Source organism: Schistocerca gregaria, chromosome 4 (genome assembly GCF_023897955.1).
Source record: "Schistocerca gregaria isolate iqSchGreg1 chromosome 4, iqSchGreg1.2, whole genome shotgun sequence".
Lineage (NCBI taxonomy): Eukaryota > Metazoa > Arthropoda > Insecta > Orthoptera > Acrididae > Schistocerca > Schistocerca gregaria.
The window spans coordinates 573,454,062-573,515,009 of NC_064923.1; the positions used below are offsets into that span (position 1 = coordinate 573,454,062).

The window sequence follows — 60,948 nt, forward strand, 5'->3', positions numbered from 1 at the left end:
TGACAGTCCATGATTTCTACCACCTTATTTGCAGCAACACGTCATATGATGAAACAAACGCAATGTGTGAGTGTAAACTGTGTCATCAATTACGCAAATGTTACCATATACAACTCTGTACCAAAACGACACCTTCAATAAGCGACTATGCAAACCACAATATGTAAAATTTCAAACTTCATGTATTATTATCATTGTATTTTGAACTTGTATAGCAGTCCGCAGCTCGTGGTCTCGCGGTAGCGTTCTCGCTTCCCGAGCACGGGGTCCCGGGTTCGATTCCCGGCGGGGTCAGGGATTTTTCACCTGCCTCGTGATGACTGGGTGTTTGTGTCGTCTTCATCATCATCAATCATCCCCATTACGGTCGGAGGAAGGCAATGGCAAACCACCTCCACTAGGACCTTGCCTAGTATGGCGGCGCGGGTCTCCCGCGTCGCTCCCCTACGCTCGGTAAACGGAGTATGGGACTCATCATCATCATCATCATAGCTGCAATAAACTTATTCTTACAAATCGGTTAATTCAAAGACAACTCCGAGTTAGTCGCCCTATAGAGTGCTTTCCACTGATCCCAAACCATTGTCATTTGCGACATCAAGCAAGAGCTCATTGGAGGTCAGGGTGGAGCTCTGTTGTGTTTTCTGATTAAAGCTGGTTCTCTCCCGGTGCCAGTGATGGCCGAGTATTTGTTAGAAGGAGGGCAGCTGAGGTTCTGTAACCAATATATCTAAGTGCTAGACCACTGGACCTACACCTGAACTTTTGGTCTGGGATGCGATTTCGTATGAGAGCACGAGCACTACCATGGTTACCTCACGCACCCTGACTGCAAATTTGTTCGTCAATCTGATGACTGGACCTGTCATGTTGCTATTCGTGAACAGCATTCCAAGGGGTGTTTTCCAATAGGATAACGCGTGGCCACGTACCGCTATTGTAATCCAACATGCTCTACAGAGCGTCGAAATGTCACAGTTGCCAGCTCCATCACCAGATCTTTCTCCAGTCGAGCACATATGGGACACCATCGGACGACAGCTCCAGCATCACAACAAACAGCATCAACCGTCCTTGTATTGACTGACCAAGTGCATCAGGCATGGAACTCCGTCCCACAAACTGACATATGGCACCTGTGCAACACAATGCATGCACATCTGCACGCTTGCATTCAAAATTCTGGCGGTTACACCGGTTATTAATATACCCAATTTCATTTATTACTTTTTGGTGTTGGTATTTTTTCCGTCAGTGCAAATATCCAAGTGTATAGAACGTTAATAACGGCTAAGCCATGTCTCTGCAATCTCATTCTGGGAACGTTTGTTTTATTTAAAAAGCTTTAAGAGTGTTCACATAACCAATTCGGAGGCATTACTTTTCAACATATCCTCGTATTTGCCACTGAAAGCAAAAATATATACAAGATAAAATGAAAATGTGCTGTTTAGTGCGTTCTACATATTGTTTAATGGGCTTAGAAGTGTTTATTTTCTCGAAAAAATAATTGTGTATGTTTTGAAATGATTGGACGTCACCCTTCCTATTCTATCAGTTCTTAGTAATATAGGGAATTTAATACTTGACCTTTCAAAAGAACATCCAGTAAGAATTTTGCTTTGGATATTAATGTAACTCTATTATCACTGCTTGTTCCTCTATTTCGTTATTATATTTCGATTTTTTCGTAAAAAAGGTAGTCCCTCATAACCTCACTCTCCTTGTTCAGTTGCCAAACTGCATAGCAAACAACTTTTACAATAAACGCAACGAAAATGACCCCTCGAGACAGATGGGACACAGTATAGGAGTAAATCTCCAGGAGCGCTTCAGTAGACTCACTTGCCTCGAGTAGTCAGTTGAGACAAGAAAGCTGATCTTATGAAACGGGCTTTGCGGAATACAAAGCTGTAATGCGGCAATGACAATATGAGAAACGCAAGGCTGTAGAACCAAGCATGTTTAGGGGAAGGGTAGATGTGGCGTACACGAACAATAAAGAGAATTTGCAGAAAAAGAGACTCATTTGTATGAATATTAACAGCTCAGATGGCAAACTTGTACTACGGACAAGAGAAGGCTGAAAGGTGGAAAGAGTACATAGGAGGTCTATAAAGGGTAAACGAACTTGAAGGCAATATTATGAGAAGGGAAGTAAGTGAAGATGAAATGGGAGGTTTGGTACTGCAAGAAATATTTGACAAAGCATTGAAATACTTACGTCGAGACAAGGTTCCGGGGATGGGCGACATTCCATAAGAATTGTTGAGACCACTGGGAGATCCAGCCTTGATCAAACTGTTCCATTTTGAATGCGACATATATCAGACAGGCCAGTGTTTAATTTCTCAATTTTTTGGTGCCGCATCGCAACTCTTCACCCGCGTGTCTCTATGAACTGTCTGTGTTATGGTGAGATAATTCCGTAGCCAACAGGATCCGCAAATTTGTCCCCAATTGAACATGTATGGGTCCACCTCCGACGTCCACTCAACTGCAGAGCCAGTATCCAGGATATCAAGGAGCACTTGCAAAAGCTGTGTACCAGCTTGCATCAGGGGAGGATACAACATGCCGTAATTCCTCTTTTAAACTGCTGCATGAACAACAAAATGACAGATATCCTTGAAGAAAATACACCAAAGAAACTGGTATAAGCGTGCGTACTCAAATACAGAGATACAAAACAGGCAGAATACGGCGCTGCGGTTGGCAACGGCTATATAAGACAACAAGCGTCTTGTGCAGTTGTTACATCAGTTACTGCTGCTACAATGGCAGGTTATAAAAATTTAAGCAAGTCTGAACATGGGGTTATTTTCGGCGCACGAACAATGGGACACAGCATATCCGAGGTAGCGATGAAGTAGGGATTTTCCCGTACGACCATTTCACGTGTGTACCAGTTAAACATCAAATCCCCGACATCGCTGCGGGCGGAAAAAGATTCTTAGTATGGGACCAACGACGGCTCAAGAGAATCATTCAACATGACAGAAGTGCAATCATGCCGCAGATTGCTGCAGATTTCAATGCTGGGCCATCAACAGGTGTCAGCGTGTGAACCATTCAACGGACCGTCATCGATATGGGCTTTCGGAGCCGGAGGCCCACTCGTGTTGCCTTGATGACTGGACGACACAAAGCTTTACGCCTCACATAGGCCCGCCAACACCGAGATTGGACTGTTTAGGACTGGAAACATATTAGGTTGGACGAGTTTCAAAAAAATGGTTCAAATGGCTCTGAGCACTATGCGACTTAACGTCTGAGCTCATCAGTCCCCTACAACTTAGAACTAATTAAACCTAGCTAACGGTGGGAATTTAAGGAGATGGGACCTGGATAAACTGAAAGAACCAGAGGTTGTACAGACTTTAGGGAGGGCGTAAGAGAACAATTGACAGGAATGGCGGAAAGAAGTACAGTAGAAGAAGAATGGGTAGCTCTGAGGGATGAAGTAATGAAGGGCAGTAGAGGATCAAGTAGGTAAAAAGACGAGGGCTAGTAGAAATCATTGGCTAACAGAAGAAATATTGAACTTAATTGACGAAAGGAGAAAATACATAAATGCAGTAAATGAAGCAGGCAAAAAGGAATACAGACGTCTCAAAAATGAGATCGACAAAAAATGGCTGAGCAGGGATGGCTAGAGAACGAATGTAAGGATGTAGAGGCTTATCTCACTCGGGGTAAGATAGATACTGCCTACAGGAAAATTAAAGAGACCTTTAGAGAAAAGAGAACAACTTGTATGAATATCAAGAGCTCAGATGGAAACCAAGCTCTAAGCAAAGAAGGGAAAGTAGAACGGTGGAAGGAGTATATAAAGGGTCTATACAAGGGCGATGTACTTGATGACAATCTTATGGAAATGGAAGAGGATGTAGATGAAGATGAAATGGGACATATTAAAATGCGTGAAGAGTTTGACAGAGCACTGAAAGACCTGAGTCGAAACAAGGCCCCGGGAGTAGACAACATTCCATTAGAACTACTGATGGCTTTGGGAGAGCCAGTCCTGAGAAAACTCTACCATCTGATTAGCAAGATGTATGAGACAGGCGAAATACCCTCAGACTTCAAGAAGAATATAATAATTCCAATCCCAAAGAAAGCAGGTGTTGACAGATGTGAAAATTACCGAACTATCAGTTTAATAAGTCAAAATAAGCTGCAAAATACTAACGCGAATTCTTTACAGACGAGTGGAAAAACTGATAGAAGCCGACCTCGGGGAAGATCAGTTTGGATTCCGTAGAAATGTTGGAGCACGTGAGGCAATACTGACCTTACGACTTATCTTAGAAGAAAGATTAAGGAAAGGCAAACCTACGTTTCTAACATTTGCAGACTTAGAGAAAGCTTTTGACAATGTTGACTGGAATACTCTCTTTGAAATTCTAAAGGTGGCAGGGGTAAAATACAGAGAGCGAAAGGCTATTTACGAGGGACATGAAAGGGAAGCAGTGGTTGGGAAGGGAGTGAGACAGGGCTGTAGCCTGTTCCGATGTTATTCAATCTGTATATTGAGCAAGCAGTGAAGGAAACAAAAGAAAAATTCGGAGTAGGTATTAAAGTCCATGGAGAAGAAATAAAAACGTTGAGGTTCGCCGATGACATTCTAATTCTGTCAGAGACAGCAAAGGACTTGGAAGAGCAGTTCAACTTAATGGACAGTGTCTTGAAAGGAGGATACAAGATGAACATCAACAAAAGCAAAGCGAGGATAATGGAATGTAGTCGAATTAAGTCTGGTGATGCTGAGGGAAATAGATTAGGAAATGAGACACTTAAAGTAGTAAAGGAGGTTTGCTATTTGGGGAGCAAAATAACTGATGATGGTCGAAGTAGCAAGGATATAAAAAGTAGACTGGCAATGGCAAGGAAAGCGTTTCAGAAGAAGAGAAATTTGTTAATATCTAGTATAGAGTTAAGTGTCAGGAAGTCGTTTCTGAAAGTATTTGTATGGAGTGCAGCCATGTTTGGAAGTGAAACATGGACGATAAATAGTTTTGGACAGGAAGAGAATAGAAGCTTTCGAAATGTGGTGCTACAGAAGAATGCTGAAGATTAGATGGGTAGATCACGTAACTAATGATGAAGTCTTGAATAGAGTTGGGGAGAAGAGGAGTTTGTGGCACAGCTTGACAAGAAGAAGGGACCGGTTGGTAGGACATGTTCTGAGGCATCAAGGGATCACAAATTTGGCATTGGAGGGCAGCGTGGAGGGTAAAAATCGTAGAGGGAGACCAAGAGATGAATACACTAAGCAGATTCTGATGGATGTAGGTTGCAGTAAGTACTGGGAGATGAAGAAGCTTGCACAAGATAGGGTAGCATGGAGAGCTACATCAAACCAGTCTCAGGACTGAAGACAACAATAACAACCTAAGGACATCACACACATCCATGCCCGAGGCAGGATTCGAACCTGCGACCGTAGCTGTCGGTCGGCTCCAGACTGCAGCGCCTAGAACTGCACGGCCACTCCGGTCGACGGACGAGTTTCGTTTCAAATTTTATCGGCAGGGTGGACGTGTACGGAGATGGAAACAACCTCATGAATCCATAGACCCTGCATGCCAGAAGGGGACTGTGCAAACTGATGAAGGCTATGTAATGGTGTGGGGCGTGTGCAGTTGGAGTTATATGGGACCCCCGATACGTCTAGATGCGACTCTGACAAGTGACTCGTGCGTAAGCATCCTGTCTGATCACCTGCATCCATTCATGACCGTTGTGCATTCCGACGGACTTGTGCAACTCCAGCAGGTCAATGCGACATCTCATACGTCCAGAATTGCTACAGACTGGATACAGGAACACTCTTCTGAGTTTAAACACTTCCACTGGCCACCAAACTCCCCAGTAATGGACATTTTTGAGCATATATGTGTGATGCCTTGCATCGTGCTGTTCAGAAGAGATCTCAACCTCCTCGTACTCTTACGCATTTATGGACAGCCCTGTAGGATTCATGATGTTAGTTCCCTCCACCACTACTTCAGACATTAGTCGAGTCCATGCCACGTCGTGTTGCGGCACTTCTGCATACCCGCGGAGGCCCTACAGGATATTAGGCAGGTGTACCAGTTTCTTTGGCTCCTTAGTGTAGATACCAACAACCGTAATTTGATTGAATAATTTGATTGAGTAACCAGTTTAGGTCCCTCATTTGGCATTATCGTCAGGCCCTTATGCATCTAAACGGTTTGCTGCTACAGGGACCATTATATCCAAATGGTTTCCGTAGACTTCTCATCGGTAGATGTGGACCCTTCAAACCTCTAAATAATTTGTACTTGTTAGCAGCGTCAGAGGTACCCTCCACTATACAGTGCCATGTGGCTTGCTTAGTACTTATGTAGATATAGAGAGTCATCTGAGATGTAGAAGTAAATTTAGGAAGTTTGTTGGAACCTTTGCTGTTCATATTAAATACTAACGACCTTGCAGACTATATTAACAGAAACCTCAAACTTTTGCAGATGATGTGATTGTATATAACGAAGGACTGTCTCAACAGCACAAATATTTAGTATGAATTTGATACAATTTTAAAGCAGCACAGAGATTAGTAACTCACTTCGGTTCATTGGAAGAATACTAAGGAAATAGTACTACAGGGGATACTGAACGCATACAGAGGAGGGTAGCACAATGGTCACAGGTTTGTTAGATGGAAAGTGTCATGGACTTGTTGAAGAAACTGAATGAACAGATTCTGGCAGATAGACACAAACTATTCTGAGAAAGCCTACTGACAAAGTTTCCAGAACTAGCATTAAGTGATGAATCTAAAAGTACACTCCAACCCCCAAGCTACCACTCCCTTAACGATCGTGGGAACAAGACTAGACTAATTACAGTGCGCACAGAGGCGTTTAAACAACTTCTTCTACGTTCCGTACGTGCATGGAAGCGGCAATAGACCTCATGACCCGTACAATGAGAAGTATTCCCTATTAAGCACTTCATAGTGGTTTGAAGAGTACGAACGTAGGTACCTCAGTCCGAACGGGCCTTGAAGACCAAACGGCACCGACCGACCGCCGTGTCATCCTCAGACCATATGCACCACTGGAGGCAGGTAAGGAGGAGTATGTGTCCAGCACATCTTACAGAACCACAAAATTGCAAGGATGACGGTTACTGTGCTCGCTCTGCTGTTCCAAATAGTCCCAGACGTTTTCTGTGTGATAAGGTAATTTAGCAGGCCAGTGCAAATGCGATGCGAAGCCCGAGTGTTCACCAAATCAAGAAAACACGTGAGCAGCCCTGTGAACTACTGTCATCATCTTGGAAGACGGGAGTGTCCACAGCAAACTGATCATGAAGGTGTAGAAAAAAGGACAAACCCTTGGTCGTCAAGAACGTAAAAGCAAACATCCTGGTTCGTGTTCACTGAATCGCAAGTAGGTGGACGCAAATCACGGTAGGAGAAACACCCTCAAACCATCGCAGAACCATTTCCGAACTGAAGTACGCCCCCCATACACTGTCGATTAAGCGTCTCATTGCCCCAACAGTACACTCGATGCCTTGCATCATTTAAAACAGAAGCAAATCGCGATTCGTCGGACCACGCTAAACGTTTCCAACCAGTTACTGTCTAGTTCCTGAAGCTTGCAGCCGAGGAGGAAAGCGGACGCATCAGCATCCACAGTAGTTTCTTTTTATTATCAGGATTTAGTTTTTGTTTTCACACGCTTCTGCTATAAAGTTAGTTGTATCAGTGTATCTTAGTATCTTGCTGTATTGACAAGTGTATACTAACTTATTCTAAGGTTCTGCGTAACTTTTAGTGCATTTGCATTTTGTGAGCTGATTTTGTATGGTAGCAAAAACCAGAAGTAGTGACCGCTCAAAAGCGACCAGTCTGCGTTTTAAAGGGTCACTAACATTTTGTGCAGTGTGCTTATATACAGGCGGTGGGAAAATATGGAAACACCAGAAACACAACACATTACAATGCCTAACATGGTGTAGGAAGACAGTTGACACTCAAAACAGCTTCCAGTCCTCTCGAAATCGATAAGTAAAGGTCCTGTATGGTTCTCAAGGGAATATTATACCATTCTTCCTGCAAAATTGTACCAAGTTCAGGTAACGATGACGGCTGTGGATAGCGATCACCCGCTCTTCTCTCCAAAGTAGACCACAAAGACTCAATAATACTGAGATCTGGTGACTGTGGTGGCGAGGGAAGACGCGACAATTCATCCTCTTGGAATTTTCTGTCAAGCCGTTAGCAGGAACTTTACTTTCGAATTCGGTCAACGCTTGCGCATGGCTCTCCTTGCGCTAATTTTGGCTTCATACAGGGATTCATTGCGCAAGCAGTAACGCAAACAAAAGAAACAAAACAGAAGAATGCTGAAGATTAGATGGGTAGATCACACAACTTATGAAGAGGTATTGAACAGAATTGGGGAGAAGAGGAGTTTGTTCCACAACTTGACTAGAAGAAGGGATCGCCTGGTAGTACATATTCTGAGGCATAAAGGGATCACCAATTTAGTACTGGAGGGCAGTGTGGAGGGTAAAACTCGTAGAGGGAGACTAAGAGATGAATACACTAAACAGTTTCAGAAGGATGTAGGTTGCAGTAAGTACTGGGAGATGAAGAAGCTTGCACAGGATAGAGTAGCATGGAGAGCTGCATCAAACCAGTCTCTGGACTGAAGACCACAACAACAACACAGATTTTGTTTGTCTGTGAGGCTTTAGAAACGCTACACTGACCGAGCGAGGACGTGTAGTGGTTAGCACACTAGACTCGCATTCGGGAGGACGACGGTTCAAGCTCGCGTCCGACCATCCTGATTTAGGTTTTCCGTGATTTCCTTAAATTGCTGCAGTCAGTGCCGGGCTGGTTCCTTTGAAAGGGCACGGCCGCCTTCCTTCTCCATCCTTCCCGAATCTGATGAGACCGATGGTCTCGCTGTTTGGTCCCCTCCACACAAATCAAGCAACCAAACGCTACACTGAAGCTCTCTTTGCTTTCGTATCAGCTTTCCAACACCACTGTCTAATCACAGCCGTTCTTCTCCATCCCTCAAGTGCTCACAAAACCAGTTCTGGACAGTGTGATGAGGGTGACAGGGACCTTGTCGTCTTGCACCTCAGCAACACTACTGGGAGACAAACATCGTACCATGAGATGGACCTGATGAGCCAGCATTACTCTGGCAGTAATGTCACCTGACAGACTAACTACGGAGTTCATGGAATATCAGGATGTGGCTGCCCAAATCATCGCCGAACCCCCGCCATTGTGGTATTCGCTGCGTTATTCAGTGGTTTGGTATTTAGCTAATTTGTAAATGAAAATGATAATGTTATTTCATTACAGTGAGTAATTACAAAATAATTTTTTTTTCCCGGCTAAAGATTTGGTCAATTTGCTAAAGAAATCCAAGTTAACGTTGTGTTAAAGTGTTGTCTGTAAGTTGTGTAAGTGTCACTAAATCACAGTTCATACAACAGATTCTATACAACTATTGATTATGATGGAAACAGTTATCTTCAGCAAAATTATCATTAAAACCACCGAATATCAGCCGCGCACAACACTGATGTATGTTACCTGAAACAATATTCTTCGCAACTAGTGCGTAATTAATTTGGGCTCCACACTTCAGCAAGAAAAAGTTTGCTATATGGATCGTGCTATGAGCACTGTTTTTAAAGAAACAATCTGATTCGAATTATTTTCATTAAAATGAGTTCGCGACCACCGGTGCACATTTATTTTTACACATTTTAATCACTTTAATCACTTTCGGTAATTGTTAAGATGGCGGCAGACAATTGACAGAGACGTGTTATTGTTAGAGCAAATTTCCCTCTAACAGGTAAGTATTTGAATTAATGCCGATTAAACTTTAATTTTATATTGTGTACTATTTAGACTAATTTTCATGGAGCAAACCTTTGATACTTTCGTAAGAAACACAGATAAAAATGCGATACAAATCGCTATCATCGATGGCTGCGCTCCTTGCAGCGGAAAGAAATAAGTAACACGGGTAATGCTTATTGAGAGAGGAATTAAAGTTACAAATAATTATTCACTCATATTTATAAAAATAATGAACTCTATTCTCAAGTAAAAATTAACAAATAATTACAATTTCTTAACAGACCTCAGTTTGATATGCGTCTTGCGTCTGCAACCTACAAAAATCAACCAAAAAAAAAAGGTAAAAACAAAGGAAGACGAACGCGAATCATAAAAGGAATTTTCAATTATTATTGTCTTTGTATGATACACGTCGATATGTCCAACTACATCATAAAATATTAATTAAATAATTAATATTTACCATCGTTTTGTTTTATTTCACTGTTTTTCTGTATGTCGGATAGATAATGTTTATAACAGTTAGAGGCATAATTTCCTCTCGTCGCACTGTAGCTAAAATTTATCTCGTGGATGTTCCACCATGTTTCACTCTTGGGGTGAAAAATCTTGCCAGAGTTGGAAACTGCGAAAAAAGACTCATCCGATCAAATGAATTTCTTCCAGTGTTCCACAGTTCAGGTTTTAAGGCTCTGGTATCAAGTTTTCCTATTATGGGCATTTGCATCGCTGGTAAATGGGTTTGGAATTCCATCTAGCGCTGCGATTCCTTGCTTCTCGAACACCCTTCGTGTTGTTTTGCTCCAGACTGACAACGTTCGCGAGTGTGTCATTCAGTTTTACAGTGACTTTTTCGACTGTTGTCCTCATATTTTTCACTACACTCCTCTTCAGTCACCATATGTCACGATCACTCAACTTACATTTTGGTCGGTTTTAGACTTAGCGAGTGACGTTTTTCCTCTTTCCTTGTATGCTGTATAAATCTTCTGTACGATGCCTCTTGAAGCACCAGACCCTTCGGCTACCTTGGTTACCGTAGCTCCCACCGTACGAGCGCCACCAACTTGCCCACGTTCGAATTCACTTAGCTCCGACATAATGCACTAACAACTATACAAAGCTCTGTTCTGACCACGACTAACACTTTCAAAGTATTGAGGTCATTGCACGGCACTGTTCGTGGTCAAATGCAAGAACGGAACCTGCAGGCTTGGCTGCCATCTGCATTTATGTTCAAGCATGCATTTCTCTCCGTGAGCCGAGCGGTCTAGGCTGATCCCGGTGGAGGTTCGAGTCCTCCCTCGGGCATGGGTGTGTGTGTTTGTCCTTCGAATAATTTAGGTTAAGTAGTGTGTAAGCTTAGGGACTGTTGACCTTAGCAGTTAAGTCCCATAGGATTTCACACACATTTGATTTTTTTTTTCTCCCAGTGAGTCCATGTTTTTGTTCAGCCGCTATATACAAGGTGATTACTTAACACAGTTTAAAAACCCCGGAAGCGATGTACATGTCGCTGAGACAAGTAATTTAGTATAAGACACATGGGGTCTCAAATGTCGGGATATGCCCTAGAAGTGTATTAGAAACACTGATCATGTGACGTCACCAGATGATGTACCTTATATCGCCGCAAAAGCAGTCGTTGGGCTTCAGTGTTGTAGTATCTCGTCGACAGAATTTGACATTTCATTACATTATCCAAAAAAGTGCGACGGTAATACTGACACTCAAAGACATAGTGGCTGCGAGTGACAGCAGCGATGCTAAAAAGAGACTGTTGTACATTGTATCTCTGGCTTTGTTAGCCGACTTGGATGTAATTTCTATTTTTTTTTTTTTTTTTTTTTTTTTTTTTTTTTTTTTTTTTTTTTTTTTGTCTTGCTAGGGAGTAGAGAAGGTACATATTGTTGTATGAAAGGGACAGTCCGCAGTTCCAACCAGAATTGTGACTTTAATGTTTGTTGTCTATATAGAAAAGGTGAAAGGATTAAAAACCACTGTCATTCGAAAGAGCTCATCTTGATGAATAAACGGCGAATACTATCACTGTCGCCGGCCGCGGTGGTCTCGCAATTCTAGGCGCTCAGTCCGGAACCGCGGGACTGCTACGGTCGCAGGTTCGAATCCTGCCTCGGGCATGGATGTGTGTGATGTCCTTAGGTTAGTTAGGTTTAATTAGTTCTAAGTTCTAGGGGATTGATGACCACAGATGTTAAATCCCATAGTGCTCAGAGCCATTTGAACCATTTTACTATCACTGTCGAAGACAACAAAACAGGAAAAGGTAATTCATTCTTTTAAAAAGTGAACACTTCACATTGGACACTATATATGTTTAAGTTTTACCAGCAAGTTTTGCATCCTGTTGCAAAAATAATTTCAAGAGCCTGCATCGAATTTGTAACACGGATCAAAACCAGCGACGAGTGACATTGCAGTCTTTTCTCAAAAGTAACATCAATAGCCCCGACGTGGATTTTTTTCTCACTACAACGATTGAGGATGTGCTGGCATTTTCATTCCCCTCCCGTTTCTTCTTTGACATTGTGCAGCTCTCCATGCTACCCTGTCTTGTGCAACCTTCTTCATCTCCCAGTACTTACTGCAACCTACATCCTTCTGAATCTGCTTAGTGTATTCATCTCTTGGTCTCCCTCTACGATTTTTACCCTCCACGCTGCCCTCCAGTGCCAAATTTATGATCCCTTAATGCCTCAGAACATGTCTTACCAACCGGTCCCTTCTTTTTGTCAAGTTGTGCCACAACCTCCTCTTTTCCCCAATTCTATTCAATACTTAATCATTAGTTATGTGATCTACCCATCTAATCTTCAGCATTCTTCTGTAGCACCACATTTCGAAAGCTTCTATTCTCTTCTTGTCCAAATTATTTATCGTCCATGTTTCACTTCCGTATATGGCTACACTCCATACAAATACTTTCAGAAACGACTTCCTGACACTTAACTTAGATATTAACAAATTTCTGTTCTTCTGAAACGCTTTCCTTGCCATTGCCAGTCTACATTTTATATCCTCCCTACTTCGACCATCATCAGTTTTTCTTCTCCCCAAATAGGAAAACTCCTTTACTACTTTTAGTGTCTCATTTTCCAGTCTAATTCCCTGAGCACCTCTGGTTTAGTCAGTTTATCCAGGTCCCATCTCCTTAAATTCCCACCTTTTTGGAGTTTCTTCAGTTTTAATCTACAGTTCACAACCAATAGATTGTGGTCAGAGTCCACATCTGCCCCTGGAAATGTCTCACAATTTAAAACCTGGTTCCTAAATCTCTCTCTTGCCATTGTATAAACTATCTGATACCTTCTAGTATCTCCAGGATTCTTCCATGTATACAACATTCTTTCATGATTCTTGAACCAAGTGTTAGCTATGATTAAGTTATGCTCTGTCCAAAACTCTACCAGGCGGCTTCCTCTTTCATTTCTTTGCCCCAGTCCATATTCATCTACTATGTTTCCTTCTCTCCCTTTTCCTACTCTCGAATTCCAGTCACCCATGACTATTAAATTTTCGTCTGCCTTCACTACCTGAATAATTTCTTTTATCTCCTCATACATTTCACAAATTTCTTCGTCATCTGCACAGCTAGTTGTCATATAAGCTTGTACTACTGTAGTAGGCGTGGGCTTCGTGTCTATCTTTGCCACAATAATTCGTTCACTATGCTGTTTGTAGTAGCTTACCCGCATTCCTATTTTTTTTTTATTCATTATTAAACCTACTCCTGCATTACCCCTATTTGATTTTGTTTTTACAACCCTGTATTCACCTGACCAAGAGTCTTGTTCCTCCTGCCACCGAACTTCACTAATTCCCACTGTATCTAACTTTAACCTATCCCTTTCTAAATTTTCTAACCTACCTGCCCGATTAAGGGATTTGACATTTCACGCTCCGATCCGTAGAACGCCAGTTTTCTTTTTCCTGATAATGACGTCCTCTTGCGTAGTCCCCGCCCGGAGAGCCGAATGGGGGACTATTTTACCTCCGGAATATTTTACCCAAGAAGACGCCATCATCAATTAACCGTATAGTAAAGCTGCATGGCCTCGGGAAAAATTACGGCTGTAGTTTCCCCTTGCCTTCAGCCGTTCGCAGTACCAGCACAGCAAGGCCGTTTCGTTAATGTTACAAGGCCAGATCAGTATGGAAATGTTTCTACGTAACATGGATTAGGAAAGGGACCATGGGCAGAAAAAGTCAAACAAGTGAGAAATGCGTAATGTCGATATTATTATTAGCTGCCACTTACACAGTTTGTTCAATAAGAGCACCAAATACGTCGACGATGTGTTGCATCGATAAAACGATGTGATCAACAATTGCTCGCAGAAGTTACGGTGGAATCTGAGCAACATGTTCCTCTATACTAGCCTTCAGATCATGTAGAGACCGAACGTGTCCCAGGTAAACACGTTCTTTTAGATATCTGCAGAGCCAACTTCAAGTAGATACAGATCAGGTGATCTTGATCTTGCAGGCTACGCATGTCGAAGACTTCTGAAGAAGACATGTTCGTGGGAGGTTACGTTAAGCAGATGCTTCACTGGTCGCGCGAAATGAAGTGGTGCCCCATCCTGCGCTATGCGAAAGCAGGAATCACATGCTGCACAAGGACCTCTTGATAACCTACATATATCAAAGTGCAACTGACACGCCCTCTGGACCGAGAATAAAATTTTCTTGTGAATCCACACCTGCTGGCCGGGGTGGCGGAGCGGTTCTAGGCGCTACAGTCTGGAACCGCGTGACCTCTACAGTTGCAGGTTTAAATCCTGCATCGGGCATGGATGTGCTTGATGTCCTTAGGTTAGTTAGGTTTAAGTTGGTCTAAGTTCTAGGGGACTTATGATCACAGAAGTTAAGTCCCATAGTGCTCAGAGCCATTTGAACTTTTTTTTTAATCCACACCACTATTTTACCTCCGGAATATTTTACCCAAGAGGACGCCATCTCATTTAACCACAAAGTAAAGCTGCATGCCCTCGGGCTTACACACTACTTAACCTAACTTTAACTTACGCTAAGGACAACACACACACCCATTGCCCGAGAGAGGACTCGAACCTCTCGTAAATTCATTAGTTGCTTGTCTCACCGATGCTCGGAAGTTTTTAAAGGTTAATAAGAAATACCCTTTACACTGCGCAAGCAACGTTTCTGTGCGTGGGGTTGCCGTTGTGGTCATGTCGCGAGGTGTAAGTGAGAAGTAGTATGCAGCGTGACTTCTCGGAGCTGCCTCTGTAGCGATGGCAGGATGTGCATAACGAGCACACGCCGCAGTTGCTGCAGTCGGCCGGCAGTGCAGTGACCCCGAGCAGTAGCCTGGGAACACCTGTTTTATCTGCACAGCGCGAGGGCGCGCTGTTTCCTCAAGTCTGCCAGCCTGCATAGGCGAGCGAGTTCTCTCCGCCTTCCCTTGTCAGAGTACTACAACGCCAGAGGCAGAATAAGTGGACACGAAATGTGTGGAGCATTTACACAAGCTGTCCATGACACGTAGCACCGCAAAAGATCAGAGTTTGTAGATTAGATTACATATCCGCTCTACCCGTGGATCCACAACCAGGAGTCTCACAAGGATATGGAATGCGTCAGTAAACAAAGACACATAATACACGCTGTATGGTAAAACAAAAAAAAGTAAAGCGGGAGGAAGATAAGAACGAAACTTCAATGGTTGAGAGGATGTGATGTTATTTCTGTGATTACAGTATCGAATCTAACAAAAAATAAAAATTATCACCAAGACGTCGCACCATCTCCAGCCTGGATGCATGCACTCGTTCACTGGGGAGGGGTGTCATCTACATCTACATATACATCTATACTTCGTAAACCACGGTGTCTGGCGGAGGGTACTTTGTGAATCAGTATCACTTTCCCCTTTTCCTGTACAATTCGCGCACGGTTCGCGGGAAGAACGATTTGCTGGTAACCTTCTATGTGGGCTCGAATTTGGCTAATTTTATTTTAATGGTCATTTCGCCAAATATACGCAGGAGAAAGCAATGTTTTGCTTGACTTTCTGAGAATGTGCGCTCTCAGATCTTCGCAGTAGAGGGCCTCTCTTTCAGAGTCTGCCACTGGATGTTCTGAGCATCTCCATGACGCTGTCGCGCTTACTAATGAACCTGTCACGAAATGTACTGCTCTTCTTTGGATCTTCTCTATTTCCGCTATCAGTCCTATTTGGTACAGTGCAAAATTCAAGCACCGTACAAACGAGTGTTTTGTAAGCTACTTCCTTTGTCGGTGAACCACATTTCCTCATGATTGTTCCAATCAGTCTCTGTCTGGTTTTTGCCTTACTCGCGATTAATGTTATGTTGTTGTTCCACTACAAATTGCTCCGTGTGCACACTCCTAGATATTTTATAGAAGTAACTGCGAGCCCCTGCACCAAATGTCGATCCTCTGTAGGTATTCCTGCATTTTGCTATAGTTCTCCAGCGTTACAACTTTTCTGTGTATAGCGGTTCTTTCTTTCTTTCATTGGTCCCTTATCCCGCGGTTTCGCAGGGTTGGCATGATTAGAAACGAATTTTGCTAGTTTAGTTTAAAAAAATGCCTTTCCTGCCACGACCCCATACCGCCCAGGATGTAAGCAGTGTACCCCAGCTGTCTGCGTCTAGCGTAATCCATGGAATAGGGCTAACGTGTTCAGATGTCCGCGTGTCGTGTAACTGAGGCGGAACGTGGGGACCAGCCCAGTATTCACCTAGTGGTATGTGGAAAACCGCCTAAAAACCACATCCAGGCTGGCCGGTACACCGGCTGACGTCGGTAATCCACCGGGCGGATTCGACCCGGGGCCGGCGCGCCTACCCGAGTCCAGGAAGCAGCGCATTAAGCCTGGTCCACACACAACAATCTGTCTGCGCAGACATCGGCGCAGATGTCTGTACATGCAAAAGATCGCTGCAAATGTGGTGTGTTCACACGACACAAACCCCAATCTACTACTCGTCCGCCATCTGTCGGTGTAGAAAAGAAATATCAGTGGCAAGCGACTACGCCCACCGTAAACTTCAAAAATTAAATTCAGTTATTTTGAAATATAGAAATGGAGGAAGTTCTGTTGTGGCCTGTGTTCGCAACTTTTGTTGCAAAAAACATTCAGACCAACTGCAGGAAACAGAGAAAGCGGTCAAAATGGTGTAGACAGTGGCTGCTAAAGCGAAAGCAGTTTTCTCACGTAAATTTACTGCGAGAGTTGCAGGGCGAACCTAACGACTGTCAAAATTATTTGCGGATGGATGTCGAAACTTATAATTATCTCTTAAAGCTTGTAACCCCTCATATTATAGAAAAAAATACTTGTATGAGAGGGGCAATTTCTCCTCATGAACGGCTGGCGGTAACATTAAGATTCCTAGCAACAGGAAGGAGCTACACGGATTTGGAATTTTCAATTGCAATATCGAAACAAGCGTTGAGTGAAATAATATCCAACACATGTGAAGCAATTTACGCTGTCCTGAAGGATGAGTTCATGAAGACAAGTCAAGTAAATTAAATCTGTCATTTTACAGATAATATTTTTGGTGTTGTAGACGTGTTTGAAACACAGTAGGCCTATATTATTAGCGATTATATACCTACATGGCCAATGAGCTATAGTTTACTTTGTTTCTGAGTAGGCAGTTTCAGTTCGCTACTGTGTAGAAGCAACCTGTTACAAACTTTTGTTCCAGCATACAAAACTACTACACCAGATCTTCTAGATTTCTGAACTTTGGATAACTCTTTTTCGGTAAACAGTTCGCAACGAACTTTTTTATTACTGTACTGTGTTTGCCGAGGCGCCAACTGCCCGCAATTTTTCAATTAGAACATTGTATGCTGCTATCTTTTTGTCTCGGTCACTATATTCTTTACTTATATCTTCCTCAAACATTGGTGGTTTCTATATATTTCAATGAATTCACTTACAGACTCTCGAGAACACTGACGAGTATCAGCCATTTTAATGCCCTGTGCGCACAAATACAAACACTAGACTGAGCAAACAGCTGTTTCGCGCCAGATTTGCGGCGATCTCCTGTCCACACGCTCCAACTTGTCTGCGCAGATGTGGTTTGAACCCACAGATTTGAGAGGTTTCGCTCAAACCTCCAACTCCAACTTCCCGGTTTGCACACACCTCAGGTTGGTTCAAATCTTCTGTCCACACGCAACGATCTGTCTGCGCAGATGTGATGTGCGCAGACATTTGCGCCGACAGATCGTTGCGTGTGGACGGGCCTTTAGCGCTCTCGGCTAACCCTGCGGGTCTTCTGTATTCGACAATATCATCCACGAAAAGCCTCACTGAACTCACCTTATATACTAGGTCATTAATGTACATCGTCAAAGGCAATGGTCCTATAACACTCCCTTGGGCACGCCCGAAGCTATTTTTACATCTGAAGACTTCTCTCCGTTCAATATCACATGCTGAGTTCTGTTTGCTAGAAACTCTTCAATCCAGTCACACAGTTCCCCGTTCCATTTGCGAATTGCGCATGGCAAGAATGATAATCGGTACGTCTTTCTAATAGCTCTAATACTTTGGATTTTCTCGTTACGGTCATTACACGAGATTTATATGGGAGGAAGTAATACGAGGGGGGTTCAGTAAGTAATGCAACACTTTTTCCTCGGCCAGTTTCGGTTGAAGAAATGCGAATTTGTTGCGGAACATCGTGGAATATTCCCACTTCAGCCACTATAGTTTCATACCTCCTATAGGTGGCAGCGCTATACATAGGCTTCGGGTGCGTTCCACACAGAGAGCCATTTATGAGTTTCCCTTGACGGAAAACCAGAGCATCGCAGATATTCGTATGAGCTTGCAGAGTGTCTACGGAGATCTGACCGTGAACAAAAGCACGGGGAGTCGTTGGTTGAGACATCTGTCACGCGCAATCCTGTCCGATCTCCCGCGTGCCGGCCGGCCTCACACAGCTGTGACTGCTGCAATGTTGGAACGTGTTAAACGTCCCCTTAGAAAAATTAATGAATTACTGTGCTGGTAAACCCCTTACGTTATTTGATTTTCAAACATCTGAGCAAAACAACGTACTCAGACATTTCTCTCTTTACTTATTCTGATTATCACTAAACTGACACCCAATATTTTTAGCGCAAAGCAATCTGACTTTCAATAATCCCTGCAAAAGAATGGCCCTGACTAACAATAACCTATACCTTTCATGACTCACTTACCTCACAAAAATCTTCGTTACTCGAACTACTGCTATACAGCGAGCGCCAATACTGCCAGCTAAATAAAAGATTCTAACTACTGAAGGCACTAACTACTGATGGGCATAGTTAGCAAATGAAAGATTTTGATATAGAACAAACAATGTTTTTACCTTAATAGTGTTCAAAAGTCATAATATATATAGCAGTTCGTGGCATGCAGTCTTTCAAATTTACTCTCTCTGATGGACACACGTCCAGATCATCCGCTCTCAAAACTCCGCCATCTCACTCCCCACATCCACTACTGCTGGCGGTTCACCTCCAACTGCGCAACGCTACATTCTGTTCACATCCAACTGCCCAATACTACAACGGCGAATGTTCCAACAATGCCAACCAGTACGTAAGTAGGCTGTTTAGGTTTTTATGTTGGTAACGTCACGTAGCGCTCTGTATGAAAATCACTTACTGTGCTGTGTACAGTCTGTGGCTGGTTTGCATTGTTGGAATATTGTACTGTTGGCCAGTTGGCTGTTAACAGCGCGTAGCGTTGCGCAGTTGGAGGTGAGCCGCCAGCAGTAGCGGATGTGGGGAATGAAATGGTGGAGTCTTGAGAGCAGATGATCTGGTCGTGTGTCTGCCAGAAAGAGTAAATTTTTAAGACTGGATATCATGAACTGATATATATATATATATATATTACTTTTGAACACTATTAAGGTAAATACATTGTCTGTTCTCTATCAGAATCTTTCATTTACTAAGTATGCCTATCAGTAATTAGTGCCTCCAGTAGTTAGGATCTTTTAAGTGATTCATGGAAGGTATAGGTTATTGTTAGTCAGGGCCATTCTTTTGTAGGGATTATTGAAAGTCAGATTGCGTTGCGCTAAAAATATTGTGTGTCAGTTTAGTGATGATCAGAGTAAGTAAAGAGAGAAATGTCTGAGTACATTCAGTTCTGCTCAGCTGTTTGAAGATCAAATAATGGTTCCTGTTAGTAGAGCTAACACACTCGTCCACCAGTTGGAGGACTCAAAGGTGTGTACTCCCTGGGTTCCTCGCCGTTTAACAGAAGACCATTAAGAGCAACGAAGGGCCGTCTTTGAGGAATTGCCTGCCTCTTACGAGGCTGATGGCGTCAATTTTTTTTATCGAACATCGTCATGAAACATGGATTCACCACTTCGAACCGGAAAGAAAACGGCAGTTCATGGAGGGCGCCACACCACCTCCTCTCCGAAGAAAACATTCAAAGCCACACTCTCAGCCGGTAAAGCCATGGCCACGGTCTTCTGGGACTCTGAAAGGGTTATTCTGTTTGATGTCCTCCCTAACGGTGCAACAATTAATGCGGAAGTGCACTGAGCCACCATTAGGGAAATGAAGAAACGACTTCAGCTTGTTCGTCCCCACAAAAATGCAAATTAAATTCCTTCTCCGCTACAACGCAAGATCTCACACAAATCTGCACAATGGAGAGGAGCTTACAAAACTTCATTGGACATTTCTTCCTCATCCTCCCTACAGCCCGGATCTCGCACTTCCCTGCTTCCATCTTTTTGGCCCAATGAAGTATGCACTCCGCTGGAAGCATGTAGCGGTTAATAAAAAAGAAAAAGAGAAGAGAAGAAAAGAAAAGATTGAAAATGTGGGAAGAAATTGTGAATAAAAAGGGGGTTTTAAAATCGTTAATGACCGTGAAAAAGGGAAAGAATGAAATGCAAATCGGACTTCGTATTACAGAAAAGTTATCGGACTTTGTGATTTGGAAAAGCTATTGTTCGGGTGGTCCTTGTGGCGTTTCTGAGCAAAAGTCAAACCAATTTCCACTACAAAAATTATATGAAAGAGAACATAGAATAACAAAATGTGATTAACAGGGGAAATGGCGTAGATCAGAGTTCATCCTTTACTATGTTAACATGTCTTCTCTCGTGCGGCGTCCAGGTCTTCTTCTCCAAAAATCTCCTGCATCATTTCTGCGTGAAAAGTCGTAGCTGCTCCGAAATTTTGCAATAAATTTCATTGTCCATGAATTACTAATGTATACAAATCAAAACCATCTTGATATTGAATGCAACGTATTTTTCGTTGCTGCTTCCATCCTCCGAATTTCATGCAAACTTCCACAATACGTCTGCACGCCAATAAGTTTTTTCGTCTTCATCCGACCAAGACTAGCTAATAAGTAAATTAAGCTTCCGCTCTCGGGAGACAAAAGCGGATAGAAAACAAAAAGAGTTACAATTTCAGTACCTTCATTTTCTTATATATTTTCTCTGCCGTCGAGCGCTCATACAGCTGCGACGGTATAATTTATATCTGAGGGAACGAGTGTAGCGCGGCGAAATTCAAAGTCCCGCTACAAGCAGTACGTGGATGATGAGGAGGTTATTAACGCAGCAAGACTTTGGCTGCGACGTCGATGAGTAGTGTGGTACCATGCGGACATACAGGTCCTCCCAGTGTGGTGCCGTAATGTAGTCGCATTGAAAGGTGATTATGCTTTTTTATGTCTACGTAAAAGTCTTGCGCTGATTAAACGATTCAATGACGAAACGCGCTGTTCTTCGTTGGATCTTCTCCATCTCTTCTATTGGTCGTAGTGGGTAATGGTCGCAGATTGATAGACAAACAATACTAAGGAGCCGGCCGTTGTGACCGAGCGGTTCTAGGCGCTTCAGTCTGGAACCGCGCTGCTGCTACGGTCGCAGGTTCGAATCCTGCCTCGGGCATGGATGTGTGCGATATCCTTAGGTTACTTAGGTATAAGTAGTTCTAAGTTTAGTGGACTGATGAGCTCAGATGTTAAGTCCCATAGTGCTCAGAGCCATTTGAACCATTTTTTGAATACTCAGGAATCGGTTGAACATGAGCGTTCTAAGCCACTCCTTTAGTGGATGGATTACATTTCCTTAACGTTCTTCTTATGAACCTCAGTCTGGCATCTGCTTTTCCCACTATTATGTGCTCATTCCAATGGTTCAATGGCCCTGAGCACTATGGGACTTAACATCTGAGGTCATCAGTCCCCTCGAACTTAGAAATACTTAAACCTAACTAACCTAAGGATATCACACACTTCCATGCCCGAGGCAGGATTCGAACCTGCGACCGTAGCAGTCGCGCGGTTCCAGACTGAGGCGCCTAGAACCGCTCGGCCACACTGGCCTGCTGCTCATTCCATTTAAGGTCTTTATGGATAGATACTCCTAAATATTTTACAGTAGATACTGTTTCCAGCAGTTTTTTATCAGTAGTGTAGCTGTACAATACTAGATTTCTTTTCCTCTGTATGTGCGATGTATTATATTTGTTTACGTTCAGAGTCAACTGTCAGTTCCTACACCATTCGTTAGTCATCTTCAGGTCCTTCTGCAAATCGCTACGGTCTTCTGGCATTACTGCCTTCACTTAGATATCCACATCATCTCTGAACAACCATATGCAGATTCCGACTTTTTCTCCTGGGCCTTTTATATACGATGTGCGACAATAAAGTAATGAGACTGATGTGGAAAAAAAGTTGCTTACCGTTTTAGTCAAGTTTAGTGTTGTCTACTTCAAAGTTGTTCCCTTCCGATTGTAGCCGGCCAGTGTGGCCGTGCGGTTCTAGGCGCTTCAGTCTCGACCTGCGTGACCGCTACAGTCGCAGGTTCGAATCCTGCCTCGGGCATGGATGTGTGTGATGTCCTTAGGTTAGTTAGGTTTAAGTATTTCTAAGTTCTAGGGGACTGATGACCTCAGAAGTTAAGTCCCCATAGTGCTCAGCGCCATTTGAGCCTTCCGACTGCACACACTTTTTCCAGCGCTTCTGCCATTAATGGTAACATTTCTGGATTTCATCTTCTGTAATATCCTCCAAGACCCTCGTCAAAGCTTTTTGGGCATCTTGTGTTGTTTGAAAATGGTGTCCCTTGACCGCCGTTTTGACTCTTGGAAATAGAAAAAAGTCTCACGGAGCGATATCTGGTGAATAAGGTGGCTGTGGTAGTACTGAAATTTGTTTTGAGGTTAAAAATTGGTGTAACAACACAGCAGTATGGGATGACACATTAGCATGATGCAGAATCCAACTATCAGCAATGTTAGCACAGACACGAAGAACTCTTTTATGAAGTCTTTCTAAAATTTCTTTTTAGTAATATTGGTTAACTGTTTGTCCGGGAGGCACCCACTCTTTATGAACAAGTTGACATCCGTCCGTGAGGTTGATGGTGGTCCACTACGGTCTTCAACATTCGTTCTGCCTTCACTAAACATTTTATGCCAACGAAAAACTTGAGCTCTTGACATAACATCCTCTCCAAAAGCCTTCTGAAGCTTACCGTAAGTTGTCGTCGCCGTTTCACCCAATTTAACGCAGAAAGAAATGGCATACCGTTGCGCAATATTATGCGGTTCCATTTTCGTGACGAGAGACACAAACACGTGTTAACTTATTACAGCACAACTAATGACTGAGCAGTTGTATCGATATGCTGCTTTGACAAAAAGCAGCTTATAGGCCAAGGTCAAAGATATTGTACCTGCGTAAGCGTGCAGGGTTGCCACATCCCGCAAAAAAATCAGTCTCATTACTTTATTGTCGCACCTCACCTATTCTAAAGAATATCGGTTCTATTACACTTCCTATGTCTACATTCCTTAGGGTAGTCCTGAAATTACCTTTATATCTGTCGGTTTTGTTACGTTAGGATCGACGTGTTGCGTTCTATCTGCAAGGAAGTCGTGCATACAGTCATAAATATAGTCCGATACTCGGTAAGATCGATTTTTTTCGCTAAACGGCAGTGCAGGATGATTTCAAATACCTTGCTGAAGTCAATATAGAGAGCTGCGTCCTCCCTACCAATAAATTCTCTATCGAGTCACAAATTTCGCTTGCTCTCCCATACTATCTTACCTTCGATAATAAGCATGGGTGTGGTACTGAGTCAAATGCTTTTCGGCAGCTAAGAAATACAGCATCTAATCTAACTGCCTTCATCCATGGCTTTCAGTGTGTCATGTGCGAGAAGTGCAGTTTGAGTTTCAAATTACCGTTGTTGTCGGTATCTATGCTGGTTGCCAATGAAGAAGTCATTCTGTTCGAGATGCGTCATTACAATCAAGCTAAAAAGGTTTTCAAATATGCTGTAGCTGATGAATGACGGGTATACTAGATCACTTCTGCTGCCCTTGTTGTAAACGGGTGTTGGCCTGTACTTTCTTCCAACTATGGGACATAGGTTCTGTTAGAGAGATATTGACTGATCTACTAACCAAACTCTTGAATAATGACAAATTTCGGAAGATAGAACGATATATTTGGTGTGTGTGTGTGTGTGTGTGTGTGTGTGTGTGTGTGTGTGTGTGTGTGTGTGTGTCGCCGCCAAAGTGTGCGGTACTGTGCAGAGTGTAATAGACCTCTCAGACTGTGTTTTGTATACCCTGTGGTGTGACCTTAAAAACTTACTGCAATGCAATGTAAATCATGAATGGTAAAATACAGATTGCCTTATTTCTGTAATTTAGTGTCCTGATTCACCTATTTCATCACGCTAGATCGAACAGTGTTTTATAAATCTTTTTTTGTCATCATGTTCATTTTAAATGTGTCTGTGTTTTCTGTAATTAATCTAATCTTGTCCTCACGATCCCTGTATGAGTGATAAGGTGGAGGTTACAATATACTCCTAGAGTCATCATTTAAAGCCCGTTCTTGAAACTTTGTAAGTAGGCTTTCTCGAAAGAGTTTACGTCGATTTTCAGGAGTCTGCCCATTCAGTTTCTTCAGCTACCGTGTGACACTCTCTCACGGATCAAAGAAACCTGTTGCCATTCGTGCTGCCCATCTCTGTATACATTCAATGACCCCCTTTTAGTCTTGTTTCGTACGGGTCCCGCACACTTGAGCAATATTCCTGAATGGGTCGCACAAGTGAGAGTAGAGTGATTGCATTTTCCCAGTATTCTACTAATAAAACGAAGTCTACCACCTGTTTTACCCACGGTTGAGCCCATGTGATCATTCCACTTCATATCCTTACAAATGTTACACTCAGACATTTGTAGGAGTTGGCTCATTCCAGCTGTGACTCATTAATATGATAGTCATAAGACACTACGTTTTTAAGTGTTTTGAAATGCACAGTTTTATACTTCTGGATATTTAAAGCAAATTGTCAACCTTTGCACCACTTTAAAATTTTATCAAGAGCTGACTGAATACTTACGCACCTTGTTTCAGACAGTACTTCACTATAGGTAACTATATCGCGTAGAAAAAAGTCTCAGATTACTATTAATATTGTCTCCAAGGTCATTAATACACAACATGAACTGCAAGTGTCCCAAACACTTCTCTGAGACACACTCGAAATTGCTTTTACATGTCACAAAGACTCTCCATCCAAGATAAAATGCCACGACCTGCCAACCACAAAAGCCTCAATCCAATCATAAATTTCGCTTGATACACCATTTGATTGTACTTTTGAGAATAAGCGTAGATGTGGTACTGAGGCACATGTTTTTCGTAAATCAAGAAATATTGCATCTACCAGAATGCCTTGGTCCAAAGATTTCAATATGTCATCTAAGGAAAGTGAAAGTTAGGTTTCGCATGACCGATGATTTCGGAATCTATGCTACTTGACATGGAGATAGCTCATTAAGTCTCGCTTGCGAGCTCAGAATATGTTCTAAGTTTCTAGAAAAAATAGATGTCAAATATATTGGTCGGTAGTTTGTGGGTCACTTCTACCAGCCTTTTTGTAAACGGGTATGACCTGTTCTTTCTTCCAGCTACTGGTCTCGGTGTTTTATTCGATGAATCTACAATAGATTACAGTTACAACAGGGGCTGACTCAGTCGCGAATTCAATTTAGGATCTGATAGAGATTCCATTGGGCCCTGGAGCTTTGTTCAATTTTAACGATTTCAGCTGTTTCTCAACACCACTAACCCTAACACTTATTTCACTCATCTTTTCAGTGATAGGATTCGATTAAAGCAATTCTCCTGGGTTTTCCATTGTAAAGCTTCGATGCTGAAAGGACAGACACCTCCTACTGTGTTAATCCCTTGGGTTTCCATGTGGCACTGAATAGTGACATATAAATGACTTGTGGCATCGTGCGAAGTACAATAAGACCCACGCTTTTTAACGTAAAGTGACAACAAGTTTCTCTCAATGTGCTGCTTCCAGTCACTGAATTCCTGGAAATATGCAAATTCAGTCTCTTCAAATGCGAGTGACGCGTCATGTTTCATTTGATAAGTGATCATAATAGCATTTCTTCGAAAGGACCAAAATATCGCAGTTTGGATATTTAATGTTGATACAATTAGTCTTAAATGGATGTGCGTTTCTTTCGTGGCACTTTAAATTGCGCTCCTGGTTGAACTATTTGCATATAAACTACACAAATATTTTAAAAAATGCACCTTAATCGTGGACCGGTATCATTTAACTCTACTGGAAGTGCCTGAGGTACAGTGTATTGTTTCCTTGGATCTTGCTATAATCATAACTTCTTCCGTATTCTGAACTCCATTCATTTATTTCTGATGTTACTGACTTAGTTCAAAAAGGAGGAAATCTTTTCACTTTCACCACATCTCAAAAATTTAACGTGACGGCAACGAAAATTACACACTCGATTTGTAATTTCAAAATAGACCACGTGCGCCACTAGGCGTCAGGCAGCTACCTGCTGAACAACGCGTCTGCTGAATATAATAATATTAGCGAGTCACAGCTGTAATCAGTGAACTCAACAAATATTTGGGTGTAACGCTTAATGCAGACATGAAGTAGTACAATAACATAGGCTGAGTCGTCTGTACAGACTTCGGTTTATTGGTAGAATACTAGGGAAATGTAATCAGTCTACAAAGGATCTTCCCTACAAATCACTTTTGCGACCCATCCCAGAGTACTGCTTATCTGTGGCACCGTACCACGTAGTACTGACAGGTAGGGTTGCCATACGCCACGGATTTCACGGACAGTCCGCGATTTTAGGGTAAATGAAAACGTCTGGGCCGAAAAGGCAAATGTCCGCGATATTTGCTGGATTTGAAGTCAACTTCCGGTAATTTCAAAAATTGCTGTCAAAGAAGCATCAATATTTTATCTCTTTGCCTTCATATTATATAAAATCTAAACAGAACAGAACAGCTTTCGAGATACGGAAACAATGGGCAGTCAGGCTCAGGCGTACGGTACATCATCTTCGATTTGCGAGATTGCGAGTTGTCGATACAGTGGGCGGTCAGTCATCTCTGGCAATGAAAAAGTATTATCCTCTTTGATTAGCTTGTTGAATGTTTGCATGGTTTGTTGTGCTTGCGATTTCGTTGTGTTATATTGTATTAAATAGTTGTTATTATTTGCCTGGTGGTTTAATAATGTCGGCTAGACGGAAAGTGAAGTACAGGAAGGAATATACTGAACAGTTTCCAAATATAAACTCTGGATCATTAATTAAATGCACATTTCCCTTACCTTATGGGCATGAGGACTCCTTATTCCTCTTATTTCCTTCGATCGGCTACGGTGACCGAAAGTTTTGTCCTGGTTTTGGACCCTACTGACAGGGGATATTGGACGTAAACATAGAAGGGTAGCATGAATAGTCAAAGGTTCGTTTGACCTGCAGGAGAATCTCACTGAGATGTTGAAAGAAATGAACTGGCAGTCTCTTGATGCTAGATGGAAACGATCCCGAGAAAAGTCTACTAACAACTTCTCAAGAACCGGCTTTAAATTATGACTCTTGAAATATACTACAACCCCCTTCGTATCGCTCCAATAGGAATCGTGAGGATAAGATTACAGCACACATACAGACGTGTAAACAACTTCGGTTCTTTTCGTGAGGGACCAACTCCGTGGACTGTTGCACGTCAGGTGCTAGACAAAAAAGTGTGTGTGTGGGGGGGGGGGGGATGTACATATCATCTATGGTCACCGCGGTAACGCAGCATCTGTGGACACGCGCAGAAACTTGACGCGCATACTAGCAGCTGGTTTTTCCAGAGACACTAGCTTTAGTAGTCACCAGTCAGTGCAGGCTCGACAGCGCAGGAGGTGGGTGAGGAAGTGTCATGCGGACGTTGTGGTACAAACTATAATTTTATGTGAAGATCATTGCTACAGGCTCTTGTAATTGTGTCATGACATCCCGCCTAAAGCAGCGGGCATGGAGGATATTAACAGGCATAGCGTGCTTTGCCTTCGTACTATATTTCATTGGAAGCGGTAGTAGAGGTATGTATTTCAGACAAGATCCGTTGTAGCGGTTATTCTGTTGTGTTAAAGTGTTTGTGTTCCAGCCAGAATTAAATAAAGTATTCATTTCATTGAAAACAAGGCAATGTGGTAAAAACCTTGTGCTCATATTTAATTGGACGCTTCCATTCTGATCAAAATGCTTGTTACGGAAATTACATTTGATATTGCTCCTTTAAAAGAGATTCCTAAGCTTCTAACATGTAACTAACCGCAGTTCTCTGATAAATATCATTTTTATCGGTGTAAATTTTAAGCAAGCAGTAGTATATATAAATAAAAAACAAGGGGCACCCCTTTGGCTAGTGTTACCGTGTTCATTGTATACTGTATAAACAGAAACAGTACTAGGTAGTTTCGTGATACTTATGTGTTAATACACTGTGCAGAATTTTTCTCACAGTTGATTCTCTATGTTGTGTATCTTTGCTCGTTCAGTGACAGTTCTTCGTGACGGAACACGGCGAATGAATATATTTCTTACATTACTTTCCAATGGCAATTACTAGCTTCCGCTGGATAGGCGTCAAAAGTTTTTTTAAATTGGTCGTATTGGATTATACTTAATTTTATGATGAGGCCTAGAATCGAATCTATACAACATAGTCCATGCGTTTTATAGGCGTATGCATTTATTTGTATGTGCATTTAAAGCCAGTCAAATGTAAATATTTTTTAATCTTACTCTCCTTACTAAAAATAGTTAAATGCTGAGTTATAAAGTAGACCACATCTTTATCATCTACATCCATACCCTCCAAACTGCACTCTTGGAGCATTAAGCCAAAAACTCACGAATGTCTTGATAAAATATGCATTTTTTTTTCTTCGGAACCTTTCTTACATACCTTGATCTGCATAAATATAATAATGATTATTACATGTAGCATACACATACACCTGAAAATCGTTTACCCATATCTTCATTTTATACCAAATGTCTTCATTTAGTTGTCTGTGTAAATATCTTTTTCAGTACATATATTGCACTCAAGATATTGAACAGAAAATATTTTTATATGTTAGTTTTACAACTTCCAAATATTATTAAATTTTTTGAGAAATTGGGGATATAGTGGATGCAAATTCAAGTAATGTACCTGTCTTGTACATTTACAACTCCTTTTTACAATGAAAATATGAGATACTGAGAGATTGGATAAAAGCAGCTTTGCAGTTGGGTGTCACACATTTTTTAAAGATGTTTATTTTCAAGAGATTCTGTGTGTGTGTGTGTGTGTGTGCGTGTGCGTGTGTGTGTGTGTGTGTGTGTGTGTGTGTGTGTGTGTGTGTGTGCGTGTGTGCATAACCTGTTGTTTAGTTTTGTTCCTGCCTGATATGCACATTTTTGGTGCTCTGTGGTGTTGCAATAACTAACATGTATGTCACCGTTCGACCTAGTACTGTAATATTGGACAGTTTTGTTTAATTGAGTAAAAGTGTGCGCCTAACTATGTCTGATATGTAAATGCAGGGAAGGGGTAGGATTTTTAGATCATTAGAGAAAAGTTTGCGTGGTTTCTTGTCGCATGCTCGTATTATTATTCTTAAAATTGCCCGTTGTTTTGTGAACATAAAATGTACCATACCTCAATAATGAAAATCCACAAGCAAAGTATACAGTCTTATTTCAACAGTAGTGTTGCAATGAATTCTTACTATTTAGGGATGTGTGGTATGAGCACACCCTTCAAGATTATATTATTAATGTATATTGCAAGAAATAGTCTAAGTAACAGCAATAATTCACCTGCTGTCAATGTCTGTTTTTGTTAAACATACACGAGTTTGCAATTATCTTAAATGTTTCCATCCCAAGCATATGTTGTCACAAAGTGTGTTTGTATACCCTGCATGAAAAAGACGATTTGTACAACAACAGAATTTAAAAACTGTCCTAACTATTAGTTTTTAGTAGTAATGCCATTCATGTTGTATGTGTAAGTCTATTGTTGGACATGTACTCTATAGTGAAAAAATTGTAAAAGTGTTAGTAATAATAATGGGCAGTTGCCATGTATCTTGCTGCTGTTGTTGTTTTCAGTTGAAAGACTGGTTTGATGTGGCTCTCCATACTACTCTATCCTGTGGAAGCCTTTTCACCTCCAAGTAACTACTGCATCCTTCTGAATCTGTCTGATGTATTCATCTATTGGTCTCCCTGTAAGATTTTTACCCCCTATGCTTCCGTCCAGTACTAAATTGGTGATTGCTTGATGTCTCAGAATGTGTCCTACCAACTGATTCCTTCTTCTACTCAGGTTGTGCCATGAATTTCTGTTCTCCCCAGTTCTGTTCAGTACCTTCTTATTAGTCACATGATCTACCCATCTAATCTTCAGCATTATTCTGTATCAACAAATTTCAAAAACTTGTACCATTTTCTTGTCTAATCTGTTTGTTGTCCACATTTCACTTCCACGTACGGCTGCACTCCATACAAATACTTTCAGGAAGGACTTCCTGACATGTAAATCTGTACTCAATGTTAACAAATTCTTCTTCAGAAACACTTTCCTTGTCACTGCCAGTCTACCTTTTATATCCTCCCTACCTCAACCCATTTTATATCCTCCCTACCTCAACCATCATCTGCGGGTCCGGGGTAAGAATAGGCCCGAGGTCTTCCTGCCAGTCATAAGAGGTGACTAAAAGGAGTCCCTCCCCCTCAGGGGGGGTTGTTTGCTTGCGTCCAGAGACAGACGGTTCAACTACTTACATTTGTGTTCGTTTTGGTTTTTCGCTTATTCTGGTTTCTTCCTTCCTTTGTTTGTTTCCTTTCTTTGGCCTTCTCCCTCTCTCACTGTCTTCATTACTTTTTACCTTGCCTTCTTGTCCATCCTATGGTCTCCGCCTCGGCGTTTGAGACAGTCTGTCCACTCTCCCCCTTTTTTTCTTATTATTCTTTCCTCCCTGTGCGTGCCAAAAGGCCAACCCATGTGTTCGCAAGCATAGCCGGTGACTGGGTAAAGCATAACCCATCGCCCTGGGTAGACAATTAGGGCCCATGCGGACCCCCTGGTAAAGGCCGGGCCTGGGGAGGAGTGATTGCCTGAGCTGACACCTTCCGACCATGCCCACTGGTCCCTCCGTCCATTTCTCGGGAGGTGTGACCTGAGGTGTAAACATTCACCTAAGGCGGGAGTGCCCTCTGAGAGGGTCCCCACAAGGAAGGAGTGCGCCATCGGAGACCCTGGCAATCGTGGGGGATTCATCCGCAATGGATTTCTCTTCTTCTTCTCTCTCGACTTCTGCACAAAAGCGGAAACTTGACCAGCTACCAGTGCCAAAAGTACTACTGCCTGACCTAAAGTTCCTCGTAGTTTCTAGATCTGAGGACGGAAAGGATTTTCCTCTGTCAACCCTTTCGTTATTCAGAAGGGTGTAGGTGCCATAGCCAGACCTGTCAAGTCTTGTACCAGGGTGTGTAGTGGTACCTTGTTGTTGGAAACTGAGAGTGCCTTTCAGGCACACAAACTCTTTCAGGCCACACTCCTGTACACGTTCCCTGTCCAGGTGGAGGCTCATTGCACTTTGAATTCGTCGCGTGGTGTGGTATCTACTGGATCACTTGACGGAATGACTGATGAGGAGATTCAGTCTCCTCACTGAGCAGGGCGTGACGGCTGTCCATAGGGTCATGAAGAAGGTCGACAATGACCTTGTATCGGCCCGGACACTTTTCTTTACCTTTGATAGTGTTCAGCTGCCGTCGCGCATCAAAGCGGACTATGAGATTATTTCTGTTCACCTCTATGTCCCAACACCTACATGCTGCTACCAGTGTCACCGTTTTAACCACACCCGCCAGTCTTGTTCTAATGCGGCTAAATGTGTCACTCATGGCAGGGACGCCCATGAGGGTGACTGTCTGTCTCCTCGTTGTGTGAACTGTCAGGGTGACCATGAAGCGTCCTCTCGCAGCTGTCCCATCTACAAGGATGAACAGTGTATACAGGAAATTTGGGTCAAAGAGAAAGTGTACGCCTAGGCTGCTCGCGAGCTTTTTGCTAGTAGGAAGCCCACACTGCTCCCAGCGGGGAAATAAAGTACCATCCTGCCTCTCCTCGGCCTACCAGGGAGGTATCGACGCAGACATGCGATCTGATCTTTAGCGCTATGGTCGTCCGTTCGGCCAGTGCTAAGATCGCCCAGTCAATGTATCCTCTTCCTCCCGTCACCCCTAAGACACAAGCACCTTCATCAACTTCTGCCAAGCCTAAGACCCAGAAGTCAGATGCACGGGCCTTCAAGAAGGAACCATCCCGTGAAGACTTCTTACGTACCCCGAACTCCCAGCCATCGACCAGTACTTCGACTAAACAACCTTCCAAGAAGGCTCATAGGAAGAAAAGTTCTCTGCCTGAGCGCGTTTCTTCTCCCGCGCCACCCAGCGGTTGCTGCCCCAGGCCGTCATCCGTTTCGCCTGGCCGCACCGCTGGTAGCCGAACACCTGTCCGTTCACCGGCAGAGGATGCTCCCCCTCTTGACCACCTTAACATGGTGGCCGATGAACCTATTGAAAAAATGGATGATGACACTCTGCCTTTTGATAGCGGCAGCAGTGCTCACTCGAAACCAAGCCCTCTGCGGCCTTCAAAGTGACCTCTTCTTGCTTCTTTCTCTTTTTCTTCTCACGATGGCACTTCTTTATTGGAATATTCGCGGCATTTTCTCCAACCAAGAGGACTTAAAGTTGCTGCTACGCTTGTACTGTCTGCTCATAGTAGCTCTCCAGGAAATGATGCCACACCGATGCGATTGTATTGACTTGGCACACTATGCCTCTGTGCGTTTTGACCTACCCCCTGTGGCTGGTATTCCGGATCATGGAGGGATTCTGTTGGTGGTTCGGGATGATATCTACTACGATCCCATCACATTGCACACCGATCTGCAGGCAGTTGCCCTCAGAATTACTCTCCCCACTTTCACGTTTTCCATTTGTACTGTTTGCACTCCGTCGTCATCTGCCATTACTAAGGCAGACATGATGCAAATTATTGCTCATCTACCTGCACCATTTTTGTTGACTGGAGACTTCAATGCCCACCATCCACTTTGAGGCTCTCCAGCATCCTGCCCGAGAGGCTCCCTGTTAGCAGACCTTTTCAACCACCTCAATCTAGTCTGCCTCAATACTGGTGCCCCTACTTTTCTTTCGGACACAACTCACACCTATTCCCATTTAGACCTCTCTATATGTACTACCCAGCTTGCACATCGGTGTGAGTGGTACGCTCTTTCTGATACGTATTTGAGCGACCACTTCCCTTGTGTTATCCATCTCCATGCTCAACTAGTTGGAACATCTCCAAAGCAGACTGGGGGCTCTTCTCTTCCAGGGCAACATTTCAGGATCAAAACTTCGGAATCTGCTATAGTCAAGTCGCACACCTCATAGAAGTCATTCTCACTGCTGCTGAATATTCCATCCCTCATACTACCTCTTTTCTCCACGTCGCATACTGGTGCCCTGGTGGACCGCAGCATGTAGAGGTGCTACACATGCTTGTCGACATGTTTTACGCACCTTTAAATGCCACCCTACGATGGCAAATTGTATTAATTATAAATGATTACGTGCACAGTGTCGTCGTGTTATTAAAGAAAGCAAGAAAGCCAGTTTGGATGCTTTCACAAGCTCCTTCAACAGTTTTACTCCTTCTGTTGTCTGGAGTAGCCTCCGCCGGCTATCTGGCACTAAGGTCCACTCACCAGTTTCTGGCTGGACGGTCGCGAATGACGTCCTTGTGGCCCCTGAGGATGTCTCCAATGCCTCTTGTAGTGTAAACTCCTTCCAAAAGAATTATTTTGTCATATGAGACAATAATAAAAATAGTGTAGGTGTAGCCTAAAAATGTTTGTGCTTTTCTGTGTCAATTAGTGTAAAATGAACTAGCATTAGATGAGAGAGTTTTGTTTTAACCCTATACAATGCATGCTTATTTTATCTTTGTGTGTGTCAGAGTATATAAACAAGATGTCAAAACTTCACTGACCAACAGAACTTGGTATATGTAAGCAGCACACTCTGCTATTAAGGGGCAGTGAAATGAAAACTGAACACCTAGCACACTGGAACCATGGAATGGTGCCATTCAATAGTAATCACCACATGCATTAACATATCTCGAGGATCTCAATGAGGAGGTTATCATGACCTTACCAGAACTTTTGTGAACAGATTTGGTTTTTTGGGGGAAGAGGCTGGAGGGGGAATGTGGCACAGTTTCCACAGTTGGCTTTGCCGTTTGCCCTCAGGCTGTCTGAATTTTGTCAGATGGAATCATCCTGTTGCATGATAATGCCCATTCCCACACTGCCAATTGGGCAAAGGCTACACTTCAGTGATTTAGTTGGGAAGCACTGAAACATCTTCCGTACAGTCCAGATCTTTCACCGTGTGATTTTTTTAATATTCAGCGACCGGAAGAAAGACTTGGGTGAACATTGGTTTCAGTCTGATGAGGAAATGCAAGAATGGGTGTGGTTGTGGAGCTGTCAGTGGGTAATTGCATTCTACAAAACAGGACTTGGTCATCTTGTCTCCCAGTGGGATAAATTTCTAAATGAGTGTGGTGATTACTATTGGATCGAATCGTGGCATGGTCGTGTTGTGGCGATGTTCAGTTTTCATTTGAAAGCCCCTCCTGTAACAGGGAAAAGAAGGGAGTAAGCTGAAACATGCTCTTGTCTGAGCGTATAAAAGACAAATATGCTACTCTTTAAAATGCTGTCACTTCTTCTTGTGCAGAAAGAGTACCAGAGAGACAGTCACAGTGGAAGAGGGAAGAGAAAGAGAGAAGAGAGGGGAGAGCTCCAATTTGGGAGGGGGGGGGAGAGAAAGAAAGAGAGAGAGATAGATGTGGATGAAGACAATATCGGTGGGAGCCAAAGAGAGAAAAGAGATTGATGGTCAGTGAGAAACAGTGGCAGTGATATATAGGCATGTCGGATCTGGACCCAATCAGACTGGTGAACTTTTTTGCGAAAAAATTCACCCACTTGCCCCCATCCACTATACCCATGTGTTAAAATTCACTGGTCTAGAGCTCAAAGCCCCAAGTAAACCATCCCCAAGGATACAGGGAGAGGAGACAATGGTGGCTGAAGAGAGACAGCAGACTGTAAGTGAGAAAGAAATATAATGGAATTGGGAGAGAAAAGGAAGACAGGCTGCATAAAATGATTTACACAGGAGCATTGTTCAGTTGCAGGGAAGTATCAACCATAATGATGTGTTTTACTTCATCACTTTGAAATTAAGGTACACTTTTTTCTGATACTGCATTTTATTTTCACATACCACTATCTGTTTTGTAATATTGACTTATTTTTATCTTATGCCATAATTGTGTAGTTTCTCTAACATAAGGGGTGTGACTGGAAAGTTAGAAGAATGGATCTGCTACTGCTTACTGGGTTGGCGGGTAGGTACACAGAGGGTGTGGAGGGAGTCATTGCCTTGTCCTTGAACACCTTCTGACAGGAAACTGCATTTCCTTTATTCAGTTCAATGTGGCAGCTGGTTGAATGCGGGTCTGTTAGGGCTTGTTGGAGGATTCTGTCTGTGTGAAAATGGACATAAAAATAGAGCAACGAGTTTGTGTGAAATTTTGCTTTAAAACTGAGAAATCAGCTTCTGAGACTTATGAACTATTAAAAACAACTTTTGGAGATAATTGTATGAGCCAGTCAAACATTTTTGTCTTGTTCAGCAGATTTAAAAATGGCCGCAAATCATTTGAAGATGAACCACGGTCCAGTCATCCTTCCACCTCAAAAACTAATGAAGATGTTGTGAAAGTTTGTGACTTAGTGCGCCCTTATCATAGACTCACAATTAGGGAGATGGCTGAACTTAAATCAAGTTTCTATGCAGTTCAGTCAATTCTAACTGAAGATTTGAACATGCGTTGAGCGTCGGCAAAATTCATTCCAAAAGGGTTGTCAAGTGACTAGAGACAATACTGACTTGAAATGTGTCAAAAACTGATTAATCAGACTAAAAATGACTCACATTTGTTAAATAGGGTAATTACAGGTGACATCATGTGTGTATATGCATATGATCCTGAAACCAAAGTGCAGTCTTCGCAGTGGAAGGCTCCAGGTTCACCACAACCGAAAAAAGCCCAGTAAAGACGATCAAAGGTGAAGACAATGTTAGTGATTTTTTTTTTAAGTTCTGCTGGGACTGTCCATCATGAATTTACCCCTGGAGGACAGACAATTAACCAGGAATACTGCAAATGTGTCCTTGAGCGTCTGCGCGTAAAGGTGCAGAAGAAAAGGCCTGCATTGTGAAAAGACAGGAGTTGCGTGCTACACCATGACAATGCTCCGGCTCATTGTGCCTTCTCCATCGTTGAAGTTTTGACCTAATTCAAAATTCCTAGGTTTCCACAACCACCATATTCCACTGATTTGGCCCCTGTGGACTTCTGTTTCCTAAACTGAAATTTTCACTGAAAGGGAAGCAACTTGACTCGATTGAAAACATGATGGCAAATACGGAGAGCATCCTTAACACACTACAGGAAGTTTCCAAAAGTGGAAACACCTTTGGAGTTGATGTGTTCAGTCAGAGGGGGACTATTTTGAAGGAGATCCATCACAGTAGCATTTAAGTACCACCATTGTACAATTTCAAGCCCATTCTTAAAACTTTCCAATCACACATTGTATATCTTTGAAGGATTCTTAAAATGTCTACTGATAAACCATTTCTAACATTGTCTTAGTTAGATACTCCGTGAATTCTGCTATGGTTATTGTAGTCAATCTACTGTATTAACTGAATCTCAAGACTCACATTGTGCTAGCACTATAACTTGAAATAAACAAATTAACATTACATTAGTCATAGTTTGTGGATCCTGTGGAGAACGGTATCTGGGACATGGAGAGGTGTATTCACAATTTAAAAATGCACAGAAAAGTGTTAAAACAACATATTAAGAACCATGAATATCAAAAACACTCCCTCAAAGGCCACAGTACTGGAACCTTTTTTTCCCATATCAAGCACTGTCTAGAAGTGACACCATGTGTAATTCTTATTCCAAACTATTGTTGGCATGAGAGAGGGAGCTGGCTCACCACTTGCTTTGGCCAGTGGCAATATCAGTGTGGCAACTATTTGTTGGCACTATGTAACCTGTACTGAAACTATAACATCACATAGGCACACTTATTTTAACTATTATCTCAACCATGAGACAATTTGGGTGATTTGACTGAGAAAATTCTTGTTAGTAACACCTTAAAACATATTAAGAAACTGAAAATATCAGATAAAAATGGGGAAATAATGGATTTCATCATGGATGTAAATAGAACTATGGATTGCACAACATGTAAAAAATAATTGCCATAACACATTAGCTGACATTGTCAAATTGCAACCAGTATAATCATCTTCCACCCTTACATTAAACTATATCTAAAAACAAAGATGATGTGACTTACCAAACAAAAGCGCTGGCAGGTCGATAGACACACAAACATACACACAAAGTTCAAGCTTTCGCAACAAACCGTTGCTTCACAGGAAAGAGGGAAGGAGAGGGAAAGACGAAGGGATGTACAATTTTACCCCGCCTATTTATACTCAATAATACGTAACCCACTTCCAGACTATAACCAAAAAATTTTTTTCCACTTTTAACACTACCGCTGCTATAAAATCCACCGTTTCTAGTTCACAAACTGTTCCTTTCACCTACTCTTTGCCTTTACAAATGTCTGCTTGTGTCTGTGTATGTGCGGATGGATATGTGTGTGTGTGTACCTGTCCTTTTCCCCCCCTAAGGTAAGTCTTTCCGCTCCTGGGATTGGAATGACTCCTTACCCTCTCCCTTAAAACCCACATCCTTTCGTCTTTCCCTTTCCTTCCCTCTTTCCTGATGAAGCAACGGTTTGTTGCGAAATCTTGAATTTTGTGTGTTTGTTTGTGTGTCTGTCCACCTGCCAGCGCTTTTGTTTGGTAAGTCACATCATCTTTGTTTTTAGATATACACTCCTGGAAATGGAAAAAATAACACATTAACACCGGTGTGTCAGACCCACCATACTTACTCCGGACACTGCGAGAGGGCTGTACAAGCAATGATCACACGCACGGCACAGCGGACACACCAGGAACCGCGGTGTTGGCAGTCGAATGGCGCTAGCTGCGCAGCATTTGTGCACCGCCACCGTCAGTGTCAGCCAGTTTGCCATGGCATACGGAGCTCCATCACAGTCTTTAACACTGGTAGCATGCCGCGACAGCATGGACGTGAAACGTATGTGCAGTTGACAGACTTTGAGCGAGGGTGTATAGTGGGCATGCGGGAGGCCGGGTGGACGTACCACCGAATTGCTCAACACCTGGGGCGTGAGGTCTCCACAGTACACCGATGTTGTCGCCAGTGGTCGGCGGAAGGTGCACGTGCCCGTCGACCTGGGACCGGACCGCAGCGACGCATGGATGCACGCCAAGACCGTAGGATCCTACACAGTGCCGTAGGGGACCGCACCGCCACTTCCCAGCAAATTAGGGACACTGTTGCTCCTGGGGTATCGGCGAGGACCATTCGCAACCAGTCTCCATGAAGCTGGGCTATGGTCCCGCACACCGTTAGGCCGTCTTCCGCTCACGTCCCAACATCGTGCAGTCCGCCTCCAGTGGTGTCGCGACAGGTGTGAATGGAGGGACGAATGGAGACGTGTCGTCTTCAGCGATGAGTCGCTTCTGCCTTGGTGCCAATGATGGTCGTATGCGTGTTTGGCGCCGTGCAGGTGAGCGCCACAATCAGGACTGCATACGACCGAGGCACACAGGGCCAACACCCGGCATCATGGTGTGGGGAGCGATCTCCTACACTGGCCGTACACCTCTAGTGATCGTCGAGGGGACACTGAATAGTGCATGGTACATCCAAACCGTCATCGAACCCATCGTTCTACCATTCCTGGACCGGCAAGGGAACTTGCTGTTCCAACAGGACAATGCACATCCGCATGTATCCCGTGCCACCCAACGTGCTCTAGAAGGTGTAAGTCAACTACCCTGGCCAGCAAGATCTCCGGATCTGTCCCCCATTGAGCATGTTTGGGACTGGATGAAGCGTCGTCTCACGCGGTCTGCACGTCCAGCACAAATGCTGGTCCAACTGAGGCGCCAGGTGGAAATGGATGGCAAGCCGTTCCACAGGACTACATCCAGCATCTCTACGATCGTCTCCATGGGAGAACAGCAGCCTGCATTGCTGCGAAAGGTGGATATACACTGTACTAGTGCCGACATTGTGCATGCTCTGTTGCCTGTGTGTATGTGCCTGTGGTTCTGTCAGTGTGATCATGTGATGTATCTGACCCCAGGAATATGTCAATAAAGTTTCCCCTTCCTGGGACAATGAATTCACGGTGTTATTATCTCAATTTCCAGGAGTGTATTTTTCCCACATGGAATGTTTCCCTCTATTATATTCATAACATTGAACTATGTTACAGATTAGTCCATCATCACAACATACGTTTCAAGAAATGTCCCATCACAGTGACAAGAGTTCTTGAAGCAGACCAGTAGTATCACAGACTTAATTGCACTCATTGTTGCCAGAGTAATAGTATCGTCTGCTCTGCTACAAGCTAATGCCACTTACCCCACGTTATTTTATCCACACTTGCTGATGTTATTTGAATCTCGGGGAATATTGCCTTGAGTGAGTACCTGATTGAAAAGAAAATTGAAGAGGATTCTATCAAGTCAGAACAGTTTTACTGCAGCACTTATAAAACTACTGTAGCAAAAAACTTATTGTCGTTTAGCTTACTTTCAGTGATAATTGTATTAGAAAATTATACAGTGCTTGTTTGTCATTGCTAAACTAACTCAATCCCTCTCTGTGTACTGTCCATTATTTTTTCCTTCTTCCTGCCTTTACAGTTTTTATCCCCGCACTTCCTTCCATTACCAAATTAACAATTTCTTGATTTCTTTGCAACATGTCCTGTCAGTTTCATTCCAGTTGTGCTATAAATAATTTTTTTACTAACTCCCCTATCTATTTATTTCATCATTTGATCTGCCCATCTAATTTTCAGCATTCTTCTGTGACATAACATTTAAAGAGCTCCTATACTCTTCTTGTCCTAACTGTTGCATTTCACTTCTGTAAAATCTATACTCCAGACACACTCATTCCCCTCACCATGAATTTATTTTTGAAGTTGAAAAATTTATCTTTTGTGGAAGTACATTCCTTGCTATTGGCAGTCTGCATTTGCACCCTTTTCACTTCTGCCACTGTCATTTATTTTGTTCTCCAAATAGCAAAATTGTTCTTCTAATTTCAAAGTCCTATTTCCTACTCTGATTCCTTCAGCATCACCTAATTTTATTAGCTTGGACAACATTCCATTAACCTTGTTTTGCTTTTGTTGCTCTTTATTGTATAACATCTTTTCAAGACTATATACTAGGGGAAGTCAAAAAGTAAAGGGACTATTGAGAAAAGGAATATTTATTTTAATGATAGAAAACTGAAACATAAATTCCAGAATGAGATTTTCACTCTGCAGAGGATATGAAACTTCCTGGCAGATTAAAACTGTGTGCCGGACCGAGACTCGAACTCGGGACCTTTGCCTTTCGCGGGCAAGTGCTCTACCAACTGAGCTACCCATGCTTGACTCACGACCCGTCCTCACATCTGTACTTCTGCCAGTACCTCGTCCCGTACCTTCCAAACTTTACAGAAGCTCTCTTGCGAACCTTGCAGAACTAGCACTCGCCCGTGAAAGGCAAAGGTCCCGAGTTCGAGTCTCAGTCCGGCACACAGTTTTAATCCGCCTGAAATATACATTATTTTTCTACGTAACCTCCCTGCACTTCAACACACTTTGTCCAAAGTTTCACAAGTTTTTTGATTCTGCTGGAAAACAGGTTTTTGGTTGCACTGCATCAATGATTTCTGCATCAGCTGCAAATCATCTTCCCCTGAACATTTCCTTCAATTGTCCAAACATATGGAAATAACTTGGAGCTAGGTCTGGACTGTGTGACGTGTTCCAGCAATTCAAATCCCAATTCCCGTATTTTTTCAACTGCCTGTTTGGCAGAATGTGGCAGTGTGTTATCTTGCTGTAGGACACACTTTTATGCAGTTTTCCGCAATGTTTGAAACTGATTGCAGGTTTCAGTTTAGTTCACAGCACATCACATTAGTTCTCACTGGGCACAGTTTTGTCCAGATGTCATCAGTTGTTGATGCCGATGACCTGCCCGATCTTTCCTCATCACTGAAGCGCTCTGTCCATTCATCAGTCTAGCTTCACAATAAACAGTTGTCATCACACTGCAGTTGCATTTGACGAATAATTTCCACAGGTTTAACACCTACCGTAAACAAAAAGCAAATGACTGCTCTCATTTCCTCGTTGGTGCAGATCAACAATGGAGCTGCAATATTTCACAGTGTGCTCCAATCCATTGACTAATGCAGGAATAAGAGTGACATCATATAGAATTGTTGTAGATGACACTACTTCAGTCCTGGATACTAGCAATGTTACAAAGCCCTACAGCGAGAACAGGCTGCAGGCCCGTCTCACTCTCTTCCCGCTGACTACTTTGTCATGTGAGTCAACTCTTAGAACTGCACTTAGATTTCTCCTTGCATTTTGTCTCAACTTCAGAATTTTGAAGACTTGTTTCTGGTGAACGTTTTGAGAAGCTTTTTGAAAATCTAAGATTGATATAAATATAGGTTTCTTATTTGTCTATTTTCTTCGATAATTCGCAGGGTTAGTATTGCCTCTCATTTTCCTATGTTTGTCTAGAACCCAAACTGATATTACTCATTCCATTATTCTGCAGATAATTCAGGATAATAAATATTAAACTGATGGAACTTTCACTAAAATTCACACTCAGCAGCACTTGCCTACTTTGGTACTTGAAGTCTGAGGTTATTTCACCTGTCAACATACCTTCTGGAACAGTTTGACACAGCACAAGAGAGAATTTTTGTTCTGACCTTACAGAAGAAGAATTGCAGGTCAGTTTTAGGAAGATGAGGAGTTTGCTTCATACTCTAGTCCTGTGAGGCCTGAAAGATAATAGGATTAACAGGGAATCATTCCTTTTTGTTTTTGAAGGTGCCTCACTCCCAGAGAGAATAAAAATCATGACCTCTTCATTTTACTTCAAGCTAGATGTAATACATATTATGGGATGTTTAATATGCATATGCTTTGAACATACGAAGTCAGGCTGTATGAATGATCCAGGCTGTGAAGATGGTGGTTGACACACAAGAGCTCCATTTCAAACACATCACCACATTGTATTAACTTCAAAAGGGGGGGGGGGGAGAGGGAGGGAGGGAGGGAGGGAGAGAGAGAGAGAGAGAGGAGAGAGAGAGAGAGAGAGAGAGAGAGAGAGACAGAGACTCCTTTGACCGATTAATGTACTTAGCTCAGAAGTATGTATATTTACATCTCTACAGTGTGCTCTGCTTTACATTTATCCAGAAAGCTAGAAAGTTTTCCTTCTCTTTTGTGTGTCTTGTAAATGCTATTCAGTTAGTGGCTTCCAGTACTCCTAAATTATGTATACTGTTCTTGGTTTCATTTTCATCAAGCTAATATTACTCTTAGGAGTTATTAAGGATGTTGTTATCCATATTAAATTTGTTGTTCACTGTTGTAAATATAAATTGTTATCGATGCTTACATGTCATGATCGACATGGTGATGTTTAAAAATCATGTAATGGTCTCCTTATTAATAATGCAACACAATAATAGTAGATGAGTGTACAACATGTAAGTACTTAAACACCAAATGTAATTTGCACTACACAAAAAGGAAAATTCAAATGTTGCACCATATTGCCTTGGAGTGTCATAATAACTTAGTCACAGATGGGAAGTTGCATTCCCAGTATGAAAAACATGCAAGCAATATGCAGGTCTTGCACCAGCATACACAGCACACTAAAATACATCATATCATAATGTTGAAACACACACACATTGTGATCAGTGTCTTAAAATAGGATCAATGTCTATAAACTCAGTAACAGAACAATATTAACAACATGTTTATTTCAAATATAAATTAACTTTGCACAGGCAAAAAATTTATGTAAAGACATACAGTGTAGTTGTGTTATAAGTGCCACATTGTTTTACAGTGTCGCAATGCAAATTAAATTATTAAATATGTGGTGCACTAAAATGCATAGGAAAGAAGCAGAGGAGGAGGATGTTATGTATGGTAATAATTAATGTCGTGTAATATGTGCACTTCTGCTCATTTTAATTCATTTTGTAAATGACACATTTAATTGCAGATACAAACAACAGAAGCTCTTTATTTTTAATTGAAGTAGTTATTTGGTTTCCTATTGCAGCATCAGCACCAGTAAACTCTGAAAAGGGAGAGCCAATAGCACTGCAAAGAAGTGTGAGTAATAGAAGTATTTGGATTGTTATAAGATTTACATTATTTTTGCAACTGCATGTGGGAACCATTGTAGTATGTTGTTAACTGAACTCATTTTAGTACCATATTTTCATTAAGCAGTTGAAGTATCACATTATCATTAACATTGAAGCTGGTTGTTATTCACATAATGCTGTCCCTTCCATTTGTTTGGAGGAATATTGTCTGCAAAGTAATATCAGTGAAATTATCCTTGCAGCTTGCACCCTTCGATTTTCTCAAAGTTGAGTTCTGTCTTTTCAGAATATGGTTAGGAAACTACAGATGGGAAAATATTGGGCACAGGACTGAATCATAGACGTCTCCTGTGTTGTACATTGATGTTTTCGAAATGCAAATACATAATTTACACATTCATGCTGTAGAGAAATGCTGATTTAATCTTGACTCGTACAGCCTTCTTCAAGAATGTTCCCTGCATTTGTATTTAGATAAACTTGTCAAGCATAGTTATCAGCAAATTTCAGAGTGTTAAAGAAATGTAAATTAATTTAGGGACAAAGGTAACATCTCTCTCTCTCTCTCTCTCTCTCTCTCTCTCTCTCTCTCTCTCTCTCTCTCACCCCCCCCCCCCCCCCCCCCTCCTCTCTACATTTTGACCAGTAGTTATTGCCGTTTTATATTCCATTTGATCACTGTACTTGTTCAGTCTGAGAGTTGATCTCGCAGGACTAACAGCGTACATATCTTTTCTGCAGATGCAGGGTAAGATTTCATACATTGTAATGGTACTGATATTTGTGCAGTTACAAATTTCTCCATTATTTCCCGTGCTACTTAGAAAACGGAGAGCCCTCATTATTGTAAATGGAGCAGTGTCCATTTCAAAGAGTTAACTGATTGCAAGTGGGCATTCTGTTCTATTCATAAAAAGAGGCAAATACGATCAATGGAATATCATTGCATCATACCCACAGCTATCACAAGAACTGGCATGTCCCTGTAAAAGGTTTTCTTCTTCATAATAAAAATAGCACTACTTTTTTAAAGTTCAACCTCATCTTGGAATGGTACATATTGTTTTGTTCTGAACTATAATAATGAAGAGTGAAGAAAATTGTGCTGCAATTAGAATATAAACTTATACACCAGATCTACAAATTTTGTCAATGTTCTGAAACAGAGAGAACATAAAAAATGACTGTTTAACATTTCCTTATTGTAAGCCATTTCTGACAGTTGTATTTGGGACTTTTGTTCAGTTCATATGTATTAGTGTTCACATTTCTAATCATTTCAATTTTTACCTGTTATTTCTTTGATGTTGAAAGAAGTAGGCCTTCCTTTCATAAAACTGATATTCTGTTATCTGCTTTTGACTGAGATTGTTGGCCCCACGTATTTGTCATTATACTTCATGCAACAATTTCCAATCATTACTTACGACAGTCTTTCACTAACTGTTTATCTTGTACAAATAATTGCAGTTGACACAACCTGCAGTAAAACGCTCTTCAGATGGAAAATCTGACTTGCCAATAATTTATGTGATTACTCCAACATACTCAAGACCTGTACAGAAGGCTGAATTAACACGGTAAGTTGTAAATAAATCAGAAAATTACTAGTCCTAGGTTTGAGACATAGGTAAAAGTTTGTGATGACAAATATGGATTTAAAAAATGTGAACCCAATTTTCTATTATATTTTTCAATTACTTGTAACTTTTTCAAAACTGGTCAAAGTTATCTGTAAAGAGTAATCTGTGATCTTTATTTAGAGAACCTACACCAATTTTCAGTCCACCAATCACTGTTTTATAATCTTCTTATTACCAGAGTCATGAAGTTTCCCTTCTTCAGTTCACTCATAGTTACACAGTAAGTTTCATTTTTTTCCCCTATTGGAAGACTGTAATTTCTAGTCTTTATTCCAGCTTTTATAATTTTTGTTACCATTGTATACACTGCAAGATTGTTAATTAAGGAAGGATCATAGGTACCTATTTCTTGTGGAGTGTGGCTGCAGAGTTGACTTTTCTCTCCTGAAAACATTATTTCCTTTATATGTGCATACTACAATGTCCATTTGTTTATTGCAGATTTTCTCATACTCTAATGCTTGTTCCTCGCATTCATTGGATTGTAATTGAAGACTCTGATCATAAAACTAACCTTGTTAAAGTTTTTCTTATGAAGACTGGTATTCCCTACACACATCTAGCAGCTTCAACTCCTACTCGATGGAAGCAAAAGGTATATAAACTATTTAAAGAGAGAGGAAGTTTATCAATTTGGAAACTATATTTAAATTTTTACTTTGCTTGCAAGAGGATATATTCATACTATTATCTCCTCTTTCATGCTGCCCTATGTTAAACGCACTGCCTACATTGTAATTAAAATTGAAACTAAATCACATACTTTTATGAATTAGGAACCCAACTGGAAGAAGCATCGTGGTGTCTTGCAGCGCAATACAGCACTGGAGTGGATCCGTAACAATTTGGCTGCTACTAATGAAAGTGGTGTTCTCTTCTTTGCTGATGATGACAACACATACAGTTTGGAGATCTTTGATGAGGTGATAAAGTGTAACTCTTGCATTAGTTCAGAAATCTTTTTTATCCAGTTGCTTTATACTAATGTGCATGCTGAAAAAGAATGAATCTATGATATGGGAGCAGGAAATAACAAAAAGAAAATGATACAAGAGGAAGTACCACTCACTCTGGTTACATCCGTTTGCAAGGCATTAGAATTAATAAAATAGGTAGCGCAGTAACAGGAACTCATGTGGATAGCCATGAGTGTTAAAGTGCTGCTTCCAGAACACAAACATTTAGAAAACTTTCACCCCCGCCCCTCCCCTTTCACATGAGTAGAACTTCATGCTAACTGTTAGGGTACACACATTCTATCCAGGGGAGTAAAGGTTGGCAACGAGGAGGGCATCCGACCTTCTATTAAACCAACCATGTCAACACCCTTAATAACCACGTCAGTTCTGTGTTGATGCACGAGAAAGGCACAAGAAAAACAAGATAACTTTCAAACAGGTCACATTCAGTTAGATTGTTCATGCTCATTCTTTAGTATGCATTATCCTAATGAAAAGCTAATCTGAATGATTTTATTAAGATGACTGATGTGTTGTTCAAACTCACTTGAGGTTACTTTCTTGTCAGCTTCTATCACGCAGTTCACTGTATGCAGTTAGATTCAATTCATAGCCAGTTAAGCCTCTGTTTACCCTATTAAAAGTTTCATTAACTTTCTCTTTATTCAATGATGTAGTCATATTTTTATGTTGAACAGTGAATTGTAGTACTGTGCACATCCTTGTTCTACATGCCTTAAGCTATCCACTGTACATAACAGATTAGAATGGTTAACACTCATGTAATGGTACTCTTTGCTGTCTTGTGCTTGAGTCGTCAAAATTCTTCTGAACAGTTTTGTCATTTTACCAGTCTCTCACTTATCTCAAACTTCTGAATGCAATACACGCTGTCCCCAAAATTTAATGAAGAGCTAGTTCACTGGCTCATAATCTTAAACAGTATGCACATTCAAATATTAATCTTGCGGTGGCACAATACATTTACACGCAGCAGGTAACTTGCCAGCTTTTCTTCTCTCAATGTTAAATAATCATAGCAAATATGGAGATATACAACCAGAAATCTTCCATATGGAATTGTAACTGTTAATATGCCATGTCCATGTATACCTCACATGCTTTGTAAAGTCCCGCATATAGCAGAAGAGACCCGACAAACTGTCCATGAACTTTAGTCAAGAGTGTATCCAGGCATTGCAGTGTCACCCATTAATTTATTATCAAAGTCCATGGAAACTTCACTGCTTTAGCCAGTCATAATATACCTGGCTCATAAGAAATGATAGGTCTTTCTTTCTCACCTCAGGACTAATTGGTTCCATCTGCCATATAATCTTCCCATCATTCTTTATGTGGCAAGTGTTAGTAACAAATGAACTTGAAGATTTGTTAGTTCAGGAAGCACTCAAATCTGAGTTCGGATTACATTCACTTACTTCAACTTTGTCATCTCTGTCTGATATTCATCAGTTCATAGCACCTATGCCACAGTTCCCTTGCCTATGAGAAACATCAAAATTTCCTGAATGGGCATAAGAAACAATGTTGGGACATATTATGCATTCAGTGAATACATAATGAATCGTGTAACTTACTTGAACTGTGGTGTTGGGGAATTTACATAATAGTTGAAACAGGTGAAAAAGCTTATAACCTTAAATACTTTTGTCGTGTCACTTCAACCAAATATTGAGCACCAATGTGATCACTTCACTGTATTACAGAGTAACACAGGTGGACACTACAGGTGAAAACACACAGTACAAGGAAATGGGAGGCATCTAGTGGTTTTAGTTATGGAATATAAGACAAATTAATAACAAAAGAATAAGCTTTTAAGTCATACAGAACAGATGTGACCAGTTCAGGGTTAAATCATCATAAATGCTATTGCGCCAGTTTGCCATAAAGTTTATTCAGTTTCTCAAATTAATTACTCCCTAGTTACAGAGTAGTTTGTTAACTCAAATATTGATTCTTGTACATACTACACTCTAGGAATTAACAAAATATAAATTACTTTCAGAATAATAATAATTTGAAAACAGTCTGTAAAACGATTTCAACATCTACTACAAAATTGTAGTCTGAAAGTAAATTTCAAAAAATAATGATATTAGTTTACTCTAGGTATGAGTTGTGATGATAGAGGTTTGTTGGTACTGTTTCAGATGCGACACACTGAGCGTGTGAGTGTGTGGCCGGTGGGCCTGGTGGGAGGTCTCATGGTGGAGCGGCCTCTTCTCAACGAGACAGGCCATGTAGTCGGATGGAACAGCGTGTGGCGGCCGGACCGTCCCTTCCCGGTCGACATGGCAGGGTTTGGTGTTAATCTCAGGTTTTTCCTCAGCAAACCTCAAGCAAAATTCTCCTACAATGTGGAAAGAGGGTTTCAAGAAAGTGAACTTTTGAGACATCTAGTGAATTCTTGGGATCAGCTTGAACCCAAAGCAGACAGGTGTACAAAGGTATTCGATACAGCATATTTTGTAGTAAGCATGCACATACATATTATTGTTATTATTATTAATTACTCTGGGTTTCTGATGACAGGGCGGGTGTCAATCCAAGGTACTCAGTCACGATGCGACAATCACCGGATGTGGGTCCTATGTCATTTTGGTCACAATGCATCTTTGTCTTCTTCGTTTTCCGTTACGGAAACATTGCCGTGTAAATTGCCGCTGTGCTTTGATTGCGCACAGGACTGGGTCTCAGTTGTTGTTTAACTGCCCTTGTTTATTAGTTTTCAATGTAGTTGGATTGTTGCAATAACTTTGTGGTGTCATAAATCATGGCATGTGCGTGTGTGATACAGTGCTTTTCTATATGACTTTTTGAGCTGATGGTAGTGTGTCATTTATGTTCAGTGCATGTCTCCTGTATTGTCTATATAGTTATCGCAACAGGTTTTTTTTTTGTCCTCAGCAAGCTGTGGTCTAGGTTTCTTCAGTCTAAAGGCACACTGTGTCTCGCAGTTGCCGTAACCATACATCTAGAACCCAGCCCACAGGTGCCACAGTTCAGCTGTTAGAAGGTCATGTCAGAGAATTCACATGCTCTGAGGAACAGTGTCCTGCGGACACCTCATTGTTTCTCATTGTGAAAAAGCTTGACAACTGGAAACATGCAAGTGCAAATTTTTGTATCAGTTTATGGCAGACACTGTGTCCTAATATGACAACCATGTCCAGAAATTGAATTTGATCATTTTCTTCTATCTCCTGGCTGGACGTCTCACTACCAGGGGAGGGGGATATGAAGACAGTGCTAACCAGAAAAGTGATCAGGACTGCCTGAGGATGGCAAAAAGTTGGCTTGCAGAAATTCTGTGCCTTCTGGACAATGCTAGTCGGCTGAATTCTCGAGAAATAGTAAATATTTTCGTATGCTGTGGAAACCAAAAATGATACATAAAGTACCACTACAAGGAGGAGATGCACAGCACAATTAAGAAGTTTGACAAGCTTCGGAACAGGAAGGACTGCCGTGTGGCACACTGTGTCTTTCCGCTGAGATTCCAAGAGGGCAGAATTATACTATCTTTTGCATACTTAGTTCATCGCATCAGGACTCTGTCTGTGAACCAGATCACCAGAAGAGCCAGCCTGTCATTGGTCAAGTAGAGGATCAGGTACACTTGACACAGGCTCAACGAGAACTCATCATACTATCTGTAGTTAGCATCAACATTCTCTCCTGACTTAGAGGCAATTAGTGGGTCTCAAGCCAACAGAGCATGGCCTTTGGCCTTTGGCAACTTGCAGATAAGCTGTAGAAATATGAGCACCTTTTGGTTAAACCTATTACTAATAAATCTATTATTCAGGAGACATAATTGACATAATTACTTTATCTGTAGTAGGGAAAGGGGCTAAATTTTGCAAAGACTCCAATGACGCTACCTACTGCAAAATTTATCAGCAACATGGAACATGTTCTTGCACTTAAATTGGATATTGCAGAGGAAAAATACTTGAAGTGTGACATATTCTTGCTAGTGTGATTCCACCAGAGTCAAACATTGCCAGTGAAGAGAGGAAAGCACCTAAGTGGCCCCAAGAAGATTCTGACAGTTATCTTGCCAGCTGTCAAGTGAATTGTATAGTCTTGCTGTCATGTTAACCTTTTGCCCTCCATAAGCAGACACAGGGCAGCTCTGCGCACTCTTATTTAAATTGCCACTGTCCGGGTGGCGAGCACACCAAATAGAATTGCACAGTATCTTTGCTGCTGACCAACACATAGGATGTACATAAAAATATGCACTTTCATTCAAATAATTTCCAAAACAGTACAGTACAAAACATTTAGATGTATAATATTTTTTGAAACAATCATCAGGGTGAGAGCTGGGTTTCGTGTGCCTGTTTAACAGTAATACACAGTTTCATGCCTACCACCTCTTTTTTTCTGTCTGAACACCCAGCACAATCATTATGCTTGTTCCCAGGAAGCTTGTTGAATGTGCAGCTTTCCATTCAAGCATTCCTCATAGTCAGAAGTTGAACTACTTCCTTGTTTTTGCCCTGGGTTTCTTTCTTCATCAACTAAGTCTCTTAAAACACTTTTATGGAATACTTTGTGAGGCAGTTTTTTTCAAATTGTTTCTCTTGCCGTGATAATTGTACAGCAAATCACTGTTTAACAACCAGAAGTACAGTTTTCACTGCCACTTCAGACTTCATTAGAAAACCATAACTGGAAATAAAATTGTCAGATTGATCAACTCTGCCCATTTCGAAGTATAATCAAAAATCACACTTGATTTCATCATTTATTCCCTTTCGTTGCTGTTTTTCCTTTCTATAAATGACACTGAGTCATTTGTTTTTGTAGAAAGCTTGAGAAAAGTTCTTTTATCTTGCCATGCTGGAACCATCATTTTGTTATTGTGGAGGCATTTTATTGATTGCCCTGGATCGTTTCTATGAGATGCACATTCTATTTCAACAGTTCATCAGCTAATGCAGTGTGCAAATGACACCCTGATTGCCCCGTAGCATTTTTGATATTAGCCAACAACTGAAGAACCAAAATATCTCAGAAAAATTAAAGTCTGGACAGATCAATGACTCTTTGTTACAATGCCAAAATACGGTATCATACTGCAGATATTAAGATTTGACGAATCCGCAATTGTATAAACTCTGAATCCCCATTTTGTTGGTTTTTTTAAGGATTATACGTTTTGAATAACACATGACCCTTGAATGATGCTAAATACCTATATGGTTGATAAATTTTGAGAAAATAATCACACGTTCTTCACTTTATTCAGACATGACTCAACCTGAATGTTCACATATCTAGCTCCCTCTGGATTAGAAACATGAAGTGCTCCGAGTATTTGCATAATTCAAGTGCAAGTAAAACAGCCTGAAAAGAAGTCAGATGATTATAACCATTCTCTTGAAAAAAAATTGTCCTGCTGGTTCTTACATTTGTGTAATGCCGTATTAAGTAGCACACCATGGAAGCTTTCACTTTACAAATTTTTGCTGTAGCATAGCTGTTTGTTTGGTCTGATATTTGTTGAAATATGTTGTCTATAAAAGTTAACTGAAAGAAACCAGCTGTCAATGGTGGGACATTACCAGTTTCAGCGATAAAACCACATTTTGAATCATCAAAAGAAAAATCTGTAAAGTCGGTCATTTTTGCACCACATTTGCCATGAATGTTTTGCTGAATCACTAGAAAAATCCACATTTTCATGGTTTTCATTTTCATCTTCACTAGAATTGTTCAGAAACTAACAACTCGCATCATCAAAACCACTCTAACTATCATTGTGACTTAGAGATTCCTCTAAAAGCTGCAAAATCTTTCTCAGAAAGAAATGAGAGTGAGGAATTAGCCATTGCATGCACATTAACTTGAATGTAATAATACCAACATTTCTTTCAACACAACTGCAACAAGACTAGTACAGACAGAATCAAGAACGGAGCATGTGAGACCCATGAAAAATTATGTCAAATGAGGCTCGACATTGGAGCAGAAAACAAAATTCGCAGTGTCAAGTGCCACTCGATGTTAGAGTGGAAAGGATTAAGTATACAAGCAAAAAAATGTGTGTCCTATTAGAGGACAATGCCTACAGGAGAACTGAAGATGGTCCTATTAACAGAGTGCAGAGGAAGACCATAGAGCTTCTCAGGCACACATTCCCACATAAGAAGATAGAGAAGAGACTTCGTCCACAGGCAGCTGTGCATCCTGGACTTTACGAATTACCTACTGTCCACAAGGAAGGAATGCTACTCCATGCAATTGTTGACAGCATTAGCACACCAACATGTGTTAGCAAAATACCTGACAGTGGTGCTCAGCCCCTTTGTGAGCAAATGCCAGCATCATATATGGAATTTGGTGCATTTCATCCAGCAGCTCCCGAACTTAGGCCAAGATGATGTTGCAGTGAGCTTTGACGTCATATTTCTCTTAAGAACCTTGGACTCTCTAAGCCTCATAGGAAAGAAGTTTCGGTCAGCAATAACAGAACTGTTTGAATTCATGCTTACATCAGTCTACTTTCTATTCAATGGAAATTGCTGCCCACTATCACCATTGGTGGCCCATATGTTAATGGAGACATTAGAAGCAGCAGCCTTGCATTTCGCAGTCTACAAACCCTTGTGCTTTTTTCATTTTTTAGATACTACATTTGTAATCTGGCCATCTCGTACAAGGCATCTCACATCATCTGAATTCACTGCATCAGAACATCAAATTCACGATGGAGATAGAAGAAAACAATCAACTTTTATTTCCAGATATGCTCATCAAGCAAAGACCAGACGACACACTAGGACACTGTCTACTGTACACCGACAAATACAGGTTTGTACTAGAATGCTACCAGCTATCATGCTCCTTCGCTAGGTGGTGTCCTAAGTGACTACTCCACAGAGCTCATGGAGCCTCTGACCGTGCCCATCTGAAAGCCGAACTGTAGCACCTGTGGGCTATGCTCTGTAGATATGGTACAGCAACTGCCAGATAAATGTGCCTTAGTCTGAAGAAGCCAAGACCACAGCCTGCTGAAGGCAAAGAGAAACCTCTTGCGACAGTAACAATCCCTTATGTCAGGAACACATCAGTAAAAATCAGAATAAAACCCTGGAAACATAACATCAAATGGATGGTCCGCCCACGAGCCAAAACAAAGGGCTTTGTGGAATCAGTGAGGATGACCTAGGACTCCAGGAATCAGAAGTCTAACACCACCATTGCCAAAGTGGGAAAATGTATGTAGGTCAGACTATAGGGACAATTCAGGAGAGATGCACTGAGCATAAAAGGCACACAGACAACCATCAACCATTAGCTGATAAAGTCTTCTGTGGCAAGCAGTGCATCACCCACATTCAAGCCATGAATTATGGCAGAAACAAGGTATTACAACAACCAAACACCTTCTGGGATTGTATTCTACAAGAGGCTGTAGAAGTCAAACTACATCGTGACCTAATAAATAAAGATGCTGGTTTTCAATTAGCAAATTCTGGGACACTGCATTCAGCAGAATCAAAGCACAACAGCCATCTACAAGGAATTCTGCTCCTGTTGTGGCAATAGAAGATGTTGACACATTGTCACCACAGCAGCAGGGAGCCACGTTTCGCACTGGCCACAGCTTTACCGAGGACCATGTATCAACTCTCAGCATCAAACTCCCGCCCATCACTGCACCAGGTGTGCCCCCAGAGATAGCTGGCTGTGGGCAGAGGGGGTGGGGAATATGGAGGAGGTGCCTAGAAGAAAAGTCAGTCAGTCATCAGGAACACTTGAGAATGCCAAAAGATTGGCTTGTGCTGAAATATCACACATTGTGGACACTGCCACCTGGCAGAATACCAGACAAATATTAAAGATTTGCCTTTGCAAGGAAAAACTAAAATGACATTAATATTTAATGATAACACAACTACAACAGAAAAATGCAGACGTTGCAAACAACAGACAGTAGATCATATCACAAGCGGATGTACAATACTAGCAAATACTGAATACCCCAGAAGACATGACAATGTAGCAAAAATAATACATCAACAACTTGCCATACAACATAAACTAATAAAACAGCACGTTCCCACATACAAGTATGCGCCACAAAATGTACTGGAGAATGATGAATACAAATCATACTGGAACAGAACCATTATAACAGATAAAACAACACCACATAACAACCCTGACATCATACTCACCAATAAAAAGAAGAAATTAACACAACTAATCGAAATATCCATACCCAATACAACAAATATACAGAAGAAAACAGGAGGAAAAAATTGAAAAATACATCCAACTGTCTGAGGAATTCAAAGACATGTGGCATCAGGATAAAGTTGACGTTATACCAATTATACTATCAACTACAGGAGTCATACCACACAATATCCACCAGTACATCAATGCAATACAGCTACATCCAAACGTATATATACAACTACAGAAATCTGTAATTATTGATACATGTTCAATTACCCGAAAGTTCCTAAATCAATGTAACATAAAGCGTACAGTTAAAAGGAAGTCACACTTGATCAAGTTCCGCGTCACTTTCCATTTTTAACCAGACATAACGTCTGAGAAAGGAAAGCATAATAAAAAAATTTACCTGTGAATAAATGAAATGTTCTTTTTCCATACTGATTCTGAATTTTAAATTTGTACAGCAGCAAATTATTGTTTTCAATTTTCTGTCTGAGAAAATTAATAGTACCTGAGAAAGGTATAAGAGTAAAGCAGATCATGAAAACTTCAAATCCATTACTTCTTAACCAATGATTGCTTTGTGTTTTGCACAGGTGGCAGTGACACTTTGTTAGTAGATATTATATGCTATTCCAATCCATTTAATTGGTTAAAAAATACAGCTTGTTGTGTGAGATATATTGGGTTGCAATTTGAAAATACAGCCATGACACAAATTTACTTAAACTATGAAACTTTCTGGCAGATTAAAACTGTGTGCCGGACCGAGACTCAAACTCAGGAGTCCGGCACACAGTTTTAATCTGCCAGGAAGTTTCATATCAGTGCACACTCCATTGCAGAGTGAAAATCTCATTCTGGCTACTTAATGTTTTTTCATAGTTTATTGTACAAAGGATGAAATAAAACTGTGGACAGCAGTCTTGAAAGCCTTTGCATTGTAACACATATAGACACCAATGACATTGTGTAGCAGCAAAGTTTTAATCTCAGTTTTTAGACAGTTGTAAATCAATAATTAAGTCTTAAGCTTATGATGCTAAGATCGAAGTCAAAGTCCATCAACACATTTCTCGTACTTCAGTGGATGAAGAGCCTTAACAGATGAATTCCTTTCTCCACCGTTTCGGAGAGACTCATGTACAAAAATCAGTGGCTCCTTGCTAGTATGGACACAGAGAGATTGCTGAACTAGATAAGTTGAAGTTGGTACCTGTATATGACTCTGTCAGCATCCGAAAACCCAGTGAACAAAATTAAGCCTATTATTGTACTGGCTTAGCTTGCCGACAGCATAGCTCATGTCGGGTCAGGTGCTGATGGCAATGTATATCAATGCTCCAACCAGTTTTCTGAATGGATAATGAGTGCTACCTTCTGTATTTGTAACTGTTCCATCCAACTTACTCCCAGTTTCCAGTGGACTCCATACCAGCTTGTAGTCGTCCATTCTGAATTGGTGTAAATCATCTAGTACAACCACTTTACATAATGTAGTTTGTCAACAAAATAGGAAGAGAACGATTGCTACTCACCATAAAGGTGAAATGTTGAGTTGCAGACAGGCACAATGAAAAGAATGTTACCCATTTAGCTTTAGGACAAACCATTCTTCATAACTGGAAACACACGCACAGTGTCATTCACATCACCAAACTGACATCATGCACACTTGACCACTGACTTTGGTAGTTCAGACCAGAATTGTCACATTGCATGGAAGCAGTAATGTGGAGGGGTGAGGAAGAGGAAGGGATAACAGGCTACAGGTGGGGAGGGAGAAAAGTGCTGTCTGGCCCTAGTAGGAGGCATAAGGCTGCCTTCAGGTGCAGTGTCAGGAGGCTGTGGGGCAGGGAGGGGGGAGGGCGACTGGAGAGCAGAAAAGGAGAAGAACAGGGAAGGGAAAAGACAGACAGATGCACTGGCAGAGGGTGGCACAAAGAGGGGGGGAGAGGACAGAGGGGCAGAAACGGTTCAGTTGAGGGTATGGAGACAGTAGGTTACCTTAGATTGAAGCCAAGATAATTTTGGGAGCAGAGAGCATCTTATGAGGATAACTCCAATCTGTGCAGTTCAGAAAAGCTCGTGGCGGACAGGAGGAACAGGAGTTTCCATTGTTTAATTTTGTCAACAGATTGATTTATGTCAATACCCAGATACCATCTTATGGCAACGAGATCTTTGATACTTAACTTGACAGACAACTCATCCTTTATTTGTTTTGTCCTTTCTTGGTCTGCTAAAACAATTGTCTTCATCTACATAAATGAGTATGAAGACTTAATGTTTCTGTTTGTCTACAACGGCACATGGATCTGAATTTGTGGGCTGCAATCCAATTGATGTTAGGGTTGCATTCATCTTGACCAACCACTGTAGATCAGCTTGGTCCAGCCCATAAATGGCTTTTCTAAGTTTACACAATTTATCGTCAGATTTTAATGTTTGGAGCATGTCACTTGCCTTCTTGACTATATGATTAACTTCCTCCCTTTCTCTTCTTTTATAAGAATTTGCCCAGTGAGCCCAGCTATTCCATGAATATTACTGTCAATTTTGCCATTGAGAAATGAAGCTGTGAATATTCATTTGTGAAACACACAAGTAAAATTTGATGGACAGAGTCATGAATAGTCAAAAAGATCAGTTCTTGAATGGGAGAAAACATTTCATGAAGGTAACACCAGGCTGTTATTTGAGTCCTATTGCAACTATTCTTGCATTTCATCTCAGCAAAGATCCAGCAATACTTTTTTAATCCTCAAAACATCAAAATATCTATTACTCTTTCATTTGTTTGCTTGTTTACAATGTTCCAGACATTATTTTTCACTGGTTACCTAATTTCATCATAAAGCATCAAACCACTCTCGATATAGAGCATGTAATAAATCATTGATAGTGACATCTGTTGCATTTGCAATGAAGTTAACATCATGAATTGAAATATCTGATCTGGCACAAACTGTTGAGCAAGTGTGACACATGTAAATTGTTGTTTACATCACCTGATTATTAGTGTAGATACAAGAAGTAGCTGCTTATAATAAGTAATCTTTATTTATGACAGACTGTTTCAGATTAATCGCCAGTTTCAAGTACCAGGAATTACAATTTTGGTGAGAACAGGTGTGGATGCCAATGTCATTCATATTAAAGTAGGTGTCTTGTACTCGGTGCTCAATCTGTACTGCATTTTTGATCATATCAGCAGTGTGATTTTGATTTTTCAAGTGTAGAAAGAAGCTCAACTAGTTATATTTGCTCTCTGCACAGAATACCAAAAGGTTTTGCAGGGAACATTCTTGAGGAATTAAAAATTTATATGTACACGAGAAAATACCCACAAAATATATTAAACGAGCATACAGCATTTAGACACAAGTACTACCTTAAGAGCTTTATTGAACTTGTAGAACACAAAAATGGATAAATCTGAAGTAACATATGCAACAACCAAAGATAATTGTAACAAATGATAGTTATTAAAATAAATTTCTGTTCTGTGCACAATCTTTGTAAACATATAGCATCGTAAGACTGGAATTGTCAAACTGCTTCATGTCGTAATTAACATTTTATTTTCAACGTCCTTTATGATCTTATTAAAACAGTCCACTAATGACACAATATGGACAACACATCAATCTAGATGTGAGTGCAAGACAGCTACTTTAGTATGAATGACATTGGCATCCATACCTGTTCTCACCAAAATTGTAACTGCAAGTACTTGATAATGGTGATTAAGCGGAAACAGCCTGTCATAAATAAAGATTACTTATTATAAGCAGCTATTTTGTGTATCAACTGAAATAATCATGTTGTTATCAGACATATATTATGCTGCTGGCCCTAAAGAAGAAAAATTATACATCACGTAAATAATCATTGAGGATGAATCCTTCACCTGGAGTGATCAGAAGTTCATATACTGTATGTGGGCACCCTGTTTTTCTTGTTAGCTCTAGCTTTCGTCTGCCACATCCCAGTTTTGTCGTCTTGTTGATGTTGTTGCATGTAGGCAGAAAAAAGTCTGCAAAGCCATAGAATGGTTCATCATTTGACAATGGCCCTGAGATTCAATGTTTGTATCACCATTGAAATCTCCTCTCATGGGACTGATGTTGATGCTGCCTCTTTGGTGACCGAGTAATCTTTCATCTTTTGATGCACGAATCCTGTGTTCTCTTTGCACCCACACACAACAGGTCTTTTAATAGAATAGCCTACAAAAACTCCTTCTTTATTTGGCAATTTATCTAGGATGACAATCACTGGACCAAATGTTTGAAGATGGAATTAGTCAGCTTTTTTCTTTGGTCACTTCTCATGTGAGTTTCATAACAGTCCTTTAGTTAAGCAGCAACTTCTGATGTAGTCAGCTGTTTTGATGACTTTGACACAAAATGATGGTAGTTGTCCTGACTTGAGCAGTATGCAGTGAGCCATTTTGACCAATGAGCAGTGGTGGTGGTTTCTTGCAACATCATTCTGCAGGGGCATGTATGGAACTGTTATTATAAGGATGGGTCAATATTTTCATCACAGTACTCATTTCTGTTGTCTAATTTATTTTGTAACCATTTGATTCAGAACTAGGTGTTTGAATTGAACGAATTTACCTACAACTTTACCTTTGTCAAAGGAAACAGACAGCACATCTACAAAGGCCACAAACAGTTTTGCACCACCTTCAGATGTTTCTTTTGTTAGCTCAAAGGTGATGAACTCATAAATTTTGAGTTCCCTTCCCATTATTTTTGCCTTCAAGACAAGTAGTGTATCTAGCGAGATTGACATTACTGAATTTCCAACCTTTCAAATTCTTGTTCTTGAGTGTTTTGATCGTTTCTCAATAGTTAAAGAGGCCTAATCGAACATGCCAGATATGCAACTTTTAGCTCGGCAATGAATCATGCCTTTGGACCATTTTCTTATAAATACAAGAAGTAGCCAACTCTGCAGTCACTTTGATTTTACCATTAAGGGAACAAAATGCCTGGAGTGGCTCATGTTTTCACCCTCTACCTTCACACTAGGGGTATGACAGCATTATCGCAGCACACTTCCCATTCCATAACATGTTCATGTGACAAACAACACATTTTTTTGTCTATCGTTAATGTGTCAGTGTCTTGAAACAGCATATTTTCATAATTTAAAACTTTTAACACCCAAACCAACTTTGTAAGCTGTAATTGAATATGGCAGTACTTGGTTCAGGCTCTGATATAGAAGGCGATTGTGCACCATTAATAGATGAATGCCGTAAGTTTTGACTACTTTAAAACCAGCATATTCTCCCTTTGCATCACCCACTGTTAACTGAGATATGTAAACTGTTGACCTAAGTATGCATTTGAAGGTAACATTCCACCCTAGTGTTGTTTTCTTGTTGCCTGCCTTTTGAATTGTTCATTTTGTGTGTTGTTGCTGTGAGTTGTGAAAGTAATTAAAGTATTTCAATTGCAGGTGTATGTGTGGCACACAAGGACAGAAAAACCTGTTCTTAGTGGTGAAGACAGATTACGGAAAGCGGGTAAACGGTCAGATGCTGGAATTGAAGTATAGATCTTGGTAGACTGCAGCAAATGAATAACATATCAACATTCCTTCTGTTGTGAAATCACAGTATTAATTTATATTGAGGAGTATGGTAGAAATAGTTTCTGTGTGTGTGTTTTGATTGAGTTTTTTATTTTGTAAATAACGAAAGTTAAATCATTGTTGTACAAACAAGAAATAGTTATTTATAAGTTTATGAAGGATTTATTTTTCAAATCCTCACTTTTGTAGACACTGATTTTGCTTTATTACATCTCTGTTTCTACCACAAATGATGAGTCTACTCTTTTATCAACTTGCAGTTAATTTAATATTGCTTACTTGTAAGTACCTACTGGTTATTATTATGCAGCAACGGTAAGTAAAGCTATCCTCTGCCCAAAGGTAAACTTGAACATTGCCATGCTTTACTGTAGTTGTCAGTGTAAGAAACCTCCTGACAGTTGTAGTGGGCTGAGCTTGGCAGCGTCACTCATCTATCTCAGCCAATCGCTTAAATTATTTTTGTAAATGTCAGTGGCAAAGCCTCAGTGTTGCTGCAGCTCTACAGAAGACTTCTTTTTTCGCCTGCAGCCATCTGTGCTTCGCATTCAAAAGCTGGAACAGGACTGCTAGCTGTTAAGAATTTTCTTACTCTGACATGACTACAGGCATGGTCCTATTGGAATCGGCATGCACTTGCCTTACTCTAACCTTCAAATTGACTTATATGGCCAG

General features: G+C 41.2%; 1 protein-coding gene across 4 annotated transcripts; it reads left to right on the forward strand.

The window, feature by feature from the left end:
* Positions 1-28,093: 28,093 nt before the first annotated feature.
* LOC126267164 (galactosylgalactosylxylosylprotein 3-beta-glucuronosyltransferase I) lies at positions 28,094-60,503 on the forward strand. Of its 4 annotated transcripts, none has more exons than XM_049972119.1 (7): positions 28,094-28,353; positions 43,763-43,840; positions 45,319-45,412; positions 45,917-46,070; positions 46,252-46,398; positions 48,609-48,905; positions 60,139-60,503. In XM_049972119.1, exons 1-7 carry the CDS (start codon positions 28,260-28,262, stop codon positions 60,235-60,237), a joined length of 963 nt encoding a protein of 320 aa, XP_049828076.1. In that variant the 5' UTR covers positions 28,094-28,259; the 3' UTR covers positions 60,238-60,503. The 4 variants fall into 4 exon arrangements, with proteins under 4 accessions (XP_049828076.1, XP_049828079.1, XP_049828075.1 ...); XM_049972122.1 differs by having other exon boundaries at positions 28,096-28,353; positions 43,784-43,840; XM_049972118.1 differs by having other exon boundaries at positions 28,097-28,353; positions 43,763-43,836; positions 45,303-45,412.
* Positions 60,504-60,948: the final 445 nt, after the last annotated feature.

Bases quoted from the DNA above. Each gene is read 5' to 3' on its own strand.
- LOC126267164 (XM_049972118.1), top strand. From the start codon at position 28,260: ATGACATCCCGCCTAAAGCAGCGGGCATGGAGGATATTAACAGGCATA. The intron at 28,354-43,762 runs GTATGTATTTCA...TAATTGAAGTAG, and splicing joins CATTGGAAGCGGTAGTAGAG to TTATTTGGTTTCCTATTGCA. The intron at 46,399-48,608 runs GTGATAAAGTGT...GTACTGTTTCAG, and splicing joins GTTTGGAGATCTTTGATGAG to ATGCGACACACTGAGCGTGT.